The sequence below is a fragment of the Homo sapiens genome, chromosome 1 (genome assembly GCF_000001405.40).
Source record: "Homo sapiens chromosome 1, GRCh38.p14 Primary Assembly".
In the NCBI taxonomy this organism is placed as follows: Eukaryota; Metazoa; Chordata; class Mammalia; order Primates; family Hominidae; genus Homo; species Homo sapiens.
In genome coordinates this window covers 248,648,580-248,709,527 of record NC_000001.11, presented here as the reverse complement: position 1 = coordinate 248,709,527, position 60,948 = coordinate 248,648,580, and the positions used below count along the sequence as shown (strand labels likewise).

General features: G+C 40.3%; 2 protein-coding genes and 1 pseudogene across 5 annotated transcripts, besides 4 other annotated features; 2 read left to right on the top strand and 1 right to left on the bottom strand.

Annotated features, from left to right (window-relative positions):
• Positions 1–6,761: 6,761 nt before the first annotated feature.
• OR14I1 (olfactory receptor family 14 subfamily I member 1) lies at positions 6,762–31,390 on the top strand. Of its 2 annotated transcripts, NM_001004734.4 has the most exons (5): positions 6,762–6,825; positions 7,523–7,617; positions 10,623–10,681; positions 23,962–24,076; positions 27,204–31,390. In NM_001004734.4, the coding sequence occupies exon 5, from the start codon at positions 27,224–27,226 to the stop codon at positions 28,157–28,159; it is 936 nt and encodes a 311-aa protein (NP_001004734.1). In that variant the 5' UTR covers positions 6,762–6,825; positions 7,523–7,617; positions 10,623–10,681; positions 23,962–24,076; positions 27,204–27,223; the 3' UTR covers positions 28,160–31,390. The 2 variants fall into 2 exon arrangements, with proteins under 2 accessions (NP_001004734.1, XP_047276599.1); XM_047420643.1 differs by lacking the exons at positions 6,762–6,825; positions 7,523–7,617 and having other exon boundaries at positions 9,789–10,681; positions 27,204–31,388.
• Positions 10,418–12,466, bottom strand: LYPD9P (LY6/PLAUR domain containing 9, pseudogene; annotated as a pseudogene). Its single transcript, NR_125950.1, has 2 exons — positions 12,321–12,466; positions 10,418–10,669 (listed from the first exon to the last, which is right to left on the bottom strand). The product of NR_125950.1 is annotated as an LY6/PLAUR domain containing 9, pseudogene (transcript).
• Positions 20,873–20,922: an enhancer, noted in NCBI's record as "active region_2873". NCBI's record gives its function as "activates an Ori minimal core promoter by ATAC-STARR-seq in GM12878 lymphoblastoid cells {active_cell/tissue: GM12878}" and the evidence as "EXISTENCE:reporter gene assay evidence [ECO:0000049][PMID:35858748]".
• Positions 22,541–22,740: an enhancer, noted in NCBI's record as "active region_2872". NCBI's record gives its function as "activates an Ori minimal core promoter by ATAC-STARR-seq in GM12878 lymphoblastoid cells {active_cell/tissue: GM12878}" and the evidence as "EXISTENCE:reporter gene assay evidence [ECO:0000049][PMID:35858748]".
• Positions 31,883–32,536: an enhancer, noted in NCBI's record as "NANOG-H3K27ac hESC enhancer chr1:248840293-248840946 (GRCh37/hg19 assembly coordinates)". NCBI's record gives its function as "activates a minimal SCP1, AML or CMV promoter by ChIP-STARR-seq in primed H9 embryonic stem cells {active_cell/tissue: H9 hESC(primed)}" and the evidence as "EXISTENCE:reporter gene assay evidence [ECO:0000049][PMID:30033119]".
• Positions 32,537–33,191: an enhancer, noted in NCBI's record as "H3K27ac hESC enhancer chr1:248839638-248840292 (GRCh37/hg19 assembly coordinates)". NCBI's record gives its function as "activates a minimal SCP1, AML or CMV promoter by ChIP-STARR-seq in naive H9 embryonic stem cells {active_cell/tissue: H9 hESC(naive)}" and the evidence as "EXISTENCE:reporter gene assay evidence [ECO:0000049][PMID:30033119]".
• On the top strand, positions 54,000–59,690 carry OR2T27 (olfactory receptor family 2 subfamily T member 27). 2 transcript variants are annotated; one of them, NM_001386060.1, is made up of 3 exons: positions 54,000–54,084; positions 57,956–58,104; positions 58,640–59,690. In NM_001386060.1, exon 3 carries the CDS (start codon positions 58,644–58,646, stop codon positions 59,595–59,597), a length of 954 nt encoding a protein of 317 aa, NP_001372989.1. In that variant the 5' UTR covers positions 54,000–54,084; positions 57,956–58,104; positions 58,640–58,643; the 3' UTR covers positions 59,598–59,690. The 2 variants fall into 2 exon arrangements, with proteins under 2 accessions (NP_001372989.1, NP_001001824.1); NM_001001824.2 differs by lacking the exon at positions 57,956–58,104.
• The last annotated feature ends 1,258 nt before the right edge of the window (positions 59,691–60,948 follow it).

Sequence of the window (60,948 nt, the reverse complement as noted above, 5' to 3'; positions counted from 1 at the left end):
CGACATATTGAATTAGGGCCCACACTAATAACCTCACTGTAACTTAATTACCCTGTAAAGACCCTATCTCCAAATGAGGCAGGAGAATAGGGTCTGGGGGCAGGAGAATAAATAGGGTCTGGAGGCAGGGAACTTAAGGCCAATTCATGCCAAATCAAGGAAAATCTCCAAGGTCTAGAGGCAAGGAATCTGAGGCCAATTTGTGCTAACTTCCTAAAAGAGAAAACACCAAGGTCTGGGGGCAGGGAATATGAGGCCGATTCGTGATAATTTCATAAAGCTGGATCAAAAGGAAAACACCTGTGTCTGGGGGCAGGGACCCTAAGGCCAATTAACTTAAACTTCCTACAGCTAAACCCAAAGGAAAAACCCCATCTTCCCACACCGATAACAAAGGCTCAAAGGCTACTCTCCTTACCACCTCCCCACTCCACCAAGGCTCACAGCGAAAGGGAGAGTGCCTTGAACTGCCTGAGGGCCAAGCAGGGACCATCCCTGCATCTGCACAGGTTGCCAGTTCACCTCAGCCTCAGCCACAGACCAAATCCTTCATCCAGATAAGGGGTTACCCATAGGAACCTCAAAAGAAGTACTTGAAGCCCAGAAAACCTTGTAACTGGGTCCTTGAGTGGCTTGCTGGGACCCGCTCCCACCCTGCGGAGTGCTTTCTCACTTTAATCCCTGCGTTTGCTACTTCATTCCTGTGTTTCATTCCTTTGTTACTTTGTGCATTTTGTCCAATTCTTTGTTCAAAACGCCAAGGACCCAGACAACTCACTCAAGACCCTCCTTCCAGTAACACAAGCACAGTCACATCTGGAGGTACTGGGGGTTAGGTCTTCAATATATACATTTTTAGGGGCAACATTCAGTCATAACAACCAATAATGCTTAGTTTACATGCTTCTGTTAGTCTATCCACATGTGTAAAAGTTGGGTACATGAGCTGCCGAATATATTCTATTTCTACACAACAATCAGGAATGTTTAGAGGAGGTGAAAATTCAAAGACTGGGGACACCCAATTGGTGAAACTTCAGGTCAGAAAATGGAATTTTGAAAGTGCTTTTTTGTGCTGAGTTGGGAACCAGTGACTGAGGAGAAGTTGCAGAATAGTTGCCTATTGCTTTACGTTTGGGAGGGTGATAATGAATAAAAAACAAGCCTGTAATCTCTTGTCCGCACACATTTCTAGGGACAGAAGATGCTCCAGCATTTGAGGAGATGAGGAGTGTGGCCGATTCTACATGACCTGTTCATCTCAGTAGTTCTAGCTGAAATAAAAACTTTATGTTGACTATGGCACATTGCCTCATTAGTCTTTGGGGTTTGACAGGTGATCTCTTTCTTTCTGTTTGTTGTTGTTGTTGTTGTTGTTGTTTTTTAAGAGATGGAGTTTCGCTCTTGTCCAGGCTGGAGTGCCGTGACGCGAACTGGGCTCACTGCAACCTCTGCCTCCCAGGTTCCAGCGATTCTCAGCCTCCTGAGTAGCTGGGATTACAGGCATCCGCCACCATGCCCAGCTAATTTTTTGACAGCTGATTTCTATTAAAAGTCTAAAATCAATAAATGTTGCCCCTAAAGTTGAAATCTATCATCACATAGTACTCCATGTTGTTTTCCATGTTTGAAGAGTTACATAGAAAGCCTCAAATAACAGAAAATTGCCATCTTAGATCAAGAATAAGAATCATTCACCAACAAAAATTAACAAGCACCAACTAAGTATCAGCATCACATGTGTTAAAGATGCCACCTCTTGCCTCCAAGGGCAGCCACCTTTGAGGCTTTCTGTACATAATGAGAACCTTGGTCTCCACAACCCCTTATGTTAACCTAGACACGCCTTTCTAGTGATTCCAGGTCTTTAGATAATAACATAACTCTTTCAACCAACGGCCAATCAGAAAATCTTTGAAGCCACCTGTGACCCGTGAGCCCCGTTTTGAGTTGTCCCACCATTTAGGACTGAACCAATGTATATGTCACATGTATTGATTGATGTCTTAGGTCTCCTTAAAATATGTAAAATGAAGCTGTAACCCACGCATCTTGGGCACGTGTTCTCAGGACCTTCTGAAGTTGCATCATGAGTCATGGCCCTCACATTTGACTCAGAATAAAATCTCTTCAAATATATATTTTTTGTCAACAAAAGGTATCTATAAATGAGGACTATTGGAACTGTTACACTAAGGAAAATATTACAAAGCTGTGTTATACAATGGGTGAAGGGGAGGGTCACTGTACCAGGAAACTAATTTATGGCTGTGGCTGTCTTTGAGAGGGAATTAGCACACACAAAGCAAGTTTAGATCATCAACAGAACAAACTTTTGAGAGAGATTATAGGAATCTTTTTATATGGAACTCTGAACATTATGGATGATGTCCTACTAGATTTTTTTTTTTTTTAAAGACAGGGTCTCATTCTGTTGCTTAGGCTGGGGTGCAGTGGTACAATCATAGCTTACTGTAAACTCAAATTCCTGGGCTCAAACGATCCTCCTGTTTCAGTCTCCCAAGTAGCTAGGATTTCAGGCACACGCCATGATGCCTGACTAATTTTTTATTTTTATGTTTTTGGTAGAGACAGGGTGTCTATGTTGCCCAGGCTGGTCTCAAACTCCTGGCCTCAAGTGATCCTCCTGCCTCGGCTTCCCAAAGCATTGGGATAACAGGTGTGAGCCACACTGCGCTTGGCCCTACAAGAAATTTGACAAAAATGCAGAACCAATCTTCTGTTGCCTCCTGCAGAAAAGAGTACGAAATATAATGTAGACCATTGCTCCAGGTAACTGAACATAATGCAGCGTGCTTGAGGGGCTTAAAGATGAAGGGAGGAACGATTTTCCCTGTCGTAATCTCAGGTAGAGGCTGTTCTTCGCTTTCCACAGACAGAGGCTGATGACCGCAGCTAATTTCTGGCTCCTCATTGCTCTGGCTCTTGGATCCTGAGACAGAGCAGGGACCCCTCTTAGGGGTCTCTGGGTCCCCCAGGCATGGACATAAAAGAAATTCTTGAGTACCTTCAAGGAAAATTCCAGGCACCTAGCTAGCTTAGAAAAGTAAATGAACAATTTGATAAGCAAGAAGGTAATAGTAGTTTAAAACAATAGCCAAAGAAACTAGAGCCAGAAGATGTTTGGCTCCCCATAGAAATTAAAGATAATATCTTAACATATGTTCCTGAGCTAGTTTTCAGAAACCTGGAGCCCCACAAAATGGAACTGCAGACACACAGACCTCAGATAAGGGAGAACTAAGGACTGAACTGTGATTGCCATTAGAAATTTCTTTCTGAGGGGCCTGGAGAAGGTCATACCCATGAGCCAGCACTAATATTCTTTTTTGTTTGATTTTTAAACAAAACTCTTTAACCATTGCAAATCAGAAAATCTTAGAATCTACCCCGACCTGTAAGCCCCACTTCAAGATATCCCACCCGTTTAGGTCAAAACCAATGTGTAACCTCCAGGATTGATTTACAACTTTGCCTGTAGCTTTCCTGAAATTTACCCCTGCTTTTTTTTTTCTTTTTTTTTTAATGGTGTTTCGCTCTTGTTGCCCAGGGTGGAGTGCAATGATATGACCCCGGCTCACCGCAACGTCCGCCTCAATGGTGCGATCTCTGCTCACTGCAACCTCCACCTCCCAGGTTCAAGTGATTTCCTGCCTCAGCCTCCTCCTGAGTAGCTGGGATTGCAGGCGCCGCCACCACAGCTGGCTCTGCCACCACACCCAGCTGATTTTGTATTTTTAGTAAGGATGGGGTATCTCCATGGTGGTCAGGCTGGTCTTGAACTCCCGGCCTCAGCTGATCTGCCCACCTTGGCCTCCCAAAGTGCTGGGATTACAGGCGTGAGCCACCGCGCTGGCCTACCCCGCTTTTAAAAACCATTACCTGCAAGCCACCTCAGAGGTCAGGATTTAAGCATTAGCTTCCTGGTCCTCCTTGCTTGGTGCTCTGCAAATAACTGCCTTCCTTTTTACTGCTGCAAACCTCAGTGTATATATCTGGTCTTACCAGCTGGGTGGGCAGACCCCAGTTCGGGTCAATGACGATCCTTCTCAGAGGTCAGGTCTCTAAGACAAAAGCATGGTGCTCTCCCAACCCCAGGCCTGCCCCCTTTCAAATCTGTGTAGATGACCCATCCAACACTCAGCCCCAAAGGTCCTTTGGTATCTGTGCCTCTTGCCTCCACTCCAGCAAATCCATGTCCAACTTTGACATGGGAACTGTGAAAGGAAAATAAATCTCAGGACTCCGGGCTCACTAAGCAAAAGCGAAAAGTCAAGCTGGGAACTGCATCAGGGAAATTTGTTTCCCATTTTATTCCTAAATAAGATAACCTCAAAGATTAAAAAAAAAAAAGAAAAGAAAAGCTACATACCTCCTTCACAATTTGTACATTAGGAAATTCCTTTACCCTAAAATAGTTCTGCTGAATTTTAGCCTGAAAATGTAAATTGATAGTGTATCTTCACAGGTATGGGACAAAGGGCAGAATTCAAAGTCATTCTTCTGCCCACCTGAGACAAATGCATATCAGATTTCTTCCTCTGTGTTGGGAAAAGCTGAGTGTTGGGAGAAGCTGAGGTGGGGCTTGCATATCTGACATAACGTAAAAGAGCTCTGGAACATGTCCAGGGTTCAGGGTCTAAATCCCCTTGTGGTCTTTGGAACACCAAGCTCTGTGCTAATGGGTGGAAGGCTACCCTGATGCACCATAATCTAAGCCCAGGGCATAAAATCCCTCATGGCTTGGACAGAATCCAGGGCTCGCAGCTCTGGAATGTGTCTAGACTTGCTGGCTCCTTGCTCCTTGCTCCTTGCCCTCCCAGGATCAACAGTACCTTGAGTTAAAAGAACCTGCTCTCCATTTTCTCAAGTAGCAGAGCAGATGCTAAACCATCACAGCTGTAAATCATGTGCTTAATGCAACACGCCCTTTCAGCCTCCACATTCTTACCACCTGTTTCTTTGCTGGATTACCAATAAATAGCACTGGGCTCCCAGAGCTCCGGGCCTTCACAGCCTCCACAATTGTGATGGTCCCGTGGTCCCACTTTACTTCTCCAACTGTCTTTTTCTCAGTCCTTTGACTCTGCCAGACTTTCTCACTCCCGTGACCTGGTGTTGGGTCTGATCACCCCAACATTCTGCCTTATGTTTATATTATATAAAAATGCAGATTAATTGAGCCAGATGAATGCATAAGTGACTATTCCTCTACCTACTTCTCACAAGTGAAGGGCTTATCAAAGACTCGAAAGCATGCCACTGCTTGCCTCCTATTTACCCACACTTTAAAACATTTTTTCCTCTTTCCCCAGTATCTGTCTTTCCCCCTTTAAATTTTGAAGCCCTCACAATCATCTTTGGAGATAAGTACAGACCTGTCTCCTGGATGCATCCTTAACCTTGGCAAAATAAATTTCAGTGCTGACTTTTATTTTGTATTGCCAAATGCAGACTACATGGACAGAGAAAGAAAAATATAACCAACTCTACAAGAAATGACACAAAATAAAAAAGGGAAGAAAAGACACACACATGCCCCATACAGATATGAACAGATAGTGCGAAACAGAGGTAAACAAGACACACAAATACAGACAGGAAGAAGCAGATAAACAAACAAAAAAACAGAGGGATAACATTTTATTAATGAATGTCTCCATCTTGTGGTTATTCATAATGTAGCTACTAATTAAGTCAAGTTTCTTTTTCCATTGTTTATTCATCCATCCACCTTTTCATGCATTCATCCTTCAGTGCAACCGATATTCTTGAGCTCATGCTATATGGCAGGTCCTATTCTAGTGTTGGGGATAAGATAGTGAACAAAGCAGATGAACATCCCTGTCTTTGTACAGCTTTCATTCCAGTTGGGCAGATGGGTGGTAAATTAGGTAAGTATAATGTGTAGTAAATTAGATAAGTATAATGTTAGGTTGCATAATGCTAAGAAGAAAACATAAAGTAGGGAAGGAAATATGAAAGGCTGTTGGAAGATGGAGTTAATATTTTCAGTAGAGTGATCATGGAAGGTCTCACTGAAAGAGTGACTTTTTAGTGAATGCCTGAAGAAAGGGTAGGAGAGAGAAAAGGAGGAAACCTCATGGATATGTAGGGGAAGAGCGATTCAGGAAGAGGAAAAACCCAGTGCAAAGGCTTTGAGTGGGAGTGTGGCTGCTCAAGGAATGGCAAAAAGATCAACTGGGGCTGGAGTGTAGTGAGCAAGGAGGACAGCTGGGAGGTGAGTAAGGAAAAGAGCAAAGAGAGAAAGCAAGAAGGAGAGCATGGAGGACAGCAAGAAGAAGAGGACGAAGGTGAGCAAGGAGGAGAGAAAGAAAAGTGGGCAAAAGAGTAAGGAGATAAGCAAGGAGGTGAGTAAGGAGGAGAACAAGGAGGTGAAGATGGGAGATAAGCAAGGAAAAGAACAGTGAGTTGAGCAAGGAGGTGATCCAGGAGAACATGCAAGGAGGTAAGCAATGAGAATGAGCAAGGAGGTGTGCAACGAGAGTAAGGAGGTAAGCAAGGAGATGAGTAAGGAGAGTAAGGAGGTAAGCAAGGAGGTGAGCAAGGGGGAGAATAAGGAGGTGAGAAAGGAGGGTGAGCAAGAACAGAAAGCATGCAGAATAGCAAGAAGGTAAGCAAGGAGGAGAACAAGTAGATAAGCAATGAGAGTGAGCAAGGAGGTGAGCAAGAAGAAGAACAAGAAGATGAGTAGGAGGATAACCAAGAAGGTGAGCAAGCAGCAGAGCACTAGGAGAACAGCAGGCCCACATCATTCTGGCTTTGGCATTTGCTCTGAGTGAGGTGGGTGACACTGGAGGATTTTGAGCAGAGGCAGTACACCATATGACATGAACCTGGTTGCTGAGATGAGAGTAGGCTCTAGGGGACTAAGGCTGGAAGCTGGGAGAACAGAAGGGCTATGGCAATACTACAGTGAGAGATGAGGCTTGGATCGAGGTGGTGGCAGTGGGAAAGGCAAAAAAAAGTAGAATTCTAAAGATACTCTGAAAGTAGATACAGCAGGATTTTTTAATGGGCTTGATGTGGAATGTGAGAAAAGAGGGACAATAAATAGATAGAATTTCTTCTTAATTACCAGTGAGGGAGCACTTGTGTAGAGTGTAGTCCCTTTGTTTTGGCCAATTTCTCCCTTTTGGAATGAGAGTATTTAGCTAATGCCTGTACCCCTTTGTATCTTGGAAGTAACTAATTGTTTTTTGATATTACAGGCTCATAGGTGGAAGGAACTTTCTTGCCTCAGATAAGACTTTGGATTGTGGACTTTTGAGTTAATCCTGAAATGAGTTAAGACTTGGGGGACCGTTGAGAAAGGATGATTGTATTTTTCAATGTGAGGAGGGGCCTGGTGTGAGGTGACCAGGATCATGGGGGTGGATTTCTCCCTTGTTGTTCTCATGATAGTGGGTGAATTCTCATGAGATCTGGTTGTTTAAAAATGTGTAGCACCTTCCCGTTTGCTCTCCTCCTCCTGCTCCAGCCATGAAAGACATGCCTGCTTCCCCTTCACCTTCCACCGTGATTGTAAGTTTCCTGAGGCCCCCCAGCCATGCTTCCTGTACAGCCTGCAGAACCGTGAGCCAATTAAACTTCTTTTCTTTATAAATTACTCAGTCTCAGGTAGTTCTTTATAGCAGTGCAAGAACAGACTAACACAGGGTCTTTGAGACCTGTCAGTGCCATGTTGATTTGTGGATAGCTATTTTTGGAGGGGTGCAGGGGAGCAAGGGGAATGAAGGCCAGTATGTCCTACTCTGTCATCTTGGTGATATCGCTCTCTTGATTTCATTTGAAGTGAATCCTATCACTTCGTATCAATTTCAAAACTAAATTCATCCAAATTAAGTAATTTCACTAACTCTGTGTCCACTCAGTATTATGAACATCATAATGAAAGTTATCACAAAAATTGAAAATCAACCCTAAATTTATAAATACCAAGAGTGTTTTAATGTTTTTATAGTTTTTACAGCCACTTTACATAACAATGTTGATGACAATCAAAATCTTCTGCCTATTATTAAAAAGTTAAAAGTATGTGCAGTGGCTCACGCCTGTAATCCCAGCCCTTTGGGAGACTGAGGTGGATGGATCACTTGAGGTCCGGAGTTTGAGACCAGCATGGCCAACATGGTGAAACCCCGTCTCTACTTAAAAAATACAAAAATTAGCCGGATGTGGTGGCAGGCACCTGTAATCCCAGCTACTTGGGAGGCTGAGGCAGGAGAATCGCTTGAACCCATAAGGCAGAGGTTGCAGTGAGCCGAGATGGTGCCACTGCACTCCAGCCTGGGTGATAGAGAGAGACTCCGTCTCAAAAAAAAAAAGTTAAAAGTGTGTAAAATCATTATTGTTTGTCTTGTAAAAAGTTTCTATTTCAATATAGTGTCATATCTTTTTACCAAGTTTACAAATAAGCTTTTCCTTTGATTGGAGGCTAAATCTTAGCTCATGTGTGAAATGTAGCATCAACGAGAAAACATAAATTACATTGCCCATTTTGGTCTTTGATTATTAAATGGTTGGCAAGTATTCCTTCTGTTTGAATAAAACTGGGAATTCGAGTTAATAATATAGTAAATCTTTGTAAAAATTTTCCATGATTCACCCAATGAGCATTGGCAAAGAACACAAGTTCATTAAATTCACTATCTTCTCTTTTATATAATTATTCCATAAACTGGTGACGATTTATGGCACTGACGCATATGAACTCAATGATTTAAAAAAACTCTATCCATGACACTTTTCATAGAGTGTTTGAGAAAACTGAGAATAAAAATTTTCAGGAGAACAAAGCTATAAATAAATGCATTTGCCTCTTGTTTAAAAATTCCAATAAAACCTGATAGTTGACTTAATACATCTGGAGTACAAGTTGTCATGACAGAAACAAATATAATCACATTTAGTTGGAATTTTTTTCTTTGAGAGACATAAAGGATTAAAATGTATTTATGCCATGAGTTTGATTTTCGGGGTCATGAATGACATTTCTCCATAAATTAGGAAGTCCTTTGAGAAGAAAAGCCATTAATTTGGTTAGTGTTCTTGTATTGCACAACTAATCTAAAGCTAAAGAAGAGTACTTGCAATTTTTCAAACTTTATATCAATTGACATTTGATATCATGTAAACAATCTTCTGTTTTACACGCTATAGTTGGTTGGCTTTAATTGGAGGTCTTTCACTTTGGGTAAAATAAATTATGATCTTTTACTTATACTTCAGTTATTTTAAAAAATAGTAGCTGAAAATTAAAGTCACCCTGGTTGGGGAGCATTTAAAACAACACAAAGGACAAAAATGCGGGAGCAAGGCCAGGCTCATCCCAAATCAGCTGAATCTGAATTTCTGGCAGGGGGCCTAGGATGCGCATTCTAATTTAAAGCTCCTGGGTGATTCTGTACTAAGTAGTCAGCAGTGGGCCGGACGCGGTGGCTCAGGCCTGAAATCCCAGCACTTTGGGAGGCCAAGGCAGGCGGATCACGAGGTCAGGAGATCAAGACCATCCTGGCTAACATCATGGTGAAACCCCATCTCTAATAAAAATATAAAAAATTAGCTGGGCGTGGTGGCACGTGCCTGTAGTCCCAGCTACTTGGGAGGCTGAGGCAGGAGAATTGCTTGACCCAGGAGGCAGAGCTTGCAGTGAGCCGAGATTGCGCCACTGCACTCCAGCCTGGGCGATAGAGCGAGACTCTGTCTCAAAACAAACAAACAAACAAACAAAACAAAAAGTAGTCAGCAGTGAGAACCAGGGACCTTGGCTTTTGATCATCTCTCTGGTGGATTGAAGGAAACTGTTTTCCATCACAGAGCTGGCCTGTCCTCAGCTCAGTGAGTCCACTGTGTTCATCCAGGGCAGCACTTTCCATCCCTCTCAGAAAGATGCTTCCAGCCAGGCCCATATACTTGCTGACATTTTCCTCTCCCCCACTCCTCCTACCATTAATTTCAGCTACTGCATCTTAGCCTCCACCCATCTCCCCATGTCCATGTCTCAGTGCATGTTATTTCTGCTGCCATATAGTAAAGGTCTCCTCAAAGTCCATCTAAAATCCCAATCTTTCCTTAATCAAACCCACAGTCTTCTACTTTTACCCTATGTCCAAACCAATCCCTCAGGCTCCTTAAGCAGAGTGCTTCTGCTCTTTTATGTTCTTCTTAAATTGCTTTCTCAGCATTTTAACTGCACACGTCCTCATTCTCTAAATGCTTTGGGACCTTAAAGGCAGGGACCCAAAGCTGATTCACTTTGACCCTAACACACTTTATGCAAGGCTGGATACACAACAAGTAAACTCATTGAATGAGTAAACAAATGGACAACTGAATATAACTATGGAGAAATTAACACTCATGAAAGAATACATTAACAAAAAAATTCAGGTTTAATTCATAAATGGAAGTGGCTAGGCTCTTGCCAGAGCTCCATGAAGTACCCTCCCCAGGAAAAGAACAAAGAAGATGGGAGATGGGGGTCTGATTCTGGCCCCATTTCTGATGGCTGATTTGCAATTTCTACTCTTGTTAGCAATTGGAAAACCCATCTAAGAAGTTATCGTCTCTTTGCATAGGTCTGCTTGTGTGCATCTCTTCATTTCAATGGCTACGTCACGAATACCTGCAAGAAACTGTAAGTGAGACTTCCACTCTCCTCCTCCTTCCTTATACTCTGCATTTTACTCATACAGACTGGGCTGGAGTAGGATATAAGTCAAGTCACACTCTGGTGTGATCCATCTGACAGGGCTCTCTGCAGCAGAGGCAATGAGCTAGAAATGTGTCCTCCAAAGATGGGACTTCCAAATTCCTAAATCTTCTCAAAATCTATGTCAATCACATATTGGCATATTTTCTAAACTTTATATGAACTTTTTTCCAACTTACATTACCACTTGAGATAGCATATGCTTTTATAGACCCTTTATGCCAATGGTAGTAAGAAGTCCTAATGACTTTGTTAGGGGTATCCTGTATGCTACTGATACTCAGGGGAGGGGGTATGTCTGTGTTTCAGTTATGTAGACTCTTTGTAAATTTAGGAACATAAATCTAATCTCTTATTCTTGGTCTGAGTTATCATTTAAGAACTAGCAATAGCCATAAAAAAGCTACGACTGTGATTGTGTTCCCTGCCTTTCAAAGCACCTTCAGACATATTCTTTCACATGGCACATATTCTACGCTCTCGATGATTTCATCTTACTTCTTCTGCAGTGTCAATAGCAATCGAGTGATTGCTATTTTAAAGCAAATACATCTCTTTTATTATGCAAATTACAGAAAGTAGAAACATAAGAATCCAAGAGACCAACCAACATGGTTAGCCTTCTAATTACCTCACTTAGATGAACTTCAGGAAGGTGGAGCTCCCCAGCGTCAGCAGGAGGAAGTGAGCAGGTAAAGAGGAATTATGGAAACAACCCAACCCTCACGGAACTCAGCCCACTGCATTTCGTGCTATTCCACACTATCACTCCTAAATCATTTCTCATTTAAATGTCTTCAATTAATTTAGAATTTTGTATTGTATTTTCTTAAAGCAAGCATAGTAAAATATAATTTGCAATCTTTTTGAAGAAAGTTTAAGCTTGGTCATTGCCTCTCTCCAGAGCTCTTATTTTGAAAATTTCAACAACAACAACAGAGGAAAAAAGCACACATTGCCCCCGTGGTTTTTTGTTTTTTGTTTTTTTGAGATGGAGTTTTGCTCTTGTTGCCCAGGCTGGAGTGCAGTGGAGCAATCTCGGCTCACCACAACCTCCGCCTCCTGGGTTCAAGTGATTCTCCTGCCTCAGTCTCCCGAGTAGCTGGGATTACAGGCATGTGCCACCACTCCGGCCAATTTTGTATTTTTAGTAGGGACGGGGTTTCTCCATGTTGGTCAGGCTGGTCTTGAACTCCCGACCTCAAGTGATCTGCCCGCCTCAGCCTCCCAAAGTGCTGGGATTACAGGCATGAGCTACCGCGCCCGGCCATGTTTTTTTTTTTTTTTTTTTTTTAAACCTAACCAAAATTTGCAGAAGATGAAGATTCCTCCAATATGCTGAACCAACTTCCTCAAAGCTAGTAGAGAGCCTGTCAATGAATACATGTATCAATTCAAAAATAAGTGAATGTGAAAGCCAGTTGGACATATTTACAGAGTCAGACCACTGCTGTGTCCTCATTTCTAAGAGATTTGGACAAAAGCTGATTTCTCCTCAACCCTACCCTTGGAACACATACCCCATAAGCTTGTGAGAGAATACCAGTACATCCTAGAAAAGTACCTGTGTTTATGATGCCAGAGAATTCAATACACTTTATTTTATCTGCTGCACACCATTTGAGTTCTGTATCGCATTTCCTTCCTTGCACTGCAAAGCATGTTGGGCACTTAAAACCACTGGAGCTGAATTCATCAACATCTTCCTCCTCTAGATCACTCATCTTAATCTCCCAGGAGACTGTTAAAAAAAGATAGAAGACTGGCTAGTTATTTGCCATTGACAAGCAAATGTACTCATTCTCATAGAACAGCCGCTAGAACTAGATCCACCCACCCCATTCACCCTTCCCTAATCCTCACCCCTGCCTTCCTCATGTGACACTTTCAAACGCATCCAATAACACTAGAGTTACTATAAAAATCCCTGCCATTATGGAGCTCATTTTCAGATGGAGGAAGCAGAAAAAAACAAAGAAGAAAAAAATATGATATGTCAGATGATGATAAATACTACGGAGAGAGACAAAACAGGACAGGATGTGCAGGGTAGGGATAATTCACGGGGTTGGTCAGGAAAGGCCTCACAGAAAAAGGGACATTTTTTGAGTGGAGGCCTGAAAAAGGTCTACTTCCAAACACTTACACAGAAAAATGTGGTCTTACAAGTAAAGGTCACGGGTGGCAGAATGCACAGGATACTCAAAGAAGGGGCCCTAACAAGAAAGAGCCTTAGCTTCTTCTGCACTATCTGCCTCTGGGGCTCCATAATAATGTCCTAGTGAACAGAAGTCGACTGATTCCCCGCTTCCATTCAAGTGTTCTTGCTGCCACCTGCTGTCATGGGCAAAGACTGGGCTTGGCTGTTCCAGTAAAAGATGTCCAGGCACAGAGCAGAGAATGGTGGGGACTATGAATAAAGAGGTGGAAATCTGTGGAAAATTAAGAGCAAGGGGAAAAAAGGAGTAAAAGCCATGGTATTTCCCTGAAGAATTCTCCTTAGGCTATCAAAAGGTAGTTTTGATTTGTTCACCTCCCCCAGACCAGGGCCTCTTCTGCCTCTGTTAGCCCCTATGGGATGAGTAGTATGTGACACCAAGGGGACATGCCCACCCAGATCCTGTATGCCCTTTCCCCACTTTGCCTGGCTACCAAGAATCCTGGGATTTCTTGCTCAAACAGACTGAGATCTAACCTAGCAGTTGTCAGAGGTGGTGGGAGTGGGGAGTTTAAACTTCAGCATTGGCGTGTCCACACACATGATCGCGATGGCCTTCACAGTTGAAGGGGAGTGTGGAATGGGGAAAGGAGATGGGCTGGAGACCAGGATCCAGATTTCTCAGTGCTGCAATTCTCTGGCATGAAACTCTTGCGAACATTCCAAACCTTTTAGGTCATTCTGAGGACACATTTGTGTAAGTAAAAGGATGGAAAATATTTTATTATTGTTTTTAGCTTACTGTATTTCTTTTAAGTATTGTGACATATTACCATGGGCCCTGCAAATGTGAGGGCAGCTGGCCCTCCACCCGGGGTAGGAGAAGGGGTTGGGAAGGCAGTGCTGAGGCCTGGGAGCTGGGTGCTGCCATGAAGAGAAGGAGAAGCAGAGACTAGAGACGCCCACATGCCTCTCCACCACTACAACCATTAGAGATCCAGGGCTAACCAGGCTTGCTTTCTCTGGAGAGTCTTGTTTGAGGAAGCACAATCCAAATGTAATTTTAAAAACGCATAGATTCGGCCGGGCGCAGTGGCTCACACCTGTAATACCAGCACTTTGGGAGGCAGACGCAGGTGGATCACGAGGTCAGGTGATCGAGACCATCCTGGCTAACACGTTGAAACCCCGTCTCTACTAAAAACACAAAAAATTAGCTGGGCGTGGTGGCGGGCGCCTGTAGTCCCAGCTACTCGGGAGGCTGAGGCAGGAGAATGACGTGAACCTGGGAGGCAGAGCTTGCAGTGAGCCGAGATTGCACCACTGCACTCCAGCCCGGGCGACAGAGCGAGACTCCCTCTCAAAAAAAAAAAAAAAAAAAAAAAGCATACATTCAAAAGTAATTCGTAAAAACTTATCACTTTAAAAAGTAATTTTGAAAATTAAAAGACAAAATAACGAAAATTTCAATGGTTAACGTTAGAGAGACCTTCCAATTCATAATTTCTCAGCAATATGTCTCATATCCCCTTTTGTCTCTTTCCAAACTCTTTCATACCCTACTCTGCTCTGAAGCTACTCTGTCCAATGTATCTATTTAAAATTAATTAAAATAAAATGTAATTAAAAATTCAGTTCCTTAGTCACACCAGTCTCATTTCAAATGCTGGATAGCCACACATGGCTAGTGGCCACTGTACTGGACAGCACAGGCATAGACATTTTGATCACTGCAGAAGGTAATGATGAATGTAAATTAAAATTGCAATGAGGGGCAACAGGTATTCTCATCTATTTCTGGTGGGTAAATTAGTAATACTTCTTTTTGAGAACAATTTGCACAAGCTCTTTTATCCAGCAATTCCTAGGTATTTTCCTACATGCATTTGTACAAGGTCATTCATTGTAGCATCCTCTGTGATAAGAAGTGATCAGAAGTGACTGAAATTCTCATGGTTAGATAGATTCTGTCATATCCATGAAACAGAGATGAATACCACCATAGACAGAATATGGCCATATTCTGATGAAATGAAAAGCTCTTCAAGATGTACTTTTAAGGGGAAAAAAACAAGATGTAGAGCATTTGATATAAAATGCTGCCAATGGAAAGAAAAGATGCATTTGGATATGTTTGTAAGTAACAGACCATTTCTGGAAAGGTAAACAAGAAAGGAATAACTATGGTTGCTAAACAGGAGTTGTGTTGGGGGCTGAAGAGGGTAGGATAATATACGTCATAGGCATATATTATTTATTTTTACAGTTACACAATTAAAAACAAATGTAAGTAAATTTTTAAAATGGGACAATATATGAAAAAAAGTTTTAAAATTTGTTTTTGCTCCCGAAAAAAAAGGCTTGTTACAGAAAATATTATATTCAAACAAACTTCACTACTAATCATAACCACTAAGCAATCTCTGATCAGCAGAGCAAAGGAGGGCACTTTTGAGGAAACAAGTGGTCACCTGGTTAAGTATGAGATTAAGTATCACTTTCTCCCACTCCCCTCAAAGTTGCCCACATGCCTCCCTCTGCCCCTCCAGTGCCTGGCTGGGGCCCTGATGTCCCAAGGCAATGGCATGTGAACTTGAAGAAAATTATTAGAGTGTGTGCCACATGCAGACTGATAGGTCTTCCTGCCCTCTCAACCAAATGCACAAACACTCTTAAGCCCAATATTCCAGTAAATGGTTTTTTTTTTTTTTTTTAAAAAGTTCTGGACTTTGATTTCTGTTAAAATGCAGAGCATACCAGGCAAGTTAATAGCACTGTTCTTAGCTATTCATAGTGAGAGGAACGACGATTTTCCCATCCTTTTTTTTTTTTTAAATGAGCTTTGATTGAGAAAAATCAGTGGGGCTGGGTTTGGGCTCTAGAGGAGATAAGATAGGATAGAGTGGAGAAGACAGAGGATGGGGAAAGGAGAAGAGAACTTGAAGATTGGAAGCTCCAAGATAAACTTCCACATTTTACCTAAGGCCTGTCCTCAAAATAAATAAAACAAGACTTTCTGTAATGTTTTATTAGGTGTGGAAAGCAGAAGAGAAGAAAATATATCAAGAAAAAACTAATTTTATGTAAAATTATGCTGAACTCTTTTATCTTATCAAAAATCCTAAGTTGGCTCATAATGAATTCTTACTAAGTGGTAACTATTTTTACTGTGATGCTGGTCCACCAGTATGGGGCAGGGGGAAAGGACAGGTGGGTGGTGAGTCTATTTTCAGTCTGCCCTTCTCTTTCTCATCAAAGGAAAGATGAGAACTTTGAGAGGCTGAGGGAACCAGGAAAGGTGCAAGGAGGTGGCCAGGAATAGTCAATGCTCCTGGCCGTGAATCAGTACACCACCCAGGTGACGTGGGAGCAGGAACAGTCAGTGCTCCTGGCCGTGAATTAGTACACCACCCAGGTGACGTGGGAGGCTGGCTTGGGAGGTGATGCAGGATGCCCTGGCAGCAATGGGAGAAATGTTAAAATGATTATGTGGCACTAACTGAATGACTCCTCCCGATAAGCAGACCCAGAACATCTTACTTCTGTGAACAACCAGGGAGAGTTAGAGGCTGCTCACACAGTACCCTATAACCTTCAGGGAAATCGGGGAAGTAGAACTACTTGGATGAGGGCTCATGATTCACGTTTCACTGGTGAACATTTTCTCTCCCCACAATTCTCCCAACATGAAGTGGTCTCTGGAGAAAGACAGACAAACATTAAAGCTCTCTTTAATGAGAGCTTATTACATGCCAGGCATTGTGTCAGCCCTTTACTAGCTCACATGTTCCTTACAACTATAATAGGCAGGAACCAATATTCTTAGTACTCTAATAAGGATACCTAAGAACAGATAAGCTCAGCTGCTTTCCTGAGGCCAGGCAGTCAGTTAAGTGGTTGATCAGAAGGCAACACTCAGGACTGTGTCCCCAGCACTGTTCTGTAGACTGTAAGCATTATGAGGGCAGGAGCCGTGTCTGCTCTTTCCTTATGCCGTGCTGATGAGTACACTGCCCAACAAAGAAAGGTGATTGGAGGTCTGCAGAATGCAAAGGGGAATGTGGCTGGGAACGCGAGAATGAAGGCAGAAATGCCGGAATAAAGGCTGGACTGGGGTAGAGAAAGCAGGTGGGGATTCAGAAATGCGGGTGGGAATCAGAGCAGGGATGTGGGAATGCGGAAACGCAGGTGGGAACGATGGGGAGAAAGTGGCAACGTTGGGGGATGCAGTTGGGAATGCAGGAATGAGGGTGGAAATGTGGGAATGCAGGCTGGAAGAGTGGAGAGTACAGGAATGCAGGAGGGAATTCACGAATGCAGCAGGAACCTGGGAATGCGGGAATGCAGAGAGCGACGCTGCGGGAAATGCGGGAGGACCCCAAGCCATCCGCTCACCTGTGAAGAAGGGCATGAAAGTAAGGCTGCAGGCCAAGAGGAGCCTGCCCGCCACCGAGGGACGCGTGGCTGAGGCTGCGGCCGGCCCCGTCGCTCCGTCTGGAAGAGAGGAGCCAGTGAGCTCAGTTCCGCGAAAGGGACACGCCCAGGCGGCCGGGCCCGCGCTCCCGCGCCACGCGAATGGCCTTTCCGCTGCTGGGCGAGCGCCCCTCACAGCGCCCCCGGATGCTGGGTGGGCCGCGCTGTGAGCTCGGCCTCTGGAGGCACCTGGGACTCGGAAACACTGCCTAGCCTAGAGACTTGTAGGCCCGAGAGAGCCTCTGGCCTGTCCGCTCCTTTCCACAGCGCGCTGTGGGCCCGCGGGAGCAGCTGGACCGGCAGCTGCGTCCTGAGGTGGGCGGGGTGGCTTGGTGAACCCGTACCTGACGCCGGGCGGTCCGGGACAGGCGGGTTGGCCGGGCTAGGCCGGAGGGCACTGCGCATGCGTCGGCCTCCACAGTCCCTTTGGCCTGCCCCATTGGTCCTCACTTCCCGCTCTTCCCGCCCTCTGGGAGCCTTGGCCAATGAGATCCTGGTGGCTCCCGGCTCACGTGACTGGAGAAAGCCTGGTGGGCTAGTTCCACAGTTCTGACGATTGGAAGAACTTGGAGGAGCTGGAATGTCTGTTTTTCCGATTCTTTGGTTCTCACCCCACCCAATTAAAGATATGCTATTGTGCCTCACCCTCTTCCCTACCTAGTCTAAGCATTTTTGAGGAAAGGGTACCTATATACTTAATTCTCTGACGGGAACATTCTACCCTACCAATACCCTCCAAGTCATCAATGCATCTAGTGCAATTCTGGCACCTCAGAATATTTTCTAACATACTCACACCTCCTTGAGACTGAACACTTTGAAAGGACAGGGACTGTGTATGTATGCATGATCCACATACTTCCAGCCTTTAGCACTGTACCTGGGACATAAATGCATTGTTAGTGTGTGTTGAATGAATGAAGGGTCCCTTCTACCTATGAGCTCAAGAGTGTTAGAATTCTTCCTGTTACCCAACTGCTGTTTTGATGGCTTACTTTCTGGCAGCTGCAGAAGCTCTAATTCTTTTTGGAAGCAACCTAAATATCCATCAAGGGATAAATGGATAAAGAAAATGTGATATCTACCTAAGATGAAATATTACTCAGCCTTAAAAAAGGCCTTTTCTGCATCTATTGAGATAATCATGTGGTTTTTGTCATTGGTTCTGTTTATGTGATGGATTGTGTTTATTGATTTGCATGTGTTGTACCAGCCTTGCATCCCAGGGATGAAGCCTACTTGATCGTGATGGATAATCTTTTTGATGTGCTGCTGGATTCAGTTTGCCAGTATTTTATTGAGGATTTTCACATCAGTGTTCATCAGCGATATTGGTGTGAAATTTTCTTTCTTTTTTTTTTTTTGGTTGTGTCTCTGCCAGGTTATGGTATCAGGGTGATGCTGGCCTCATAAAATGAGTTAGGGAACAGTTCCTCTTTTTCTGTTGTTTGGAATAGTTTCAAAAGGAACTGTACCAGCTAGTCTTTGTACCTCTGTGAATCCGTCTGTTCCTGGGCTTTTTTTTTTTTTTTTTTTTTTTGGTTGGTAGACCATTAATTACTGCCTGGATTTCAGAACTTGTTACTGGTCTATTGAGGGATTCGACTTCTTCCTGGTATAGTCTTGGGAGGGTGTATGTGTCCAGGAATTTATCCGTTTCTTCTAGATTTTCTAGTTTATTTTCATAGAGATGTTTATAGTATTCTCTGATGGTAGTTTATATTTGTGTTGGATCAGTGGTGATATCCCCTTTACCATTTTTTATTATGTCTATTTGATTCTTCTCTCTTTGCTTCTTTATTAGCCTAGCTTGGTGGTCTATCTATTTTGTTAGTCTTTTCAAAAAACCAGCTCCTGATTTCATTGTTTTTTTGAAGGCTTCTTTGTTTCTCTATTTCCTTCAGTTCTACTCTGATTTTAGTTATTTCTTGTCTTCTGCTAGCTTTCGAATTTATTTGCTCTTGCTTCTCTAGTTCTTTTAATTTTGATGTTAGGGTGTCGATTTTAGATCTTTCCTGCTTTCTGATGTGGCCATGTAATGCTATAAATTTCCCTCTAAACACTGCTTTAGCTGTGTCCCGGAAATTCTGGTGTGTTGTGTCTTTGTTCTCATTGGTTTCAAATATCTTATTTATTTCTGCCTTAATTTTGTTAGTTACCTAGTAGTCATTCAGGAGCAGGTTGTTCAGTTTCCATGTAGTTGTGTGGTGCTGAGTGAGTTTCTTAATCCTGAGTTCTAATTTGGTGCACTGTGGTCTGAAAGACTGTTTGTTATGATTTCCATTGTTTTGCCTTTGCTGAGGAATGTTTTAGTTCCAATTATGTGGTCAACTTTAGAATAAGTGCTATGTGGTGCTGAGAAGAATGTATATTCTGTTGATTTGAGGTAGAGAGTTCTGTAGACGTCTATTAGGTTTGCTTGGTCCAGAGCTGAGTTCAAGTCCTGAATAGGCCTGTTAATTTTCTGTCTCATTGGTAAAGTTTTTCTTTTAACTATTTGGTGTTAGAAGTAAGATTTGAAGGATACCCAGTGGCCCCCCGGAACAAGGAATGCCCAAGTGTAGATACCCACTAGGGCCCATTGCTCTCACGCTGCAACTGAAGATTATGGGTAAATTTCCTCTTGGATTCAAACTCTGCAAATTTATGTTTTGAGCTCTAACTTTGTTTGAGCAATTTGTTGACTGGACTGGGTTCAGAATTGGAATGGATCTGGTAAAGAAACCAGACTGGGTCCAGTAGGAGGCCTCTGGTAGGTAAGGTTCCTGGAAGACAGCATATCATGTGTTTTTTGAATCCAAGGGCTCTAGAACTCTTCCATGTGGGACTGCAGCATATTTTATGTATAAGAACCATGGACCCAGAACATGTGTTTTTCTAGAAAAATGAGTGAACCTGACCAAAGGTAATTTTAAGTTACAAAGGCCACAGTGGGGAGACTTTTTACAAAGGACAAAGAGGTGCATGCCTTTATAATACGCCAGCTATGGGGACTGAGAAGACCTCCTTGTAGCTATTTTGAACCCCAGAGGAGTTGCCTCAAAAGTAAAGGACCGCGTGTCCCAAGAAGTTTACCTGTATTTTAAATAGTCAGGCCTTTGCATAAGAAATTTTTCATTTCTATACCAGTCATCTGATGGACCTGGCCTGTCTACCTACTAGAGAAAGCCCCCAAGGGCTACACTCCCTGGGCAATAATCAACCAATCCCCCAGAGAAAAAAAATGGAAGTTTCAAATCAAATGTGGAAGTCCCCATACCTGAAGCTATCTGACTGACAGTTGAATCATATTTAGAAAAACATTTGTAAGAATGAGTCTTTTCTGTTTTCTCTCTTTAATCCTGCTTCTCCCATGGGAACCCTGCAGTCAACTGAAACACCTCTTATGAAACTTCCCGCTAAACACATACTCTGCCAATTCTTTCTTGTTGTCATGATCTTTGCTATGCCCCAAACTCTTTCTGGTGGGTGGGGGGAAATATTATTCAGTCTTGCAATCTTGAAAACAAAACAGGAGAGAAAAGTTGTACCAGTCTGTGATTATAGAGCAAGATTAGAAGTAACCATGGTGAGTCAGGCACACAAAATATTTGTTCTAGTCTTCAGTGGGTTCCACCCACTTAGTATTTTAGTTAAAAGACAGAAGGTGGGTTGGAAAACCACTGATTTAGCAGAATAAATCTCCAAAATACAACTTTTTGGCAGAAAAACTATTTTCACCTGCTTATTTTGAGGACTCTTTGTAAGAGAAATTTACATCCCTAAAGGGAATCTCCATTTGTAAGAAGGTCTACCTCTCTGGACAGAGAACACTGGAAACTCTGATAAGGAAGAAAGCGTTGGCTTAAATCTACAGAAGCCTTGCCTTTAAAGTGCTTTTCCTAGCTGTCTTGCCCTAACTGGGTCTTTACATCTTTCTTTCTTGGTTTGGGCAAATTAAAGCATTTAAGCTGGAAGTCCAAGCTCTGTGCTTTTGAGATATAAATTTTCTACACAGTCTTCTCTAGAGTTTAATAGGTATCTATTTAAAATGCAAGTTTAGGGTAGATAACTCATCAGAAGTAGAAGTAAGAAAAATAGATATTTGGAAACTGAGCAAATAAAAAAACATTAATGATCTTTTTCACAAATATTAGTAAGAAGCTTTAGCCATTTAAGTGGCATTAGCCAAAAACAATTTAGATCCAGATATTCTTTAATAAATTAGTGAGATTTGTATTATTGTACCTGGCACATGGCTAAAAATTTGTAATGTTTCTGTTACATGTCTATCTATATCTGGATGTATGTACATATGTGCAATATTTTTCTACTGCCTTATAGTATTGCCAAAATTAAATAACACCATGTTCAAACAAGACGGATGTCTAGCTGTAGGCAAGCAGGTGATTTTTCTACTTTGCTCCTATGTCTGGCCCATAAAAGCTTGTTCACACTGCTGGGCAGAGCTCTCTGAATTTCTTCTGATCTGTAGTGCGATCTGATAATGAATCATTCTTTGATCAAATAAAGTCTGCTAAGTTTAATTTGTCTTAAGTTTTTATATTAAGACTCACTTTCCTCATTTGAAAAATGAAATGATAAAATATATATCTCCTAAATTTCTGCCAGATTTTTCTATTCACTTCTAATTTTCAAATGATCGTATTTAGTGAGATCTACCCATCCTCTTGGTCTGTGACTGGTTGTGGAACAAATAGATTTGGAGGAAGATGAGAAGCATGATGATTGTCTCCATTAAGCCAATAATTTTCTGAGAGTCTATGTGCAATACAGAAACAGGCTGCTGTAACTGCAAAGTAAACTGAGTATACGCACTTAACTGCTCTCATGTGGCATACTGACTAGGCATAGTGATGAAGTAAAACAATTTATTATTTTCTGAGTACTTAAATGTCTGGGTTTTGTACTTTATCGAAGATTATTTTATGAAATGTGAAAATATAAATCCTTTACTTTTTTCACTGTTTACTCTCCTCACTCTCTTAATGAAAATCTCTATATCTCATGCTCATCACTTCCTCACGGACTCTGAGTTCAGTTGGCACCTACTCCATATTCTGCTTTCTGTTTCAGCAGGTAATTTACAATTTAACCCAGAGGAGGCAGCATCCTCCTGAGACCAGCGTCCCCCAGGCTTCCTTCTGGAAGCCAATCTCCTCCAGACTGTGGCGGCCCAGTCTCTATGGGAAACTAACAGAGAAGATTGTCTCCTTGATATATTATACATCAGGTTTTCTCTATCACTGAGTTTGCATGTTAAATTGGGTCACTTCTTCTGGTGAGACACAGAGGAAAACTTCAGAACTGTTTCTTTATCATCATTGGTCCAGACAGTGAATACATATTGAGAAGCTACATGTTATTTAATCAAGGTATTGCTGGTCTTGTATTTCTCAGATATTTACCCAATAAGGAAATTGAATTTGTCTACATGAGATTTATGTAAGCAATCATTTCAAATTTTTTATGAGAAAAAAATCAAGACATGTTTGCTTAAAGTGATTTAATTGTTCTCTTAGTAATTATGTTTCATATTTTTTTCCAATGAAACAAGCAAACAAAATAGTGCATTCAGTTTGCTTGAATTTTTATCATTTTAATCAGTTTTGGAGAGATCTATTTTTAGTTTGAGACTAGAGTGGAAGCAGCTCATGGTGCAGTGTGTATTGGTTTTGTTCCTCAGTGTTGCTCTTTTGCTTGATATAAGTGGGATAAAGGGCAGCTCTTCAGCATCAGGCCACTCAGAGAAAACTACACTGAAGTAAAAAGGCTTCATATAGATTAGATACAAATGCTCTCAGAGGTGGGGCAGCAGAGGCCATCTTGTTGAGTGTAGTTTTACATTTCAGTAAATTGAAATTAAAATGTATTTGTAGGTTCCCCAACTTAAAACAGCTGTGTCAGAACATGACAAGAATTCAGGTCTCTTTTAATCTTATTACTCATCATACCACATGTGTGAATTTAAAATAGACAGACTTGGAAGCAGGAAATCTTTATACATATTTAATTCAATATGCTTTACGGTTAAAAATAATATATTCAAAATTTTCAACTTATATCTATCAATGATGCACATATGTATATGAAAATGTATTGTGTCTTTTTAACCAATGTGTTAACTACTAAGTTTTTGTTAATAAATGCACATCAATTTGCCTAATATTTTGAATAGGTGTATTGTATATATGCTTATATATCATAATGATAATATGTTTGCATCCCTATAGATTTGTTTTGTATGTCCTCAATTTCAAATTGTAGACAATTTTCAAGGAAAATATTAATTTAATAACTTTTCAATAAACAGTAACTATATATACACACTATATGTACACAAATATATACACAACTATATATACATATATATGTATGTATACATATACACAACTATACATATATATGTATATATATACTATACATGTATATTTATATGTATATATATACACGAACTATATATGCACTATATATACACAACTATATATAAATTATATGATGCTTTTCCTTTAGCAGTGCAGAAATGTGAGTGTTAGAATCAAGGAAAGAGCATTATTATTTTCTCATTCTCTAGATAATACATTACAAGGAATTGGCCACGTGGCAGTTTTGTAGAATTTTACATCTACCGATAGCAAGCTAACCCGGGAGATAGTATACTCCTGTACACTGCTGATTCTGCTGGAAGGGTGGGTAACCTTTTGCCTTGTTTTATGGGACAGCTGCAATTCTTGGTTGTTTGGTTGAGATATTTTAAATACAAACCAATTAACAACCATTTTATTACTTGTTTCATTGAGTTCTATTAAAAAGTCAGAACAAAAACCCAGTTTTAAAAGTTACTCTGCATTGTTAAATAGTATTATAATGGATGTCAAAATATGCAGAATGTAATCACCTGAGTCCCCATTACTTTTTTATTAATGTTTAATCATATTTTTTGAGATTATTACTTTAATATGTGAGGTATTTTATTTAATCTATAATGTCAAAGAAAACAGTGGAAAAAAGAGAGCTTTTTTCACTGAATTTTACAAGCAATTTAAATATATAAAATATAAAAGCAATTTATAACACACAAAAGTATTTCAGTTGCTTCTTTGACATTAATGTATAAATAATATTAAAAATATGAAATATCCAAAATCTAGAAAGAGTATAACAAATGATTTTTAAGAACGAGCACTTAGGCTTATCATTTATTCATATTTTTGTTTGCTTTAATGATCTTAACTGTTAAAATATTACAGATATAATTACTGTTCAATGTTTTCAACTTATTTTTTCCCTCCGCTACCCCATTTATTGGCATTTGTATTCATTCCAGTAACTGTTTTATACAAGCTTATCTGTGTGTGTGTGTATATATATATATATATATATGTATGTGTGTGTATTTATAAATAATGCACTGCACAATTTGAATGTTTAAATGCATATGACTGGGAACATATTTTGTGTAATAGTTTGTGGGGTTTTTTCAAAACTATGTTGAAATGTTCAATATTGATGTAGAGTATCCCATTCAGTTTAACTTCTAGAGAGTGTTCCATTCTGGGATAAAGTAGGGTATGTTATCCATTTTCCTAGTGATGGTAATTAGGGGTTTAAACGTCATGGAGCAAACATCCTCACATATGTCATTTTTTAAAACTCAAGTGTACATTTGTGAGAAGGAGCATTGCTGCATCAAACTTGCGCATCTTCAGTTGTGTTCAAAATTTCCAGTTGACCCTCCAAAGTAGGTAGGCTGCTTACACAGCAAACTAAGCAGCAGCAAAGAGCTTCGTCCCTTCACATGTTTGTCGAGACTTTACTTGCCAGACATATGTTTTCTAAAGCAATGGACACAAAATAGCATCATGTTAAAGTTTTAATTTGCATTTCCATAACTAGTAAAGTTGAACACATTTTGAATTGTTATTGGGTCATTAGCTTTCCAGTTTTCTGAGCCCTTGTTCATATACTTTGCTCATTGTTTATGCTAATGTGTTTTTATAGTTTGTCGTTTATCAGGGATAGTGCTCCTTTGTCATTTTCATTGTAAATATGTATTGCTCGTCACTTGACTTTGTGTGACAGTACAATTCTTTTTGTTTTTCCTTTTTGAGATGGAGTTATGCCCTTATTGCCCAGGCTGGAGTGCAGTGGCACGATCTTGGCTCACTGCCACCTCCACCTCCCAGGTTCAAGCGAGTCTCCTGCTCCAACCTCCTGAGTAGCTGGGATTACAGGCATGTGCCACCACGCTCAGCTATTTTGTATTTTCAGTAGAGACGGGATTTCAGCATGTTGGTCAGGCTGGTCTCGAACTCCTCACCTCAGGTGATCCACCTACCTCAACCTCCGAAAGTGCTGGGATTACAGGAGTTCGCCACCGCGCTTTGCCAAGAGTGCAATTCTTTTCAATTACTTGTTTTAATGATACAATGAAATGCTTCAAAGTGACTGTATCATTTATAGCATTTGGACAAAAGATTATCTTCAAATTTTTTCATTAAACATAGGTTCTACCTGTCCTATAAAAAATAACATTTCACATTATCTTTAAAATTTGTCATAAAACATAGGTTCTACCTGTCTTATAAATAACATTTCACATTTGCCTGGTAGCAAGGGATAGCATTTATGTGCTTAATAGAGTTTATCATTAATGAAATAAGGCAACTAAACCTTAGATGATCAGTAACCTGATTTTAAAATCACTTGTTTAAAGTTGGCTCTAGTTTGAAAAAAATTAATAAGTTGTTTTTAGTGAGAATATTTGAGTCATGTGAACAGGATCTAACACACATGACTTTGATGCAGAAAAACTAATTTTAAACATATAGATAATACCAGTGAAAATAAACAAAATATGATAAACAATATATAGAAAAAAGTTATTTTTGTGAGCTTATGTTAGTCAAAGTTATTTTCTATGAAAAAAACTTAGAATGCAGAGGTCAGCAACACATCCTGGAAATGAACTGCCTTGATTTAAATGCTGGCTCAGGTGCTGGCTCTTTCAGTGCATTGGGCAACTTATTTGATCTTGTTATGCCTCCGTTTTATCTTGAGAAAAAGAATAATAACGGCATATTTTAATTTATTGTACAATTATGAATATTAATTGAGCCAAGGTGTGTCCTGTAGAGATAATAGCATCGGGCACAGAGAAGGTGCAACACATGGGTAATGGCATTGTTAGTATAACTATTGTCATGTCTTGCACATTGACACAAAATAAATTTCCCTCTCTCCAAACCAGAGCTAATTATCAATGGTTTTAAAATCATATTCCATACTCATTCCATGTCTTAAACAGTAAATCCTCATTTTAAAGTGGCTTACCACCCAATTTATTCAACAAATAGCTAAAGACAGTTGACTCTGCCCAGGATGTATAACCACAGTTAAAACTACAAACTTTTGTACTAAAAAATCACCCAGAAACTTGTATGAAAAGCAAATTATTGGTTTTATCCCACAAATTTTTATTTAGTATATTTGCCTTGAGACTTGAAATTCTGCATATTTAATAAGCACCCTAGATTATTTGATGAGAAAAATCTTAATTTCAAGATTGAGAAGTTCCATATAATAGAAAAACAGTACTAATCAAAAGCTTTTAGAAATTGGTTACTCAACTCATAGTCTTAGGCATATATTTTTTATGATCTTTCCATGTTAAAAATCTCCCACCATTTTATTTGTTTAAGCAGTGTGGAAGATGTCCAGTGGATTGAATTTAATTTAGGAGGATATTACTCCTACCACACTGTGTTCACTTTTTGTCTCATTTAAAACTATTGTATATTTTTTCTCAACAATCAGATCACAGATTTCCCTGCCAAATGGACAATCTCACAAAAGTGACAGAATTCCTGCTGATGGAGTTTTCTGGTATCTGGGAGCTGCAGGTGCTGCACGCCGGGCTGTTTCTGCTGATTTATCTGGCAGTGCTGGTGGGGAACCTGCTCATCATTGCAGTCATCACTCTCGATCAGCATCTTCACACACCCATGTACTTCTTCCTGAAGAACCTCTCCGTTTTGGATCTGTGCTACATCTCAGTCACTGTGCCTAAATCCATCCGTAACTCCCTGACTCGCAGAAGCTCCATCTCTTATCTTGGCTGTGTGGCTCAAGTCTATTTTTTCTCTGCCTTTGCATCTGCTGAGCTGGCCTTCCTTACTGTCATGTCTTATGACCGCTATGTTGCCATTTGCCACCCCCTCCAATACAGAGCCGTGATGACATCAGGAGGGTGCTATCAGATGGCAGTCACCACCTGGCTAAGCTGCTTTTCCTACGCAGCCGTCCACACTGGCAACATGTTTCGGGAGCACGTTTGCAGATCCAGTGTGATCCACCAGTTCTTCCGTGACATCCCTCATGTGTTGGCCCTGGTTTCCTGTGAGGTTTTCTTTGTAGAGTTTTTGACCCTGGCCCTGAGCTCATGCTTGGTTCTGGGATGCTTTATTCTCATGATGATCTCCTATTTCCAAATCTTCTCAACGGTGCTCAGAATCCCTTCAGGACAGAGTCGAGCAAAAGCCTTCTCCACCTGCTCCCCCCAGCTCATTGTCATCATGCTCTTTCTTACCACAGGGCTCTTTGCTGCCTTAGGACCAATTGCAAAAGCTCTGTCCATTCAGGATTTAGTGATTGCTCTGACATACACAGTTTTGCCTCCCTTCCTCAATCCCATCATATATAGTCTTAGGAATAAGGAGATTAAAACAGCCATGTGGAGACTCTTTGTGAAGATATATTTTCTGCAAAAGTAGAACATCCTGGTCTTTACTATAGAAGATCTGCAACAAAACCCCAAAAAAGCATAAATACTTTATGACAAAAAAAGATGAAAAAATTGTTGATGAAATGATGAAAAATCCTGAAAAAAAAAACCTGTTGAATGGGAGAAAGACAATATTTGCACTACTATATGTAGATAGAAATGCAAATGTTTCTTCAAAAACTAAAAGTATAAAAGTATAAAAGTACCTTCATAAAATATTTCAAGGTTGTGTAACTGCAGCTTGTTGTGGTGATTTATTCCTTCCCATTCCACACATGTTCGAACTGCTTTAATTACCTCATCTTGAACCTGTAGCCTTGCACTCCTGTTAGTATGAATTTTTTGGAAGAGGACACACACATACACACACACACACACACACACACACACGCACACAGTTTTAGTACCTGATTTAGCCAGTCAACAAAAAAGAACATAAAACAAGCAGAAGGGTTATTAGAACAGGAACGTATGTTTTAGATTTTGCCAAATATTTTAAGGATATTTCTCTTTCACTTAGTTATTTTTAGAAATCTGTCAGGAAATTAACACAATTTCCATCAATGCATCTACTGAGATTGTCACTGAGTGCCTCAGTTTCTGCATTTGTGTTAGTATTCAATGTGTTGATAGAAACGGATCTCTTTCCTGGGTTTTAGTGCCTCAGTTTCTACACCTGTGTTAATATTCAATGTGTTAATACATACAGAGCTCTTTCCTGGGTCTGAGTTCTTGGTCACTGCTGGTGATTATCATCATCGCCATTGTCATTATTTTGTCAGAACACCTGAGCGTGAGTCCCTTGGCACATGGGCTGTCTGCCATTCTCAGGTGACTGGGCTCGTGAAATGTACACTGGCTATTCCTGATTTTCACTTGATGGGATGGGAAGAGGATTCGTGGAAACACTGATATTCTTAGTTGGTTCAGGATAAGAGTCTTGATGTGTGAACTGTCATTAGCCCATCGCAGTTGTGTGTGAGGCTGACCTCTCCATTAGGCACTGGACTTTACATCCCAAATCTCACTTTTACTTTCCAGAGAGATTGCAAACAATTGGGAAAATACAATAAAACATAAAATTCTGTAAATATAATTCTTCGATATGCTGCCAAATAAAAATTTGTAAAATTATTTTTTCTCATTTTTAACTATGCTTTTGTAGTTATCAATGTAATAGATGTTTATTGCTTTAAATGTCTTTCTTAAAAACTGTCCTGCTTTAATTTTATAAAACAAGGAAAAAAGTTACTCAAAGTGCTACAACACAGGAGAAAGAATTCTTTGCTTAGACCTATCTATTTGCAACTATTTTATATAAAATTTTACTTGAATGCTTAATATGTGTTTTTTCCTGTTCTTGAAAGTACATTTAAAACATTAAATATTGTTTATAATTCTAAATGAATGTAAATGTTTTATTGCATAATAAAACCTTTGTTATTAAGCTATCACTGTTTTTCTCTCATAAGATGAACATCTGAAACTATAAGATAATTTGCCATGGATTAATATTTTTACTTAAATACAGTCCTAGATAAGCAAGTACTTTCACCCTCAGTCTTATGACCCTGATGTCAGAGAAGCCAATGGCCCAGGATGGGGAAAATGTGCTAGCTTTCTTCAGCTTCTAGACCTGAAATTTATGGAGGTGGACTCAGGACCAGCTATACCTGATAAGGCTCAAATGACACCTGTCCCACCAGAGCAGGTGTGAGTGTTCCTGAGTGACTACTCAGGGTTCTTGAGGTCAAGGACTATTTTAAGGGAATTTTAGGGAGCAAGTTGACTCATCACTTAATGAAAGAGGCAACAGGGCTTCTAAGAAAGACAAGCACATTATAAATGGTTTTTAATCCCTTTTAATATTAAGTAGTATAATAAAGCACATAGTATAATATAGCATATAGCTATATTACATATATTAGTACTAAACATACTAATATATATTACAATATATATTATATTAGTACTAAACATCAAGCGACAGAACATCACCATCACGGAAGCCCTCTTGCCACTCCTCCCAATCAGCACACACTCCCCACCAAAAATATTAACATTATTCTAATTTTTTAATGCTTACGTTGAACTTTAAGTATTCAGAAAAGCTGCAAAATTTGTACAGAGTTTTTATGTAGTGCTCACCCAGCTTCTCCTAATTTTATACAGAGTTTCACTTATGTACTTGTGTCATTCATATTTTTCTTGATCCAGAGCCCCTGGCATTCAACATTTCCATTAAGTAAATTTCTAGGGTTGTACCATTTGGGGCAGGAGTAGCTGCTCACCTACATGAAGTAGTTACAAGGATCAGGATCTAACAGCTTTTTATACAAATTTTAGACAAGCCTCCTATTTGAACTGTTTAGAGGTACTTGATTACTTCAACTTCAAGCTTTTGGAGGGATTCTTCTAGTATAATTCTGCAAGCTTCTGAGCTGCTTCTATGACCACATTAATATTCAGCTTTTTTAGATCTAAGAAGTCCAATTCTAATTATTTTTTTTTCAGCCTCCAAAAATTTCTTGCTGTTATCTTCTTTCCCAAACTGTTGGCCTTTGTGTATTTATGCTTTAAATATAATAGTTCCTTCAGACAATGGTAAAAACTCTTGTCTAAAAAAAGAAATCTGAAAATTTCTTGTGTTCTCTGCCTTTATTTTTGAATGATACTTTAGCTGGATTTAGAATTAAGGCTTTGTAGGTAACCTGAAATTATTTCATAGCACATACAACAACTATAATTAATGAAATATGCGTGTAATTTAAAAATAGAATTAAAACTTCATAAATTTCTTAACATTTTCCTTTGAGACTTCCTGTTTGTCCTGTGGATTATTTAGAAACATATTGTTTAATTTCCAAGTAGTTACAGATTTTTCCAGTTGTTTTCGTGTAATTGACTTCCAATTTGATTCAGTGTTGCCAGAGAAAACATTGCACATGATTTAGAATCTTTTAAATTTGTTAAGGTTTATTTAATGATCTGTGAAATGGTCTATCTTGCTGACTATTCATGAGTCTTTGAAATAAAAGTATATTCTGATGTTGAATGGAATGTCCTCAAAGACATTAAATCTGTTATCACAACATCCCCTGTGGACACCCTCATGACTACATTAGATACCTTAGCTTATTTATATGTTCCTGCCTTATTGTCCTTTTTGTCATTATGTAGTAGCTCTATAAAATATTTGGAATAAAATATTGAATGCAAACTTTATCTTTCATGTATCTATACTGTTATCCCCTAAAGTAGCAGGGTATTATCTTGTATCCTTTGGTGATATTAATAGGAATGCATGAAATGGAGATCATTGCATAAACAAGACCTGACTGCTCCCAGTATGCACTCTAATCAGTGAGACCCTGAGCACAGTATTTTTGAGTGACTGAAGAAGTATTAGGTTGGTGAAAAAGTAATTGCAATTTTTGCCATTGCTTTTAATGGCAAAAACCACAATAATCAATAATTATCAACCAGGAAGTATCATTGAAAAATAGTAATTCATCCAAGTGACAATATTGTGAAATCTGCGATTGTTTTAAAACCCTGTTTTATGGCAGGGAGAAAAGATGATGTAGCAGTCTTCGATGAATAATATCAATCAGGGACATTGAATGTGGGGAACATTGCCCTTGAATATTAATTTTCTGTCTTCCAAGAATTGTAGAATAGTTCAGAGGAAGTCAAAAACACAAGAGACATTGGATACAAAAATGCTACTAAGTGAAAGAAAACTGAGATGTAAATTTATTTTTTACTTTTTTTATTTTTTTTATTTTTATTTTTTTTATTGATCATTCTTGGGTGTTTCTCGCAGAGGGGGATTTGGCAGGGTCATAGGACAATAGTGGAAGGAAGGTCAGCAGATAAACAAGTGAACAAAGGTCTCTGGTTTTCCTAGGCAGAGGACCCTGCGGCCTTCCGCAGTGTTTGTGTCCCTGATTACTTGAGATTAGGGATTGGTGATGACTCTTAACGAGCATGCTGCCTTCAAGCATCTGTTTAACAAAGCACATCTTGCACTGCCCTTAATCCATTTAACCCTGAGTGGACACAGCACATGTTTCAGAGAGCACAGGGTTGGGGGGTAAGGTCACAGATCAACAGGATCCCAAGGCAGAAGAATTTATCTTAGTACAGAACAAAATGAAAAGTCTCCCATGTCTACTTCTTTCTACACAGACACGGCAACCATCCGATTTCTCAATCTTTTCCCCACCTTTCCCGCCTTTCTATTCCACAAAACCGCCATTGTCATCCCGGCCCGTTCTCAATGAGCTGTTGGGTACACCTCCCGGACGGGGCGGCTGGCCGGGCAGAGGGGCTCCTCACTTCCCAGTAGGGGCGGCCGGGCAGAGGCGCCCCTCACCTCCCGGACGGGGCGGCTGGCCGGGCGGGGGGCTGACCCCCCCACCTCCCTCCCGGACGGGGCGGCTGCCAGGCAGAGGGGCTCCTCACTTCTCAGACGATGGGCGGCCAGGCAGAGACGCTCCTCACTTCCCAGACGGGGTGGCGGCCGGGCAGAGACGCTCCTCACCTCCCAGACGGGGCGGTGGGGCAGAGGAGCTCCCCATATCTCAGACGATGGGCGGCCAGGCAGAGACGCTCCTCACTTCCCAGACGGGGTGGCGGCCGGGCAGAGGCTGCAATCTCGGCACTTTGGGAGGCCAAGGCAGGCGGCTGGGAGGTGGAGGTTGTAGCGAGCCGAGATCACACCACTGCACTCCAGCCTGGGCACCATTGAGCACTGAGTGAACGAGACTCCGTCTGCAATCCCGGCACCTCCGGGAGGCCGAGGCTGGCGGATCACTCGCGGTTAGGAGCTGGAGACCAGCCCGGCCAACACAGCGAAACCCCGTCTCCACCAAAAAAATACGAAAACCAGTCAGGCGTGGCGGTGCGCCCCTGCAATCGCAGGCACTCGGCAGGCTGAGGCAGGAGAATCAGGCAGGGAGGTTGCAGTGAGCCGAGATCGCAGCAGTACAGTCCAGCTTCGGCTCGGCATCAGAGGGAGACCGTGGAAAGAGAGGGAGAGGGAGAGGGAGAGGGAGAGGGAGAGGGAGAGGGGAGAGGGGAGAGGGGAGAGGGAGAGCGTAAATTTTAAATGTTATATTTTTGAAAGTGACTGAAGAATGGAAAATTTGGGGAGCACTATGGGAGATGGCTTCTACTCAACAGCAGTGTGATAGGTATGTATTCTGTGTCTGGGGAGCACTATGGGAGACTGCTTCTACTCAACAGTACTGTCATAGGTATGTATTCTGTGTCTAGGGAGCACTATGGGAGACTGCTTCTATTCAGCAGTGTGATAGGTATGTATTCTGTGTCTGGGGAGCACTATGGGAGACTGCTTCTACTCAGCAGTGTCATAGGTATGTATTCTGTGTTTGGGGAGAACTATGGGAGACTGCTTCTACTCAGCAGTGTCATAGATATGAATTCTGTGTCTGGGGAGCACTACGAGAGACTGCTTCTACTCAACAGTACTGTCATAGGTATGTATTCTGCGTCTAGGGAGCACTATGGGAGACTGCTTCTACTCAGCAGTGTCATAGGTATGTATTCTGTGTCTGGGGAGCACTACGGGAGACTGCTTTTACTCAGCAATGTCATAGGTATATATTCTGTGTCTGGGGAGTACTACGGGAGACTGCTTTTACTCAGCAATGTCATAGGTATATATTCTGTGTCTGGGGAGCACTATGGGAGACTGCTTCTACTCAGCAGTGTCATAGGTATGTATTCTGTGTCTGGGGAGCACTATGGGAGACTGCTTCTACTCAGCAGTGTCATAGGTATGTATTCTGTGTCTGGGGAGCACTACGGGAGACTACTTTTACTCAGCAATGTCATAGGTATATATTCTGTGTCTGGGGAGCACTACGGGAGACTGCTTCTACTCAGCAGTGTCATAGGTATGTATTCTGTGTCTGGGGAGCACTATGGGAGACTGCTTTTACTCAGCAATGTCATAGGTATATATTCTGTGTCTGGGGAGCACTATGCGAGACTGCTTCTACTCAGCAGTGTCATAGGTATGTATTCTGTGTCTGGGGAGCACTATGGGAGACTGCTTCTACTCAGCAGTGTCATAGGTATGTATTCTGTGTTTGGGGAGCACTATGCGAGACTGCTTCTACTCAGCAGTGTGATAGGTATGTATTCTGTGTCTGAGGAGCACTATGGGAGAATGCTTCTACTCAACAGCACTGTCATAGGTATGTATTCTGTGTCTAGGGAGCACTATGGGAGACTGCTTCTACTCAGCAGTGTCATAGGTATGTATTCTGTGTCTGGGGAGAACTATGGGAGACTGCTTTTACTCAGCAATGTCATAGGTATATATTCTGTGTCTGGGGAGCACTATGGGAGACTGCTTCTACTCAGCAGTGTCATAGGTATGTATTCTGTGTTTGGGGAGCACTATGGGAGACTGCTTCTACTCAGCAGTGTCATAGGTATGTGTTCTGTGTTTGGGGAGCACTACGGGAGACTGCTTTTACTCAGCAATGTCATAGGTATATATTCTGTGTCTGGGGAGCACTATGGGAGACTACTTCTACTCAGCAGTGTCATAGGTATGCATTCTGTGACTGCCATGCTCTAGGCATTGTGCTATAATGTGGGGAGATACTGTGAACTAGAGAGATGATATCCCTCCTCCTATAGAGCTCACAGGCCTGTGGAAGAGAGAGACGCCAAGAGCAAAGAAAGGACAAATAAATGGGTTCTACTATTTCATATGACCAGTTTTATACATAAAAGGTCAGGGTATTGTAATTAAGGACAGCAGTGAAGGATGCAGGAACCAGATGAGGATCATTTCACTCAGGGATAACTAAAAGAGGAGAGAGTTTTCTGCTGAGGAAGTGTGTCAGCTCCAAGAAATCCAGCATGGCCAGGAAAAAGCGAGGGTCATGTGCACTGGATGTGGTCAGGTACGTCAGCTGAACTCAGTTTCTCTTTCATGTTTCTGTGACCATGACCATGAACTTATCGCATTGTTAAGTCTGCAAGTCACGCTGAATTAACTACACAATGCCCGTTCTGTCTCCTTAAACTGTATCACTTCTTTCATTACCTCAGTTTCCACAGCATTCTAGTATATCTACTTACCTCAACTTGGCTCAGAAGGCAATAGGGCCTGAGACTGTGGCATTTGGACAAGAATGTTCAAGATGTCCACCCAGCTTTTGTTTTTGAAATGATATTATGTGTTCAGTTTTTCCTCATGTAAAAAATAATAAATTCAGGTCAATGCCATTATGTGGTTTTGATTACATTGATTATATTTGTGGAATATCTTTTTTTGCTCTGTAAATGCAGTTTATGAGCACCATAGGTAATTTAACATATATATGAAGCAAAAAGAAGAAATAAAGTTATCTGCAATACCATCATCAAATATATTTCCTATAAAAATTTATTTTCAATATATATTTTTAATATATAATATGGATAATATATAGTATCTTTTTTATATTCTATATATACTATAGAAGTATATATACTATATATCATATAGAATATACCATAGATTCTATATATACTATAGAATCATGCCATATATAGCTCTATATCTGCATAAATAAAATTGTGTACAGAGGCTCATGTCTTTAGTTACTTTAAGAAATATTACATTTTTGGATATAATTTAAAGTTTCATAACATTTTGCCTTTGAAACAGAATTTATAAAACATTTTTCTCTTATTTTAAATGTAGGCTTATTAAAATTTTTGCTTATCTAAAACAACACTGAAATGAATATCTATGTAAAGAATTCCTCGATTCTCTTTGTGATAGGTCTTTAAATAAAAAAGTGTTCATTTCTAATTTATATATCCAAGTTGCTTCCTCTCAACAATCTATCATGACAGAGGGCAGAACCTGGTGACATCTTTTTACTTTATTCACAACAGTACTGATGATCATTTATTTTTTTTCTTTCTGTAATTCAGCAGTAAGAGTGAGATCTTGTTGTAGATATTCTGGATATAGTTTACATTTTTATCATTAATGTCTTGTATTTGTGTTATCTGCAAATTCTTTTTTAGTAAAGTGTGCAATTAAAAAATATGTCTACATTATTCTGATATTAATAATATCTAAGTGATGGCTATATGTTACTAATCTTTATCTTTTGCTTTGTCATAGATCCAAAAAAATTTTCCAAGTAAAATAATAATCTACTCTTTAATTCCCAAATATATATATATATATATTTTTTCTCTTTTCAAATCCTAATTTATTTTCCATAGTATTTACTTTGTTTTTTCAACTTTCATTTTAGATTCAGGGGGTACATGTGCAGGTTTCTTACCTGGGTATAGCGTGTGATGCTGAGGTTTGAGTTATGGGTGATCCCATTACCCAAGAACTGAGCATAGCACCCAGTAGTTAGCTTTCTAACCTTTATCTCCCCCGACTCGTTCCCCATCTAGCAGTCCCTGGTTTCAATTGTTGACATCTTTATATCCATGAATACATGGTATTTTGTTTGTTGTCTTTGTTTATACATTAGACAAATCTTTACCCATATATTTTCTAGTTGTTTTAGAGTTTCATTTTCTACAGCTGTAATCAATTTTATTTTTTATATGTAAAAACAGTATATAACATTTATTCCTAACGTGTTATTAAAATTTCAGAATATTTAAGTAATTTTTTCTCAATCACTGAATCACAGTGGCAACTTTGCTGCTTGTGTTTTCAAAGAGTTGTGCTAAAACCATGGCAGGGAACTACACCTTCCTTTCCATTGCCATGTAATGTCCAAAATGAACCAATCTGTTGATGAGAAAACACCTCTCCCTCTCTTGTCCAACTCTTATATTTTCATCAGTTTATGACACTAGAAAGCTTCAGTAATTTCATTAAGTACTACTATTTAATAAATATATTAATACATAGATTTTAGTTTGAAATAGACCATAGTTCCACTAAGGCTGCCTAGCCCTGTTTCTAGTTAACACACATAAAATGCGCATATGTAGAATAATTAAATAGTAGGGTTTATGTTAAAACAATATTTAAATAAATATTCCACTACCTCTTTATGTTTCCTAATATGAGGAATTTTAAAAATTCACTTTTATGAAAACCCATAACATTCTCTTAGTTCATTTTCTATAAAGAAAATACATTTATTCCTTACAATTATGTAGGCTGAGAAGTCCAAGGGCAAGGGTCCACATGCAGCGAGGGCCCTCCTGCCAGCACGGACTCCCTGCAGAGCCTCAGGCAGACCAGTGGGGACCCTCCTGCCAGCACGGACTCCCTGCAGAGCATCAGGGGGACCAGTGGGGACCCTCCTGCCTGCGGGGACTCCCTGCAGAGCCTCAGGCAGATGAGTGGGGACCCTCCTGCCAGCAGGGACTCCCTGCAGAGCATCAGGGGGACCAGTGGGGACCCTCCTGCCTGCGGGGACTCCCTGCAGAGCCTCAGGCGGATGAGTGGGGACCCTCCTGCCAGCAGGGACTCCCTGAAGAGCCTCAGCAGGACCAGTGGGGACCCTCCTGCCAGCACGGACTCCCTGCAGAGCATCAGGGGGACCAGTGGGGACCCTCCTGCCTGCAGGGACTCCCTGCAGAGCCTCAGGTGGATGAGTGGGGACCCTCCTGCCAGCAGGGACTCCCTGCAGAGCATCAGGGGGACCAGTGGGGACCCTCCTGCCTGCGGGGACTCCCTGCAGAGCCTCAGGTGGATGAGTGGGGACCCTCCTGCCAGCAGGGACTCCCTGCAGAGCCTAAGCCGGACCAGTGGGGACCCTCCTGCCAGCGTGGACTCCCTGCAGAGCCTCAGGCAGACCAGTGGGGACCCTCCTGCCAGCGGGGACTCCCTGCAGAGCCTCAGGCAGACCAGTGGGGACCCTCCTGCCAGCACGGACTCCCTGCACAGCCTCAGGCGGACCAGTGGGGACCCTCCTGCCAGCGCAGACTCCCTGCAGAACCTAAGGTGGACCAGTGGGGACCCTTCTGCCAGCGGGGACTCCCTGCAGAGCCTCAGGTGGACCAGTGGGGACACTTCTGCCAGTGTGGATTCCCTGCAGAGCATGAGGTGGCACAGGACATTACATGATGAGGGAGCTGAGCAGTCTGATGTGCTAGCCAAGATCTCTCTTCTTCTTATAAAGTTAATCTCACTTCTATGATAATCCATTAATCCATGAATTAATTAATTCATTTATGAGAGCAGAGGCCTCACAACCAAATCACCTCTTAAAGGCCCCACATCTGAATACTGCTACATAAAAAATTAATTTTTTTAGAGTGTCATTTTGGTTTTAATCCACAAATTATTTTTCAAAATTTCTGTGGGTATATGTTAGGTGTATATATTTGTGGAATACATGAGATGTTTTGATACAGGCATGCAGTGTGAAATAAGCCCATCATGGAGGATGCGGCATTTATCTTCTTAAGCATTTATCCTTTGCATTACAAACAATCCAATTACATAGGTTCAGAAGTACTTGTGTAGGTGTCATATAGGTAAATTGCATGTCACAAGGGATTGGTGTACAGATTATTTCATCTTCCAAGTAATAAGCATAGTACCCTATAGGTAGTTTTTCTATTTGTGTATTTTTAATATTAAATCCCAATCTCTAGAAACACTAATACAAATAATTCTTTTTAAGTTATCGACAACTTAGTCACATACAAAATTGTTTCACAATGAGCAGGTCTATACAAACCTATCCAAAGTTGGAGGAAGCTGAGATGCTGAAGATAGAGGCTGATAAATACAGTTTCTTAGGCAGAAACAATTAATAGGGACTTATGAACAGAAGCCATGTGTGTGTCTCAGGCAGCAGTGAGATGAGATGGCAAATTCCTGTGCCATTAACCCCAAAACCCAGGACTTATATGCCATAGGGAAGGAATGATTCAGAAGGCATGTGTAGGACAATTGAAGTATGATAACATAAAAGTTGTTTGACCTAAGGGCAGGATTTATAATAAGTACCTGTTCTTACACGAGGAGCAATAAATAAACTGGAAATCTTAAAGGCCTTCCCCCCTGGAGTTAATCAGAAGCCAATAGGGCAGATCACCATTCAAGATGGAGTTACTTGAGCCTCCCATCTAAGAAAGAGTAGCTTTAGTCTCCAAAAACTTTTCTTTCATAAATTCTCTTTATAAACCTTATCATATCTTACACAGACTATTTATGACATACTTGGACTTTCTGTTTTGTCCAAAATTTCCCTCTTAAATAATGAGTTGTTTTATTTTAGAACTACATTTACTATACAAGTCTCTTTCTCATACAAAATTATACTTTTTACCCATTTTTAAAAATAAATACATCTTTGGATTTGTATAATAGCCTTTGAATTTGACAAAGATTATTTTCCTTTTAATAAGAACATATTTTTATGTCTTTATTATAATTTCTTTTCCATAAAAATATTTACTTTGGTACTCTCTAAATACAGAATTATATATTAACTAGAATTTTTATTCTTAGAACCTTAAATTTTTGTGAAAACCTAGGAAGTAGTAAATCTTGAATTGTCTGTCATATATCAGTATTTTATAGATGAGAACCATTTTATATTATTTTAGAAATATGTTTTTCTGTTTTTTAAATTAGAAATGATCCAGACACTTAATGAGTATTATTTACTTTAACTTTAAGATTTTAAATTATATGACAAGTTCATTTATAAGCATTTATGCCATTAAAGCTACCTAATTTATTTTTTAAAACAGTTTTCCTAGGTTACTTACAAAAACTGACATATTAGACAAAGCTAGTCATCATTAAAGTTATTTTTCAGCTAACCATTCTTATAGGCTGTGAATATTTCAGGTGTTTACCTACATAAGAACCAAATGTTAAATATATGTTTATTTGATTTTTTTTTGGCCAACCACTAAGGTTTTACCTATTTTCAATAAATCAACAGTATTAAATGTCTTATTTATAAAAAATTACACAATGATCATTAAGGGATGGGTTTTAAAGTTTTATAACCTTCATGACAAAGTTTGGTACCTTATAATACAAACACCGCTAAATATAAAACTATTTCACCAATAAATCCAGACAAAAATGTATGCTGACAATTCTGAAGGCATTTCAAATTTTATTTTACTAATAATTATAAAGCCAGCTTATTTATTGAAGATTTACTTGTCATGTGAACTTGAAGAGCATTTGGACTTTATGAGTAATCCTTTATTTTTAAGCCCATTTGATACCTTGCAGTTACAACATATAAGAAAATACATGTACATGTAACATAAACACAACTCAACATAGATACACAGATACAAAGATCCCATAGGTTTTATTTCAGAACTCTAGTCACAAGACAGCAATACAGATTCACCAGCTTGCAAAAGATGGTTTAATTTAAACAATGGGTTTTATCTCAAAACCAGTAGAAAAGCAACAGTACATTTAAAACAGAAAAATAAAATAGAGAAATTGAGAATTTAGGAGATGCTATATTTAATTCTATAGTTGCAGGTCAACTTTGAGCTCTGAATTTACCCATCAGTTTAAAAATGTGCCAGAACAGACTATAATACATAACCAGCCAGAGTACTAGAAAACCAAGCATGCTCTCAAACCTTCACATTTACACAAACATTTGCAAGTAGAGTGCCATAAAACCCCCAGGGGTGCCCCAAAGGAGGTCATCTCCTTGTCTTTTCTCAATCTTTGAGAATTTGCTTTGCAAGTTTTTTTTTTTGTTTGTTTGTTTTTTAGTGGAGGAGCCAGACTGTAGCGTGGGTTTCAGTGCAGTGGGGCTCAGAAGTTGTCTCTCATTCACTTATACAAACATCAGGTTTTTCAAGCAAATGCACAGATGAACCAATTGAGACTAATTTTTGGAGAAAAAAGCAATGGAGAAAACTCTAGAATGAACCTGTGAATCCAAAATTAGAATCTGAAACAAGTTCCCAGGAAAAGACCAGCTCAGAATAAACCAAAGTACTATTAACTACATAAGGGATCTGTGGCTCAGGAGTACTTACTTACCAGTTCCACCTATGGAGAACCTCAAAGTCAGGAGGCTTTCAATAAGCCTGCAGCAGGAGAATATGGTCTGGAGACCTGGAGACAGGGAACTTAAGGCCAATTTATGCTAACTTCCTAAAAGAGAAAACACCAAGGTCTGGGAGCAGGACCTGGACAACTTGTAGTCAAGACTTTCCACTGGTAACAAGCCCAAATTGGTACCTTATTTCCAAGTTCACATGACTCCTTTTGGGGAGAAGAGTCCTTAGTCTTCTCTGAGGTCCTGCATTGGGCACCAAATAATGTTGATGAAGAAAAGTGAAACTCTAAAATATTTGAAGAGGTTTATTCTGAGCCAAATGGCCCAGGACACAGCCCCAGATGGTCCTGAGAATATGTGCCCAATGTGGTTGGGTTATAGCTTGGTTTGATACATTTTAGGGAGACAAAAGTTACAATCAAAGAGATAAATCAATACATGAGGGATATACATTGGTTCCAGAAAGTTTAGACATCTTAAAGTCAAGGTTTACAAGTCAAAAATAGATTCAAAGATTTTCTGATTGGCAACTGTTTGAGTTAAGCTTTGTCTAAAGACTTAAAATGTCAGTAGAAAGGAATGCTTAAGATTACATAGTTGTGGAAGCCAAGGTTTTTGTTATAGAAAGAAATGCTCGAGTTAAGATAACGGGGTCCTGGAAGCCAACGTTCTTGTTATGTAGATGAAGTTTCCATGTAGCAGGCTTTAGAAAGAATAGTTGACAAATGTCTCTCTTGCACCTTAGAAGATGTCAGACTCTCATTTACTCTCTCCTGGATCTGGAAAAGGCTTAGCGGCATTAATCAAGTTTCTCTACAGATGCAAAATTTCCCCCACAAAAGATACCTTTGCAGGACCATTTCAAAATTTGTCAAATAAGTATGTTCCAGGGTAAAGTATTTTTATTTACTTCATGGTTTGCTATCTGTCATGTGGTGCTATATGAGAGTCAGGTTGAAATTTAGTATCTTATTACCACCTAGAATCTGTTTTGTCAGTCTCATGATCTCTGTTTTAATGTTAATGCTGGTCAGTCATTTAGCATTCAATGGTAATGCTAGAGACCTCAAGTGTTTAGTTTAACTCTTTCAACCAACTGCCAGTCAAGAATTTTTTAATCAACCTATGAAAGCTTCTAAGTAGCAGGCTTCAGAGAGGATAGATGGTAAAAGGTGTCAGACTCTTAGTTAAATGTTTTCTGGATCCTCACGAGGACTTAGAAAGGGAAGCAAATTCTATACAGAATTCAGATTTCCCCCAGAAGAATTGGCTTTGCAGGGCCATTCCAAAACATGTCAAAGAAATACATTTTGGGGTAAAATATTTTATTTCCTTCAGGGCCTGTTACCTGTCATGTGATTCTACACCAGAGTCAGGTTGGAATCTGCTATTGTTGCTACAGTCTGTTTTGTCAGTCTTATAATCACTGTGTTAATGTCAATACTGGTCAGTTTTGCCTAAACTCCAAAGGGATGGCATACAAGGAGTCATGTCTGACCTCCCTTCCCGCATGGCCTGAACTAGTTTTTCAGATTTCTTTGAGATCTCCCTGGGCAAGAGAGTTTCCAATCAGTCAATGACAGGGCTTGGGATTTATTATTATTATTATTATTATTTTCTGAGGTTGCAACACAAAGCCCAAGTAGGAGGTCTAATTTTGGATAGAGGCAGAAACACTGTCTCATGGAATGCAAGAGTAAATACAATAAAATGAGAGAGATGGAAAATAGAGTACACTCAACTATGTTGCTTATTTTCAGTCTTCTGATGCCTAATCCCTCATTGTTTTGTAGTCACATGGTTATTTCTTGGTTCTTTTATAACATTTTTCACAACTGGATTGCTATGATTGTGCAGACACTGTCTACTAGAGTCAAATTTTGTTTTGAAATAGTTCATTATTTTATTTAACTGCATAAACTAGTTTAGTCTATGATGAGTTAATAGACAGATGTGAAAAATTTTAAACTCCTCTGTCAGGGTTCAGAACATGATCCTTCCAAATATGGCTTCTTGATGAAATCTAAAAGTAAAATCCTAAGCCGCCCAATCAACTGAATGGATCCCCCTTCTTGGCCAGTGGAGCTGAGAGCAATCTGAAAAAGTAAATTTCAGGCCATGAGGGAAGGGGGATTGGGCACACCTTGTTGCACTCCCTCCATTGTGGAATTAACATTAAAATAGAGATCACAGGACTGACAAAACAATAAGATACCAAATTCCAACCTGACTCCCATATAGCATCACATGACAGATAGTAGACACTGAAAGAAATAAAAATATTTTACCACAAAATATATTTATATGACAGATTTCGAAATGGCCCTGCAAAGCTATCTTTTGTGGGGGAAATTTTGCATCTGCCATTAGTGCAGCTAGGCCTTTTCCAGATCTAGGAAAGATAAACTGTGAGGCTCACACCTTTTAAGGTCCAAAAAGAGACATTTACCATCTATTCTTTCTGAAGCCAGCTACATGGAGGCTTCATATATGTAACAAGAATCTTAGCTTCCACAAACTCCCTTACCTTAACTCAAACATTTTTTTCTACTGACTTCAAGTCTTTAGTTTAACTCTTTCAACCAATTGCCAATCAGAAAAATCTTTGCATCCACGTATGACTTATAAGCCTTCCACTTCATGTCCTGCTTTTTCAGGCTGGAACAATGTATATTTTACATGTATTGATTTATGACTTTGCCTGCAAGTTCTTTCCCTAAGTTTTAGGGAGACAGAAGTTACCCTGGGCACACTTTCTCAGGATCTTCTGAGGCTTTTCCCTGGCCATCGTCACTCATATTGGCTCAGAATAAACCTCTTTAAATATTTTACAGTGTTCAGCTTTTTCATCAGATGCAAACTTGACATACTAAATAAGCTGAAGAAAACTGAGAAAACCGAAGAGGTAGAAAGGTCACTTTCTGATTTTTTCTGCCCTTCTCCCCTGAGAGCTGTCCACAAAAGAATTCTCAGACCTACCTGTTCTGAGAGAAGGTAATAAGCCCCTTATTCCAGAGGGGCCCTGACCAATGCCCAGAGGGAAAAAAATGTCACATGGGGAGGCCACTAAGAATCTGAACAAACCTCACTAAGTCCTCCTCCTAAGTTTATTTCCATTATATCATATTTTTAAATGTTCTAATCATACTTTTAAGGCTCGCATGCCTCATGAAACTTCTACTAAGTAAATTTGCTATACTTTTCTGTTGCTAATCTGTCTTTTGTTAGAAGTTACCAACCACGAACCTTTTGATGAGCAAGGAAAAAATGTCTTACTTCCCCCCCGCCCCCCCCCCCCGTAGCACTAATTATAAACTTTGCAAAGTTTTGATACTATCTATCATCTTATGGTGTGACCCATCTCATTCACAGGGAAGTCCAAACACAGCTCATGTGGTCTATGCAGTCCATTTATACGGGATTTTGCTACAGTTTCTATACTCCTAGATTCTTAGGCTTAGCATCACTAAGAGGGATAGAATGTGTCTGAACTGTATCCGTTCATTATATCAGGGATAGAATGTGTCTGAACTGTATGCATTCATTATATCAGGGATAGAATGTGTCTCTGAACTGTATCAGTTCATTATATCAGGGATATAAGGTGTGTCTGAACTGTATCCGTTCATTATATCAGGGATAGAATGTGTCTATGAACTGTATCCGTTCATTATATCAGGGATAGAATGTGTCTCTGAACTGTATCAGTTCATTACATCAGGGATAGAATGTGTCTGTGAACTGTATCAGTTCATTATATCAGGGACAGAATGTGTGTCTGAACTGTATCAATACACATAACCTACTTCTGAGACACAGTAAGGACAGGGCTTGGCCCCCACTCCTACTATCACATTTTTTTCCCGTACCTGCCAACTTCCAGACCTTGCACCACCACCTCCACTGGCACGATACCCACTGGATGGATAACTTGAAGAAACTAAGTTAAGCAGCATTCCACCATAAATCTTATTCAAGGGAGTTAACCTTATCACTCACGTGTGCCTAAGACCAGAAGAATGACTGATCTTTACCCCTTGCTTCATTATAATACTAAAATCTCCACCCAGGGAAGGGCTTACCTACCATTTTTTGATCATGCAATGTATGTGTTCACATAATTTCTCACTGTGCCTGCATATCCTGTGCTCCACTCCACATGTATAAAGAGCCTCCCATACCTCATGATTATCCACGTCACTCATCTTAAAACACAGCAAAGACCTAGCCATGGGGAACCAGCCAGAGAACTGTCATTCCAGTGCTGTCTCCCTTGTGTTCGAGCATAAGCCCTTAATAAAGCCTTGTCTGGAAAACTTGCTTGGTCTCATGTCCATTTCTATTGCACAGGAGCCCAAGAACCTGTGGTTAGTAATACTTTCACATTTTGGCCTGAATGAATCAGGTACTGTCATTTAGCTGATAGGTGACTAGTTTCCTTTATTATTTTCATAGTTTTACATCTTATGTGTCAATATGGTTTGGCTCTGTGTCCCCACCTAAATCTCATGTTGAATTGTAATTCCCAGTGTTCAGGGAGGTAGCTGGTAGGAGGTGATTGGATCCTGGGGTGGATTTCCCCCTTGCTGTGCTCATGATTCTGAGTGAGTTCTCCTGAGATCTAGTTGCTTGAAAGTGTGAAGCACTTCCCCTTTCACTCTCTCTCTCCTGCTCAGCCTTGTAAATATTGTACCTGCTTCCCCTCCACCTTCCCCCATGATTGTGTGTTTCCCGGGGCCTCCCCAGCCAGCTTTCTGTGAAGCCTAAGCAACTGTGAGTCAATTAAACCTCTTTTCTCCATAAATTACCCAGTCCCAGGTATGTCTTTATGGCAGCACGAGGACGGACTAATACAGTATCTATCTCTAAACAACAGAGTTTACTCTTGTCTATTTTTGAACTTTAAAAATGAAGTTACTTTGAATATTTTTTTGACTTTTTTGCTAAATATAATTTTTGTGATATTCAGCTCATTATCGTGTATGGTTTGCTCATTTTCCTTAGCATATGCAAAGTCATTGAATATCTTAATTGATATATTTATTCTATAGTTATTTGGTATGTATGTTATTTTCAGCTTCAGGCTATTATGAATGCTTTTGCTATTGACATTTATGTCCTTATGTTTTCATATATAAATGCAAAAAATATAGTGCATATACCTATGGGTAGAATTGATGGGTATGTATTTTTCTGACTTATAATGAGGTTGAGTAAGTTTTCTTTGATTTATTAGCCATTTAGAGTTTCCCTTTTGTAAAGTACCTATTCAAGTATTTTTCCCATTTGCTATCAAATTTTGGCCTTTTGTTATAGACACATAAGAATTTTTTTATACATGTGCTGGATATTTTGTTTTCAGTTTTGTTACACATCTGCTAGTTTGTGACCTATCCAAGTGTTCAAATTTTATTTGTAAATTGAATTACCAATATTTTACTTTATATTAGCCTTTTTTGTCTTAAGTAATCTGTTCATAACCTGAAGTCAAGAAAATATTATCCTATCTTCTAAAAGCTCATAGTTTTTTTTTTTTCTTTCTTCACCTTTTAGTTTTTAACCCGCCTAAAACATATCTGTGGTATGTGACTTTAGGCAAATTTTCCATTCCCCATATGAACAAACAATTTTCCCAATACAACTTGATAAATTTATTTTTCCCAGATCTGCAGTGACATCTCTGTCTCCTTTATAGTCACATTCCATAAAAGCTTTGCCTGCTCTTGGTCTCCCTAATTCCTCCACTGTCCTCTCTATTCAGGATATTTACCTCTCATTTCAATGATCTTTATGTGGATAAATCAAATCTTTCAGGGCAATCAGCACAGTTTTTGTTTGTCTGTTTTTTTCCTTGTTTTGATATAACTGTCTGTTCCCTCGATTGAAGATGTGTATTTTGTTTTGTTGCATTTTCATCTGTCTTCAAGTACACCATACTGATGGCTTTTCCTAACTCATTGTTTTGTTTTTCCTTTTAATTTTTTTTCTCCTTGTGTCATTTCTCCAGGCTCACTTCTTAATACTGGAGGGCTCCTAGCTCAGTTATGGGTCCTCTTCTTTTTTTTCCTGTACCTTTTCTCTGTTAAGCTCATTGGGGTTCTTAGCTATAAACATGTATCTATATAATAATATCTATGTATTAATGACTGCAGTTCAAAGCAAACTTGGCATTCACCAAACTGATCTGTGCCTCTGTCTTCCCACCCTAAACTTCCTGCAACTGCGTCTTTCCTTAGGCCCAGTGGTAGGAGGTCCACAATTTCAGTTGCTCAATCCAAGCCCTTAGAGTTGCCCCTGGTGCTTCTCTTTCCCTTGAATCAGATATCCAACTAGTAAAGGAATCCTGTTGGCTCTACCTTCAGAAGACATCTAGGTTCCAACCATTTCTACAATATGTTCCTGCTTTACCTAAATCCTCTAAGGGTTATTTCTAAAGCAACAGTTGAAGAAACGTCAGATCATGCCACTTTGGTGATTAAAACCCCACTGTCGCTCACTGTTTATTGGGAGTAAAATCTAAAATTCTTACAGGAAGCTCTACAGGGCCCTTTTACATGCTCCTCTGCCCCATTACCTCTTAGATGTCTGCTTGTGCCACTGTTTCCCTCACTGCTCCAGCCATCCTGGCCTTCTTGTCATTCTTTGAATAAGCCATGTACACTCTCACCTCAGGCCTGTCCCACCAGTTTTTTTTTTTTTTTCTCCACTTGGGATCCCTCCCACCCCAACACTCTCTTCAGGGCTAAATTCTTTATGTCCTCAAGACTGCATGAATGTTATCCTTCCAAAGAGATCTGTACTATCGATGACATTGTAAAAAGCAACAAACGTTACCACAGCTTCGGCAATTCTTTCTCTCTCTTAATCTACTTTTTCCCTTTCTCTATACCATTTGACATTGACAGACTATATAGTTAACTTCTTTCTTCTGTTTATTATTTTTCACTGCCTCTGGGCTACATGGGCAGCTTCATGAGGACAGGCACCTATTTTGCAAACAAATATATCCCAAGGGTCTTAATAGTTCAATAGATGGCTGTACATAGTATAAATTCAACAAACATTTGTCAGATGAAATAAGGTTTCATAAAATTTCTGTAGATGCATGGACCTATTTCTGAACTCTTTATTCTTTTTTTTTTTTTTTGGTTTGTCTTGTGATGTGTGAGTTGTATACTGTTTAACGGTTTAACTTGAAAGTAAGTCTGAATTTCTGGCATGACCATTTATCTGCGTTGTTCTTATTTAACATTATCTTGGCTGCTATTCTTGGCTCTTTGATCATCTTTTTAAGAATCAGCTTGCCAAATTGTATTCATATCCTCCGGCTATCTATCTAGCTATCTGTCTATCTTGGGAGAGAGAGAACATTGAATCTATATCTCTGTTTCTAACTGTAGTTCTGGCTCTAAGTATCTATCTTCATTAATCTCTGAATCTATTTCTATTTCTTCAGTATCTCAAACAATCAGTTCCTTTTTAAACTCCCTTTATTATTATGTTAAAGTCTTTCAAGGTAAATAGCCAGTGTGTTGTCATTCTAGCCCTGACCATATTCCTATGCATCCATGAAAAGGGAGAACAGTGCACCAGTCTGCTCACACTGAGTCCTTCATAGGACTTACTTACAACACCCCAAAATCTCAGTGACTTACACAACAAATGTATGTGTCTCAACTTATTGAAGATACCATTCAAAAGAATTTCAAAATTATTTTTGAAATTTAAAAGAATTAAAATCATGAACTCAGAAAATTGTACAACAATGTTCATAGCTCCATTATTTACGGTAGCCAAAATGTTGTGTCCATCAATAGACAAATAAATGAGCAAAATGTGATATATACAAGCAATGTGATACTATTCCGCCTTCAAAAGGAATGAAACTCTGATATTTACTGCCACATGGATGAACCCTGAAAATGAAGTGAAGTAAGTATAAAGGCAGATATTGTATGATTCTACTCATTTGAGGTACCCTGTTGGAGGCCGAAAGAGTGAGGGTCGTGATCAACTGAGTACCCCACTGGAGGCTGGGTGAGTAAGCAGCAAAACTGCTTCTCATAAATGCAGAATGTTGGCAAACTGACAAACTGCGTTTGCCACACAGAGGTTATGCTGAGGGCGGTCACGCCCCAGGCACAAGTGTTTGTTATTATTAGGTACGTCTGAAAGTCTGATAGCAATGATGTGAACCTGTAATCAATCAAGTAGTTGACCAATCGTGACGTCCTCCTCCCTGCTCTTTCTACCCAATAAATACGGAGGGCTGAGAAGTTCGGGCGGCTGCCTTTACTGACTAGGAGCTGGGATCTCTCTTCTTCCCCTAAGCGAGCCTTTCCTTAAAACCGTTTTCTTCTGTCTTTTGTTACTATTTCTACATTCATTTCTTCATTCAGTCCTGTAATGATGGTTTCAAGTAGTAATTGTACAAGTCTGTCACAAGTGTTGCCTGAACAGGGGCATCTAGGGACAAGTACAGACCTGAAGAGGCCTGGAGGGATAAATAGATCAGCAGGGATAGAGAGAAAGACAGAGTATAGGTAGGGAAAGACAGGAACTTGCAGGAACTAACAGGGACCATGGGGACAGATAGGGATAGATAAAGACTAGCAGAGACTAGCAGAAACTTGCAGGGACAGACAGGTTCCTATAGAGACTTGAACGAGGAAGGTCTGCTGGAACAGAAGCTAAAACTAGCCAGACAAACGAGAAACCCCATTACAAGTCAGCCAGCAGCAACATAAGGCTAGTGCTCTAAAAAGGTACTTGTCAGTGCCCCAGAGGTTTGAAGAACGGGAAGTTTTTGAATCAGGGTAGCATGGGGAAGAATTTGGTTATTTTTTTCTTTCATTTGGAGTTTGGTACATACCTTTTCCGTTATTTCAGGGCCGGAGAGACTGTTTTGCCCCACTTAGAGCACCTATCAAAAGTGGTAGACAAGAGGGAGAATGAAAACTGGCTGGCAGCATCTTTTGTGGCTACAGAAATGCTCACTTTGACTATGGCTTATTGAGGCTACAAATGTGGATTGGGAACGTGCAGTGGCACCTGTGAGGTGTGCAGAAAGTTCAGGAGGTTTTCGTAGTTTTTCAAGATGTGGGAACTGAGCTTCACTACTTTATAATGTTGATTCAGGCAACAGCTAATTTTGGTAGTTGACAGATCTAAAAGGAGCCAAGGGTTGAGCCCTAGAGTGGAAAAGTTGTAAGTGTAGAGAATTGGACGTTGCAAAAGAGAATGCCGTCAGACCTCTGGGCAGAAGGGGTCTTAAAACAGTTCTCAACAGAAAAAGTGCCAGGACTTTGCCGTCGTTGAAATAAGGGAAATCACTAGGCTAATCAATGCTACTCTATATTTGACCAGAACGGCACTCCCTGTGGGGAAACCAGAAGCGGGCCTGGACCTGGGCACCTCGAACAAGGACTTCCCCAGTCCAGGCCACAACTCCGTTTCAGGGGGGTTTCTGGAGGTGCTTTGACTCCCCCTCCTCACGCAGTAGGAAGCACAGGATTAGATCTCCCAAACGAACGGGTTTAGGGGAAAGCAACCGGCTTTGGGGGGAAAGCAACCTGACTCACACTGGCGTTTGGGGACCTTTGCCAACAGGATAGGTGGGATTAATTTTAGGCAAAAGTCATCTTAACTTGCGGGGCATTACTGAAGTCCCAGGAGTTCTTCGGCTTATGGAGAAATTCAGGTAGCGGTCATGTCCCAAGATCTCTGGGTTTTGAAGCAGGAGAATATATTGCGCAGCTGTTGCTCATCCCCTGTAAATTGTACCCTTCTCTACGTAAGAAGCGAGGAGGTCAGGCATTTGGAAGTACAGCTGGGAGAAAGCTATCACAACCCACAGCATCTAATAGACCCGCCTGTGTAAGTGCAAATGGAAGGTTTAAGGATTGCTTTTTTGCTACACTGTTGCACGAGAAGGATAAGCCTCAACTTGTTTTCTCTGTGCCTTCTGTTCATCAGAAAAAGCTGCTTTCACTATCAACGGAAAGTTTTACCCCGCAGCAATTAGGCCAAGAGGCAGAAGCTGCGCCGCAGCTTGTGGAGCGGAGGCCTCAGCAATGGCCTGGCTCCCGGCTGCAGCCCCAGAAAGCTTTTTGCTTTTGTAGAGTTACTAACGTGGGGACAGGACATGCCTGTGTCTTTACAGGAGATGAACCGTGTGGGTGCCCTCGGGACCGAGGGCCGACCGCAGTCCCGCTGACCTCAACCCCCATAATACAGGGACAGACATAATTTAAAAAAGGGTTGGAGGCAGAAAGGGCGAGGGTCGCGATCGGCTCGGTTTACCACTGGAGGCCGGACGAGTAAGCAGCAAAACTGCTTCTCACAAATGCAGAATGTTGGCAAACTGAGAGACTGCGTTTCCGCGCGGAGGTGGAGCGGAGGGCGTCACGCGCAGGCACGAGTGTGTCATTAGGTGCGTGGGAAGGTCCGATCGCAACCATGTGCACCTGCGATCAATCACGCAGCTGATCAATCGTGCGTCCTCCTCCCTGCTCCTACTCGATCCATGCGGAGGGCTGAGAAGCTGGGGCGGCTGCCCTTGCTCACTAGAAGCTGGGAGCTCTTCTTCCCCGAGCTTAGCCTTCGAACAGTGTTTTCCCCCCACTTCTACCTCCCTCCCTTCGCTCAGCCCTGTAATGAGCATCTCAAGCAGTAACAGTAACTGCGGTAGTGACCGTCTCAAGTAGCAATTGTACAGGTTTGCTACAGTACCTAGAAGAGGAAAATCCACAGAAACAGAATACACCTTACCCCAGAGATGAGGAAAAGGAGAAAATAGAGTTAATGTTTAATGGGTACAGAAGATTTGTTTGGGATGAGGAAAAAGTCCTGGAGATGGATGGTGGTGATGGTTGTATCAACCTAAAGGAAAAAACTTGAGGCAAAGTTAACACGTATATTTGGACCAAGATTGGGAAATGCAATCTGAGGAGACAGATTCTAGTAGCCTTAAATAAATGCTCCAACTAACAGCAGTTATAATGGGGCCTCTAAGGGAAAAGAGAAGTTCTAAGCTGACATAAACTATTGATCAACTAGACATTGTTCTTTTGTAGCTATTGATCAGCTATACACTATTCTCTGTAGGGAACATGAAGATGGTTGGTAAAGGTCATATTGTACAACTTGTAACATTTTAGGTAACTTATCAGCTAGTCTGGAAACTTCGGGGGAGCGGGGGGAAGTATAAAATTCCTTTAAACAACCCCAGGTGCGCATGTGTGAGCAGGGCTGGGTAGGGAAGTTATTGAATTCTCATGCTCGTGTCTCTGAGCCTAAGACGTTTGGTAAAGCTCACATTCTTCAGACTGCTCTGAATCATTTTTCTCAGTTTCAAATATTTTCTAAGGTCAATTTTTGGGGAAGCTAAGGCAGGTCATATATGAAAGTAATTTAACAGTGGCTTTCTCAGATTGGACCTCAATCCTGAACAAAGGGGAAAGACCCAAAGAATTTTCTAAACTACCAAAAAATTTAAAAATTTCAACCAACCGTACTAGGATTGAATCATCTCTTCTTGCTTATAGAAAATATTAGAGTACATAGTAATGTAGCCAGTTGTTGGAAAAAATGGTAAGTGGTAAGTTCAACCAGTTAAGATTTAAGTTGGGGTGTTTATGTATTTCTTTGTGGTATTTTGTCAGCTTTCTAAAGGTGTAATTTTGTTGGAGTTTCACTGAAGAGAATATTATACCTGTGCAATCATGATTTGTAGCCTGTTTTCTTAAGATGCCCCAGATTGCATAAGCTTCAGCCTCAGAAAACCTGAATTCCAACCCCCACTAATTTAAACACCAGTGAGGTAAATATGAATTACATGAAAGCCAAGATCATGCAGGCATAGATTGCAGCACAACAAGACTGCAGGGTCTAAAATTCCCCCCCACCCTTCCCCGCTCCCCCCAGGAATCGTTGTGGGCCCTTTTGAGAATACTGGATGAGAAAAGGTCTGTCTTCTTGAAGTAACTCAAAGATCTTATATACACTGAGATCAGTAAAATGAATATTTTTAAATGCTTGCAATGCTGAAAGTTTTATGTATTACAAGTTACAAGAAAGACAGGATGATTACATACTAATACTTGAGTGATGGGGAATGGCCCAAAATGTATCTTTTGCAAGACAATACTTCCTTAGAAACATTGATTTCTATTTCAAGAGAGATGCCCGAAAGTTGGAAGTGTAAAAAGAGAAACTTTCAAAACAATGTCGTGAACAAAGTAAAAGAGAAAAAAGCAATTTAAGTTGCAGCTGCCAGCAACCTGACTTATCTTGGGTGTTTACTTTGTAAATTGAGAGGTTACATTTTTCTTAAGGAGTCTGTCACATTTTATATGAACTGTAATTGCAGGCTAGGGACAAGGACCCCAGAGACAGTGATGTCAATGTATCTCCTGAATGGGAGTACTAGCCATCACCATGATGCAAGCTCTATTTGTCACTGGATCTCTATCTTCTTAACAGCCTGCATAATGCAGCTGCTGTCAACTGACGTTAGGCATTTACAGATTCAGGCTGTTCTATTTCTAGATCTTCAAAGGATTCACCTATCACTGTATTTTAAAAAGTCTCAATAAGTTAGGGACTGACCCTTATCCTTCTGCCAACAAGATGTAATTCCCACGCCTAATCCACTGTACCTTCTTGTTTGAATTCATACTCTCCCTGCCTGTACTGTTTCAGTTCAGAAAACAAGTTTGAAATACAGAACATAGAATACCTCCAGTTTAGAAAGTCTGATGTATGCCTCTTAGTTCCCCATACTTACTACATAAAAGGAAATGCTGAACAATTGCATGTACTACCTTAGTTCTGTAAGGTTTCTCTCTAAATATTCAGATCATCGTGTTTGGGGAAGATACTGTGTAAGGTAAGTTTGCAGTCTTGATGCTGATCAATCGCAGGATGCTTTAAATAGATTCTGGACTTCCTAGAAAGTTTTGGTTCAAACCAGAGAAATACTGGAGAATGTTGAAGTTGATACATCTGACTTTGAACTGCAGATACTTGTGGATGGTACTAATATATAAATCTTAGATAATTCAATCTCGTTTCTTAGTAGTTATGGACTCTTATCTTTTCTGTACATCAGAATGTAGCAGATTACTTGAATTCTATGCAGATCTGTCTGCATAATGATTCCAACAGATTTTATCATTGCAACATATATTCACCTATAATTTTAAAATCTTCATAAAGAGCTTATCTAAATCGTAGTATTCCACCTTGTTTAGGTACCTCATAAGCATCTCTAAAAATGGTTTAGTTAGGAAGACCCTCCATATCCTGCTCCGAGAAACCATTGCAGCATACTTAATACTTAGAAGTTCCCAGAAGCTGAAAAGAATGTGAGTGGCTTGCCAGACGTCCAGAAGCTTATCAGTGATGAAGATAGAATATAAAGCCAGCTTTGATTAAAAACCATGTCATGTAGCATTGTGAACATTAAACATGCCAAGAATGTTTCAAGGGTTAGGAATAGACAGGGGAAGAACTCAGTTCAACTTCTGTAGAGACTGAAGGTGATCATGCCCTTGGTCTGCTTCAAGACAATCCCTCGGCCTTAATCAAAACTTCTCTATCGTTCTAAAGATTCCCCAAGTGATTTTACTTTAGTTGTGGAAGAAAAGCCATTTTCTAGAAGTGACACTTCATGTGAAAATACTGCTGGGGAGGAAACATAATGAATCTGATTGTACAGAGAATTAAATGTCTTATAGTCAGGGTCACCATTTAGCCCTGTCTTCTCAAGATATTCCCTTTCTTATGCCTGTTGTCCTCATGTCCTGTCTAGCTTAGCCTTTTAGCACTCAAACGTATTCTGAGTTAGATGGTCACCAAGAATTGTGCCAATCTTTGATGCAGAGCAGGGTCTGACAGAACGACAACAAAAATGAAAAAGTAGAAAACTTGGCTACCTGCTGCTGGACCTGCTATTGAAGAGAAAAACATAATGGACAGCAAAGGGTGAGATTCCCAAAGCTAACTGTCGCTATCACAGTCTTAAGGTTAACCTGGCACTCATTTTTAGTACTCGCTTTTTATACCAGAATTTGTACATGCAACAAGGGTGAAAACTAATTTTACCCATGACAGTGTTCCCACATTTCCAACAGTTCTCCTTGTTACTTAGGTCATTCCTGCTCATCATTCACACTTGAACTCCTGCTTATTTGAAGAACTCCAATTAGATAGAATTCACTGGCATGATCTTAAAGTACAAATTTATCATTGTTGATCTCATAAACCAATGGTTGCATAGTTTTAATGTCTAGACCAAAGATTTTAAGTGCATAGAAATTACATTAAAAATTTTAAATTGTATATTAATCACATACCTCGATGGAAAATATTTTTTTCAAAAATCCAGCACACAGAATGAAAATGTCTGAAATATTTCAAAACTTTTTGGCCTAAACATCAAAGTTACAATTACATGTATGTAACTCGGGGGGCAAAATAGCTGCACTAAATAGAACAAAAGAATATTAATAAAAAATAAAAATCTATAGACTAATCTCGACAAATCACCTATATATAGAAAAGGTCATGAAAAATCAAAATAGCCAAAATATACACTATGTTCAATTTTTTTCATAATCAAATCCATATTGTGAGTTTTGATACTAGTGCTAAATGCTGGGGCAAGCATGATGCTGCCGCAAGTGTGTTCTCTTACTGTTAAGCATTTAACAACTTGGTGATAAGCTTCTAAAGCATAGTAAACCGTTGTCCATGAATTATGCCAGAGAATTCACCTCACAATACTTGCATTATAAGCAAACTCAACAACGTGAATGTGAACCAAGCTGAGTGTCTCATATTCAATCACAGCAATATTCTCTATAAAGACTGGGAAAGATGTGCTAATTATTAGGTATACATAGAACTGGACGTTTACTAAGGTTTGGAATTATGCATAGACAGTTATTACATGGGGCATGGCATAATCCAGTTGATTCCTTTATTTTCCAAGTATTCTTAAATGTTGCTATACTGGGTAACTCTTAAAATACAGTGAATGAATCAACACTACCAGAGTTGGAAGATGGTTGTAAAATCTGAGTGGTTATGGAGCCACTCATATCTCCCCTTTCCCTTTGTGAAGTAAGCTGGGGAGATCCCCAGGGTCTCATTAGCAAGTTTCAGGGCCAGGAGTATTCATGGTCAGGGTTCAGGACACAGCTGCCCTGATAAGGATATTTTTGGACCAATTTTTTCATCTTGGGCTTTAATATTCCCAGTGGACCAATAGCAGTCACTGTGGCTGGTCCCCAGTAGGTAGCCATCATTCTCTGAATTTACTGTGAAATAACAAGCACGGCCCTCCAAGGATCTTGTTCTTATTAAATTATGGACAACCAGGTCTGGGTGAGCATTCAGCACTCTCCATCATACGAATTGCTACTAAATGTTTGCCTTTAATTTTCCCACTGGTTTAACAGTTTTTAAAATAATAAAGATACATTATAAATCAGCTGATGGAAAGCTCTGGCATAAAGCTGGTAATATTTCAAGAATGAGAACTGAAAAATGCATAAGGATATAATGTGGGTTTCATCAGTAAAAATCTGAATTTTCATCGTTTTCCATCCATCCACTGTGGCATGGTTGTGGTGGAATTGTACTGAGGGGCCCTGGTGTGAAGTTCCTGTCTACCAGCCAGTGGGCTGCAGCTTCCATCATTTTTATTGTCCTTTGTTCACATACCAAATAAGTCAAACCTGCTGAGGTCTTAAAACCATTCTGAAAGTGCACCTGTGGTCACACAACACACGTTCATGTGCCTCAATTCTAGGCTCGAAGACAGATGATGTCTTACATTCTTTCAGGGCCTTTCAGAATATCAAACTTTGGCTTACCCAATGTGCCTCTTGAGAAATATTTATGGAATGAATTGATGTCTACTTTGTCCTGTTGGAAAACAGCATAGAACAATTACACTGTCACTGTTTAAAGAACAATGTTCCTCCTTGGGGAAGTTTCCTTAAGCCTAATTTTCAACTGTAGAATGGTCTAGTATCTTACAAAGTTGTTTGGAAACGTAAAATTTACGAATCACTTATTAATGTTCTTACTGCTATTTGAGGGTGAATGCATATACAAGTAAAGCCATTTTTCTAATTTGGTACACACCTAAATTTTTTGGCTCAATTCTAATTTGTGGTGTGTTTAACTCTGGAGGACTTGTTTGGATGAAGGTATTTGGAGCTGTCATATTCTCAGGGATAACTCTAGACCAGTGCTGCCTAGTAGAAATCCTAGGGGAGCCACAGAGAATTCTAAATTTTCTAGTAACCACATTAAAAATGTAAAAAATAGGTGAAACTAATTTTAATCTATATTATCCAAATATATCTAAAAGTTACCATAATATAAAGTTTTAAGGAGATGTGTTGCATATATTTTTAACAGGTGTTTGAATTAACTTTGTGCTCATGGCACATCTTGATTTGGAGCAGTCGTGTTTCAGGGGCTCCACAGCTTCATAAGCCTCATGGCTACCACCCTGGATAGTGCAGATCTATATGATGCAGGGAGAAGCTATCCAAATAACTCAAGTGTTCCTAAATTGTGGTAAAATATTTAACTGATATGGATACATATGCAGAATCTAACTTCAAGTATGAGAGATCCCTTCTTTTTGGGATACACTAGGTCTAATACTTAAACTAGTTTATTTTTTCATAAGTTAAATGGGATTCTAACACTTTAACGAGTTGTATGTTAATAATTGGTAGTTTGCTGCTGCAAGAAGGAAAGCAAACACCACTTGACCCTCAACGTTTTCTCCCATGATTTTTCCTCCTATGAATTCTTGGATGACTTCTCAGAACTCAGCTCTTTTTATTCAACACAGGCTCATTCTGCAATACTCCACCTGATACATGTAAGTTGAGTACTCATTTTACAATGTACAAGTGTGTCAAGAATGGTGTAAATTAGGTCAAATAATGCAGTTATTCTTCCATAGGCAAATATATACTCGTGGTGATCTTCAAACTGGATTCTAAGTGTGAGAACTTAGAGTCTAGTATAAGGAGAGCAGTGTAGGATGTGGACAATCCTCCTTTCCTCCCCACCACCCTATCCTATTGAATCAGGCTGGTTCCATTCTTATGTCTTATATGCATCCTCACCAATGTAAGGTGGTACTCGAAAGACAGAAATAAATGGTCATGAACAAAAAGATTGTTTGATCATGAACTCTAAATAGTAATCACCAAATCAAGAAAATCCTTAAATGAACAATGATGGTATAATGAGATGTAGCACAATCCTGCTCAGGCAGTTCTCTCAGGGAAATTATGAGCTTCAAGAAATAAGATCGACTTGACCTTGGTTTGTTCATGACTACATCATAATGTTTTATGTAAATCAGATACCTTTCCAACTTTGTCATATCTCTTTTGTGTACCCTACAGAGCTATGGAGCAGAGCAATTATTCCGTGTATGCCGACTTTATCCTTCTGGGTTTGTTCAGCAACGCCCGTTTCCCCTGGCTTCTCTTTGCCCTCATTCTCCTGGTCTTTTTGACCTCCATAGCCAGCAACGTGGTCAAGATCATTCTCATCCACATAGACTCCCGCCTCCACACCCCCATGTACTTCCTGCTCAGCCAGCTCTCCCTCAGGGACATCCTGTATATTTCCACCATTGTGCCCAAAATGCTGGTCGACCAGGTGATGAGCCAGAGAGCCATTTCCTTTGCTGGATGCACTGCCCAACACTTCCTCTACTTGACCTTAGCAGGGGCTGAGTTCTTCCTCCTAGGACTCATGTCCTATGATCGCTACGTAGCCATCTGCAACCCTCTGCACTATCCTGTCCTCATGAGCCGCAAGATCTGCTGGTTGATTGTGGCGGCAGCCTGGCTGGGAGGGTCTATCGATGGTTTCTTGCTCACCCCCGTCACCATGCAGTTCCCCTTCTGTGCCTCTCGGGAGATCAACCACTTCTTCTGCGAGGTGCCTGCCCTTCTGAAGCTCTCCTGCACGGACACATCAGCCTACGAGACAGCCATGTATGTCTGCTGTATTATGATGCTCCTCATCCCTTTCTCTGTCATCTCGGGCTCTTACACAAGAATTCTCATTACTGTTTATAGGATGAGCGAGGCAGAGGGGAGGGGAAAGGCTGTGGCCACCTGCTCCTCACACATGGTGGTTGTCAGCCTCTTCTATGGGGCTGCCATGTACACATACGTGCTGCCTCATTCTTACCACACCCCTGAGCAGGACAAAGCTGTATCTGCCTTCTACACCATCCTTACTCCCATGCTCAATCCACTCATTTACAGCCTTAGGAACAAGGATGTCACAGGGGCCCTACAGAAGGTTGTGGGGAGGTGTGTGTCCTCAGGAAAGGTAACCACTTTCTAAAGAAATTTCATATGCTGCTAGAGACTTGAAATGAAGGATACAAGACTTTATCATTGCCCTTGAATTTAAATATTCTCTGCCTGGAAACAAGTGACCCACATGCCACCAACTGTGGGGCATTTATGGGATTTGGAAAGCTGCCTGGGATTTTAAGGATTTCATTTTTTTGAAAGGTATGAAGGCTCTGAACAATGAACAGTTTGGGCTGGGGTAGGCATAAAGTTGAGGTTTAGTAGTCACCCATGAGCTCTTAACAAGGTGTGTATTCCACTAAAAATCATGGAGTAGCCTGTTTCTGGCTCTGCTCAGTCATGACAAAAACGGTCATCTTCAACTACTTCCCTGACTTCTCTCGACTTTTCCCCTTTAGACAGTCTGTCCATTGACCATTATAAAGAATCAACTCAAATATTTATCATATTTCAAATATAGCAGTCACCATCTTATCCTCAGGCTGTGTTCTAAGTCTTTTTTGGGGGAAGCCTGAAACCATAGTATAGAACTATAGAACCTGACTGCTGTCAGTCACAACATATTTGCTCATCTTCTACCATAAATGTAATACATTTTCTTTCTTACCTAAGCACTTATCACACACTGTGGCTGTAGGTTTTGCAGTTTGAGGTGTGACAGCAAAATTACCACAAATGTGTTTTTCCTCCTACACAATTTCAAAGAAGATTCATTCTTACTGTAGATCTTGGCAATCTCAGCATATCTTTTTTTCTTGCCAGAACCTCCAGTTAAGAACTTATTAGAATGTGTCTCTGATAATGGTTTGGCTGTTTCCCCACCCAAATATCATCTTGAATTGTAGCTCCTATAATCCCCATGTGTAGTGGGAGGGGCCTGGTGGGAGTTAATTGAATCCTGGGGGTGGGTTTTTCCCATGCTGTTCTCATGATGAATAAGTCTCACGAGATCTGATGGTTTTACAAAGGGTGGTTCCCCTGCACATGAGTCTTGCCTGCTGCCATGTAAGACATGCCTTTGCTTCTCCTTCACCTTCCACCATTGGCTGTGAGGCCTCCCCAGCCATGTGGAACTGAGCCCACTTAACCTCTTCATAAATTACCCAGTCTTGGGTGTTTTATAGCAGTGTGAAAATGAATTAATAGTCTGTTTTTCAGAGACATGAGCAGAGGGCCAATATCTTTAGAAATATAGAACACTTAAAAATTAAGTCTTATAGGAGCTAGCAAGGTTTTGCCAAATACAGATTCACCCAAAAATGTCAAGTGGCACTTTGGAATGGAGTGAGAGTGGGCAGGCAGAATTATCTGAAATTAAAACAGAATCTAAACTCCAAACTGTGGGAGTCAGTCTTGGCTTGTAGCAACCAAGTCTATAC

Bases quoted from the DNA above. Each gene is read 5' to 3' on its own strand.
- OR14I1 (NM_001004734.4), top strand. From the start codon at position 27,224: ATGGACAATCTCACAAAAGTGACAGAATTCCTGCTGATGGAGTTTTCT.
- OR2T27 (NM_001001824.2), top strand. From the start codon at position 58,644: ATGGAGCAGAGCAATTATTCCGTGTATGCCGACTTTATCCTTCTGGGT.